Raw genomic sequence first — 72,089 nt, 5'->3', positions numbered from 1 at the left:
AAGTTGTTCCAAAGTGAGTGACATAGTCTATACTTGTATGCTTCATATAATAGTTTTTTAGGATTTATTAAATAATAGGAATATGAACATATAAAGTAAATAAAATTCATATCATGAGTTAGTAAAGGCCGATCTTTTGATCGGGTGAGCGAGGGTGCTCAATTAATGGCCTTCCCCTCTCATACCTAAGGTTTCGAATTGAGACAACATTGGTTATGACGAACAATGGTCTTGGCACGAGTCATGGGATTCCTAATTTCCCAAAATATTAGATGGCGACTCTGATCTGATGATGCAGTCCATTTCTAGCAAAATGTTTTTGGCAATAAAATGGATTTTCTAAAATTTTCCAAATGTAGACTCTCGTCTATGTTTCATATTGCACTTGTGAGACTAGATCAAAGAGATCTCGGGAGTCCAAACTGTTTAACATGCGCAGGTACTCCCAGGGCATGTTACAGGTAGTAGTCTTCTTTCTTTTAAATTGATGGTGGTGCTTTTGTAGCCTATGGAGCCATAAGCACTCAAAACCTAAAACACCATAGAAGGAACTCTAAGTTCTTTGGAAAATATATGGTGGTGAAGAAGACCATGTCACCATCAGAAATGAAGCAAGCGATCAGCAAAGGAACATCTGCACTTGCTATCGCAGGTGAGTGTGGCAATGGAGCGAGAAAGTGCCTACGAGATATCGAAAATTTCATGTTGAGAGTGTGCCCTTCCAATAATAAAGAGTTGAATATTTACATAGCTAAAAAAAAGAAAAAAAATCGTGAAATATTATTGATTGGGCACATGGTTTGAGAAGACTGGATAATTTCTGCACAACGTGATGTGAGAAAAGGTTTCGAAGCAATCAAGCGAGGTAGTGTAGACATCCCCGAACGTCCCGGGAGGGAAATCCCCGCTCTGTTCATTTCGGGCTCACTACAGTTCAGGACTCAAATTGTCACGGTTCTTAATCTGATCTTGCAAAGTACAATGCAAGACTGATAAATTACCAAAAAGTCCAAATCCGGCAAATCGTTTTTGGAAAACAGATTTTTTAGAAAGAAGTGCTAAACATGGACTGCTTTGCCAGATATAGAGTCACCACCTAAATATTTTATTTTGGAGAATTTTGGAAACCCTGACTCGTTTGCCTAAGGCCACGTGTCCGTCATCACCAAAGTTGTCTTGGCTCGGTAACTTGGGTACGATTGGGGAAGGTCACTTCGTGAGCACCCCCGCTCGCCCGATCAAAGATCGGCCTCTACTAACCATGATATCGAGTTTTGGAAACATTATGTGTTCCTATTCTGGTTATTAGCCTAGAATTACTATGTGATGCGCACAGCAAAATAAGTATAGACTGGATCGCCTAAGTTGGAACAAAACATCTCATGCTTGTTTTTAAAAGCGGTTTGCTACTCGTAAGTAGACTAAAATGTGAATTTTGCCACCCTCAAGTGGGTTTAGAAAACATGGGTGATTTGCCACTCACAGGTGGGCTTAAAACTCGCAATCAATGCATTGTTCCAATTCAAATAACCCAACCTTCACCCACAGGCACTCAGATAGTTATATCACATAAGCACATAGCCTCATGGTAAAGCATGCTATCATGGCAACACTCACACGCATGCAAGGATGCTAGAGCATAAAAACTTACCGAGTACTCCAAGCCAAAACAGAAACTAGTTAGTGAACATACATGAATCCTAACTATGCTGAAATGCTTAATGCAACACATGCAAAAAATGCAACCTAGATAGGCTTGGCTATTCTAAACATGGCATGTGAAATGCAACAGATAACATGTATTCAACTTGGAATTGAAATACCATGCAGTTAGTATGATGCGCCGAGCCCGATGCATGTAATACAGATGAATGAATGCACACATGCATAGCATAAGGTATGCTAATTTAAATATGCCCTAATACTAACCATTGAAAGCAGGTAAATAAAAGGGAGAAAGAAGTGGGGATTGGAAGACATACACACACTCACACACACTTATTACACAATTTCCCTCGCTTGGAGGGTCCGAAAGAATAACACAAGCCAAATAATGAATCAACTATCCTAGCTAATTAATTATTACAAAACTTCTAATTAATTAACAAATTAATTACAAAAACAGCCTAAATATAAAACTAAAGAGACCGCCGCAGCTCTGCCTCGGAATGCATGGATGATGCATGCTCGATTTGTCTTGCTCGGAAACCCGTTACCATGCCACTGTTGCCTCTGTTTGCACTGTTTTGCACCTCTAAGGGATGTGAAAATTCTTGAGGCACCTCTGAACCATTCCCTGATCATTTTGAAATGCCACCGGCCAATGAAAAGCACCACCGACCATGTAAATGTGATCATCGACCATAAATTGGGTCACCGACTAGACTCTGATGGTCGATCGGCATTGAAAGTGGCCGGCCGGCCATTTATTCCTACAGAATCCTGTTTTTGCTGCAGCAGTGGACAGACAGTGCATGACAAGAAAATTTCAAAGCAATGTATGCATGGCCACACTCCCTATCATGTTATGGACTCGAGAGAGTATGGCCCTTGATCCTCAGGCCACCAATCACGCATCTCGATGTATGATGGCCAAAGGCACCAAGTTTGCCAATCAATGTAAATGAATGCAACAAAACGAATGAATGCTTTACGCCCTATCATGTTGAGATCAAAGGCATCGGCGACCGAGGACTGAGACGTGTTTCGTCACTTTGAGTACGAACACACCCCACTCCTTGTGTTTGGTTTGACACCCCAAACCAAACACAATGCTATGTATGCATGCTACATGCAATGCGAAGTAATGCAACTAATGCAATGCAATATGAGCATGCTAAGCTAATGCAACATGACACTACCTAACCATGCAAGCCAAACTAATGCAATATGAACATGTCAAGCATACAACGAGACTATGTAATACAACTAGCTAAACAACATGTAAACATGCAAACATGGTACAATGTAAGCATGCAACCAATGTAATGCAACATGTCAATCATGCAATTTATATACAAGGATGGACTTAAACTGAAATGGGAGGCCTCGGCCATGCCCCCAAACAGTGGCCAAACATGCTAAAATGATGGACAAATGCTCATGCAAACACGCACGCCAATGGGCCTAAAACTAAGGCATAAAATGGAGCATTCCATAACAACTATCATGACCACTCATGGCATGGATTATGCAACAAAAAACAGAGTTTTAGTGTGTCAAAATACACCACAAAAACCACATGAATGGCATCCCAAATGACTTAAACAAAAGACATGCACTATGACCCATTTCAAGGCACAAAAGGACGACTCTTCAAAGCATGAAAGGGATGATGAATGCAAGCATACAAGCATGAATTATGGACTAAAATAGCATGGGAAATGACTCTAAATCACTAAAACAACCCAACTACAGCATGCTTATGGCTCACATACTCAAGGTCTACAAGCTAAAATGCAAAGGGGCTATACAAAACATGGCAAACATGACTCTAAAGGCCCAAGACAGACCTTAAACATGATGAAATATGACTAAAAGCTTCATGGAGTCAAACCAAAATCATGCTAAAATGTCATCTCACAACATGATACATGTTAGGCCAAAACAAGGGATTACAAGGCAAGCATATAATGCATGAAATTGACCATCAAACCAACTAAAAATAGAGGTATAATATGACCAAATATCACCAAATACCTACTGAAATGATGCTAAAAACAACTAAGCATGCGTGCTACTCTTATGAGCCAAAAACATAAGCAAAAGAGAGACAAAGGGAGAGGGGTGTCCCTCCCCTATGCAAGACCTCAAAACCTCTTCTTCACCATTGAAAATCCTCTGGATTTCAGTGGCGAGAAGGCCAATACACGAAGGTTCCCGAAGCTCAACAAAGAAAGCACAAAAAGGGCCAAACAAGGCCAAAGAGGGGGTGGACGACCCCCAACACCAAAGTGACCTTAATGAAGTATCTTAAACACAAAAAAACAAAACTTTTATATGTTATACACAAAGCTCAAAACAGCATGCAAAGTAGGTTAAAAGCTAGTGCAAGAATTGGAAATATAAAGCAATAGTGCTCACCCTTGAAGAACACTTCAAGAACCAAAACTCTAGCCCTCTTTTCTGATCAAAACCAACTCAAAAGCTCCAAGAACAAACTCTCAACACCTTAATAACCAAGGCAATGTGTAATACTAGGTGTCTTAGTGCAAAACTAAGAACAAAACACACTTTTAGGCCCTTTAACACACACAAATGAAGAGAGAGAGGGAGATATAGAGGGTGAAAGTTGTATCTATCATATATCTCTGGGTTTTTTTTTTTGCTGAACCTCTCAAAGGAGAGGGAGGGCCCTCTTATATAGACAAGGCAAAGGCCTAAGCTTCCAAGAGAAGCTAAACAAAAGGGGTCAAGACTTCTTAAAGAAGCTAAGGCTAAGGGGCCAAGGCTTCCTGAGGAATCTGAGATAGGGGTCCAAGCTTCTTGAGGAAGCTAAGACAAAGGACCAAGCTTCCTCAAGAAGCTAGACCAAAAGGGTGCAAAGGGTGCAAATTCCTCCATACACGTGTATGGAGGACAGGTCCGTGCACTCCAGCTGGCACAACTGGCATGCACAATGCCTGAAAAAGGCAAAAAGGAGGTATCGGCCAGATAAAGAGACTATCGGCCAAATAAATGGCCGGCTGACCACACAAAGAGCCGATACACCTAACAGAAGTGCCGACTGACCAAATATTTGGTCGGTAGCAGAAAAAGCAAGGCCGGTGGCTTCATGCCACGGCTGGTGGGTTTTAGGGGATGGATAACAAGCCACCTCCTACCCTCAAGTGCAAAAACAGACAAATTCTTGGTCCACAACCAAGCACAAAATAGTCGAGTCGAGAGATCCTAAGGCAAGGCGTGCAGCCGAGTCCTTCAGGATCTCAAAACGAACACGAACATGGATGATCGCTGAGTGTTCAAATGGTGACGTCCAAGTCTTGAGATCGGTCAAAAATGGGGTGTCTACAGGTAGTTAGCCCTATTGAACAATCTTCATTGTATTTGAAGAATAAAAAAAAAGAGAGAAACTATTTGATTACAAAAATCAAACCAGTAAAGAAAATAAAATAAAATAACATATTCTTATTTTGTTACAAAACAAAATCAGAATTTGAAAAAATAAATAAAAAAGAAAGTAAATTAATTGCTAACCTTAGTTATTTATTGAACAAAATTATGATCAAGTCCAGTGTTTAACACTGTGTCCTTAAGACAGATTCGCCCTCTCCACGGTTCTTTCAGATTGCGGACGTCTATCTCCCAAGATAAAATGATCAACAACGAATAATAACAGCACTACAGATTATTCGCACAACGAACACATTTTGTGTTTACATTCTTTCTCACAAGAAAATAATGCAACAAAATGTAGAGAGAGCAATGACAGAATTTTGGATGAAAATTCAATGAGAAATCCAAATGAGGGTCAGTCTATATATAGATGAAATTGTGGCTTTTCAAAACAGGTAAAAACCTGTTCGGAACAGTGCTCAATAGGTAGAAAACCAATTCAGTTTGAATTAAACAGATGTGAATTTGTTCAGTTTGAATTTGCCGAATCTGTTTGGTTTAAATTCAAACAGATAAGAACCTGTTGGGTTTGAACTTGAACAGATGTGAATCTGTTCAGAAAATCTGAAGAGGTGCAAGCCAAAATTTGAAATAAAAAATCAAACAGAATTTATTTCCAAATAAAAAATAAAATTCAAATTCAAATGGAATGTTTTGGCCCAAAAAGATAAGTATTGGGCTAGACAAGCCCAACCCAACCTCATACCACGCACCTGCGCCCAAGCCCAGCCCAACTCGCCCGACTGACCGAACGGACGGACGGACAGTGTGGCGGTGACGGTGTGCGTGTGTATTTATTTTGGGTCCAATGGGTCTAGCCCACTTTGCCCATAACCTCCCCTTTTACAAAACTTGAGTACCCCTTGAGACCTACCATAAGTTCCAAACCCAAGCCTTATAAACCCATACAAAGTTTGTCCACCAAAGCAATGTGGGACAAGCCTTAAACCAAACCTTTTATGGAAATTTCACTAAACACACCATTTTGATGGAACTCACTTTGGCTTCAATTTCTCATTCACCTGATAATGGTTTTGAACAACCAAACATACTACGTGAATCACAACGTAGAATAGAACACGTTACCACTTAGACCCACCAACTTTGGAGCATGGGCCCCACCTAAAAATTAGAACAAAGTTGAGAAAAAATTTGTTTTCCAAAACCATTTCTAATAATCCCCCACATGAATGGAATTTGATGATAACGGAAAAGCAACAATATGCAAAATTTGTCGAAAGAGTATAAATCGAAAATATCTTGCATCAGCATAGGTAGCTTTTGGCCTTGAACCTTTCCTAGTGATAACCTATCAGACTTACTAGCTAACCAATAGACGTGATGCCTTGAATTGCTCAACCGTTTGTGTAAGCCAAGATAATAGATTTCTCATAAAATATCTTCTGACACATCGTGGTTCTCACGGTTGTGTTCATTTTGGCGTTGAGCGCTCCTAGTTGTTCATGAGTATTTCTATAGAACCAGCCCTAGTTCGACACTCATATAGGTGATTCTTATTATATCTCTCATACTCGTCTTGATTTTTACGCCTAAATCAAGATATCAGTAATCATTAAAAGCAAAGCATATCGTTAGACCCCTACATACAACACATGTTACAGATATCGCTCTCACCATAGAAATGGGTAGGAAATTTTAATCCCTTGGTGATTTCTGGCGAGCCACACATAACTTAGTTGTCCTTCTGAACTTAGTTCTTCGGATCTCCAGTCATCTAAGTAGGGTTACCATTATGATGACTCTTATGTAATAGGCTTTAATCTCATCCCATTTGATGAACTATACACTTACTCTTTTGTTAAACCTTTTGTTAACGGATCTGCAATATTCTCTTTAGATTTTATATAATCTATTGAGATTATTCCATTTGAGAGTAATTGCCTAACGGTATTATGCTGACGACGAATATGTCGTGACTTACCATTGTACATATGATTTTGTGCTTTGCCTATTGCAGATTGACTATCATAATGAATGCAAATAACTGGCACATGTTTTGGCCACATTAGAATGTCTTCTAAGAAGTGGCGAAGCCTTTCTGTTTCTTCTCCTGGTTTGTCTAAAGTGATGAACTCAGATTCCAATGTGGACCGTGCGATGCATATTTATTTCGTGGATTTCCAAGAAACAGTAGCGCCTCCTAGAGTAAAGACATATCCACTAGTGAATTTTTAATCTTCAGTATCCGATATCCAATTTGCATCATAATAGCCTTCCAGTATTGTAGGATATCGAGTAAAGTTCAAACCATGATCACAGGTAACCTTAGATATCTAAAAACCCAAATGATCGCTTTCTAATGGTCTTGTCCGGGGTTACTAGTGTACCTACTCAATTTACTGACAGCATAAGTTATATCAGGACGAGTGCAATTCATTAGGTACATTAGACTTCCAATGATTTGGGAGTATATTAATTGAGACACCGTATCACCTTTATTTTTCGATAAATAAAGATTGATGTCTACAGGTGTTCTTGCTACATTCATATCATCCTTGATATATTTATCAAGAATTTTCTCAATATAATGAGATTGAGATAATGCATATCCATCAGATATTTTAGTAATTTTCATTCCTAATATTACATCTACGACCCCCATATCTTTTATATCAAATATTTTGTTCAGTATTTGTTTAGTTAATTTGATCATATTTTGATTGCTTCCAATGATAAGCATATCATCCACATAAAGACAAACGATGACATAACATTTGTCAGTGTTTTTAACATAGACGCACTTCTCATATTTGTTTATCTTAAACTCATTAGTAAGCATACCATAATCAAATTTTTCATGCCATTGTTTAGGAGCTTGTTTTAATCCATAAAGAGATTTTACATGCCGACAAACTTTCTTTTCTTGTCCTGGCACTATAACCCCTTCGGGTTGCTCCATATAGATCTCTTCATTTAGATTACCATTTAAGAAAGTTGTCTTAACATCCATTTGATGTATTTTTAAATTATACAATGCTACTATAGCAATAAGCATGCGGATGGATGTTATTCCTATCACAGGAGAATATGTGTCAAAATAGCCCAGACCTTCTTCTTGTTTGTAATCTTTTACCATAAGTCTTGTTTTATACTTTTCTATTGAACCATCTACTTTCATTTTTCTCTTGAGTATCCATTTATATCCAAAAGGGTTAGAACCGGGTGGAAGATCCATCAATTTCCAAGTATGATTTTGTATAATGGATTCAATTTCATTATTAACAGCCTCTTTCCACAGAGGTGCTTCAGGACCTGTCATTGCTTCCTTAAAACTTAGAGGTTCATTTTCTAACAGGTATATCAAAAAATTTGGATTAAAGGATTTTGATGTTCTCGCTCTCTTGCTTCGTCTTGGTTCACCATATGTTAAATCCTATTGATCAAGACCATTACTGGTCTCTTCGGTTTGATTGTTATTAGTCTCTTGACTTTGTGTAAAATCATAAGTTCTTTTTTGTAAACTTAATTCTTGTCTTTTCTTGTAAGGAAAAACATATTCAAAAAACACAGCATTCCTTGACTCTATAATAGTGTTCACATGTATATCAGGTATTTCTGATTTATAAGTTAGAAATCGATATGCACTATTATTCTGAGCATAATCAATAAACACACAATCCACTGTTTTTGGTCCTATTTTAGTCTTCTTCATAACAGGAACTTCTACCTTTGCCAAACACCCCCACACTTTTAAGTATTTGTAGGAAGGTGGTCGGCCTTTCCATAATTCATAAGGAGTGTTATTAGTTTTCTTGTGGAGTATTCTGTTAAGAACATAATTAGCAGACAATGTTGCTTTCCTTCACAAGTTTTGCGGTAAGCCTGAACTTAGTAACATGGCATTCATCATTTCTTTAAAGGTTCTATGCCTCCTTTCAACAATTTCATTTTGATGTGAAGAATAGGGTGCTGTAGTTTAGTGAATAATGCCATGTTGTGCACAAAATTCATTTATAGGTGCATCATATTCACCACCTCTATCACTTCTAACCATTTTAATGGTTTTACCAAGTTAATTTTCAACTTCAGTGTTGTAGAATTTAAATATTTCTAAGGTTTCATCTTTACTTCTAAGTAAATATACATAACAATATCTTGTGCAATCATCGATAAATGTTATGAAATACTTTTTGCCTCCTCTAGTTTAAACAAATTTAAAATCACATACATCAGTATGAATTAATTCTAGAGGTTTGATTTTCCTTTCAACTGATTTAAATGGAGCCTTAGTTAGTTTCGCTTCTATACAAATCTCATATTTGTGATTAGGATCAATTTCAAACTTTGATATATAATTCAAACCAATTAGTCTACACAAAGTATCAAAATTTACATGTCAATCTACCATACCATAAACTTGACTTAAGAATATAAGCAAAAGATGTGTTATTCTTATTAATAGCAACTTTTGGTACAACAGTCATTACATTCAATTTAAAGAGACCATCGCTTATGTATCCCTTACCCACATACATATCACCCTTTGTTAATACAAATTTATTAAACTCAAAATAAGCCTAAAACCATTCTTGCTTAACAAAGAACTAGAAACTAAATTCTTCCAGATGTCTAGTACATGCAGCACGTTGTCGAGGGTAAGTTCATTTCCTGATGTTATCTTCAAAATCACCTTTCCTTGTCCAGCCACAGTAGAAGTAGAAGAATTTCCCATGAAAAGTTGTTCACCATTTGCAGCCTTGTTATATGTAGTGAACATCTTCTTGTCTGTGCAAATATGACGAGTTGCTCCTGTGTCAACGTGGCGTTCCTTAGGATTTCCAACCAAATTAGCCTCAGAGGTCACAACAGAGAGATTGATGTCATTTACCCCATCAGAAATGTACTCAACTTCTGTCACATTGGTTTGATTGGTAGTCTTCTTGCTTGTACTTCCGCGATCCTTCTTAAGGCAGTAGCAATCAAAAGCACGATGTCTAGTCTTGCCACAGTTATAGCATTTTTCTTTGAACTTCTTATTGCCATTGTTGTCGCCATGTTTAGAACCATCTCCAACAAACTTCCTCTTTTTGTTATGTGGTTTGGGCACTTGTTCAACCACATTAGCCTTGGACTCAATGGGATTTTTTCCTTTCCTTTTCTTAGCTTTACAGCTATCTTCCTGAATTCTTAGTCTTACAATAAATACATCCATGGTCATCTCTTTGCGTTTATGTTTTAAATAATTTTTGAAATCTTTCCAAGCCGATGGTAATTTTTCTACTAACGCCGCGACTTGGAAAGACTCACTTAGAGACATACCTTCAGCATGAATGTCATGCAAAATTAATTGAAAACTTTGAACTTGAGAAATTACCGTTTGGGAGTCTACCATAACAAAGTCCAGAAATTCATCGACAAAAAATTTCTTTGTGTCAGGATCCTCTGTCTTGTATTTTTCCTCCAAAGAATCTCACAATTCTTTTGCTGTTTTAAGAGAACTGTAAACATTATATAGCAAGTTGTCAAAGCCATTTAGGATGTAGTTTCTGCATAGGAAATCAGAATGTTTCCAGGTGTCTATAGCGGCAACAACTTGCTGATCATATACTCTTTAAGCATTAGAGCCTCTTCACGGAGAAACCGGACATGATTAAGAGTTTTTAAATAAAACAACATTTTCTGCTACCATCTTTTAAACTCTGTACCATTAAATTTTTTCAATTTTTCTCTATGATTTATCGAAACTTGAACATGATTCTGGATAGGGACTGGAGTCGGTGTAACAATTGGAGTACCACTTTTAGTTGCAGTAGCCATAATATCTAATTACAAAAATAATTAAAAAAAACAAAACGCAAATTAATTTTCTAGTTACTAAAATCAAAAAATAAATTACAACACAAAATAATTTTACTTTTTCTAGGTACTAAAACCAGAAAAATAAAATAGTACACACTAATTTTCTGTAACATTATTACACAAATTAATATTTTGAAATTGTTAATGACAAATAGTATATTACTACTATTTGTCAAAGAAAATAAACAGTATATTCCTACTATTTGTGTTTTCTAATCAGAATATAACTTTGTAAAAGTACAGAAAATAAATACAACGAAGATATAAATTTTATCTTAAGATTGTTGGACAATCTTCACTGTATTCGAAGAATAAAAGAAAGGAGAGAAACTGTTTCATTACAAAAATCAAACCAGTAAAGAAAATAAAATAAAATAACAGATTCTTACTTTGTTACAAAAACAAAATCATAATCTGAAAAAATAAATAAAACAGAAAGTAAATTAATTACTAATCTTATTTATTTATAGAACAAAATTATGATCAAGTCCAGTGTTTAACATTGTGTCCTTAAGACAGATTTGTCCTCACCACAGTGCTTTCAGATTGCGGATGTCTATTTCCCAAGATAAAATGATCAACAACGAATAATAGCAGCACTACAAATTATTTACACAATAAACACACTTTGAGTTTACACTCTTTCTCACAAGAAAATAATGTAGCAAAATGCAGAGAGAGAAATCACTACAACAAAAAGCACTTTTGGCGACGTTTTTTAGCAACCAAATTGAATTTCGTTGCCAATTGTATGTTTTTGGCGACAATATACGTGTTGGTTGCCAAAAAATAAACTATTAGCGACCAATATCTCTATTGGACCCCAAAAATGTTTGGCGCCAATTTAATTTTTTGCGCGGGAGCACTAAAAATGTTTTGGCAACCAAATTAATATATGGCGATGAAACTTTCAGTCGCCAATTGTAACTTTTTGGCGATAGAATTAAAATAGTCGCGGAAAAGTGAATGATATTTATGGCAACCTAATGATTTTCGTTGCCAATAAATTAGGGGTCAAAACGACGTGGTTTTGAATCTGTTTTTTTTTTTTTTTTTTTTCATGACGTTTAGGTAATTAAACAAGATTGACCCAATATTCATCTCATTCTACAACCTGAAGCGGCAGAGCAGAAGACACAGAGGTATGTCTTCTCTCCCTCTTCTTCGTCTCTCTTTCCCTCTCTCTCTCCCTCTTACTCTCTCACACTGCCTCATCTTCCTCTTTTTCTTCTTTGTCATCAATTTGATTCTCTTATTTGGCATGGCAAAACACAGCACAACATTGATATTGGGACTGGTTTTTCCCTCTCCCTCTCCCTCTCCCTCTCCCTCTCCCTCCTACTCCCTCACACTACCTCATCTTCCTCTTTTTCTTCTTTGTCATCAATCTAATTTTTCGGACTGATATTCTAATTTTTGAGATTGATATTATGATTTTCGAAATAATTTTGGAACTGATTTTTGGGTTTTGGGACTGATATTCTGATTTTGAATTTTTTGGAGACTAATATTCTAATTTTGGAACTGATTTGGGGAGTGATATTCTGATTTTGGGACTGATATTTTGATTTTGAAACTGATTTTGGAACACAGCACATCATTTCGTTGTTTGTTTGTTGTTGTTATTCATTATCAAAGGCTCATAGACATACATCCATATCCAGTAAGGCTTTTAAATCTGAATAAGTCCACACTGTAGACCAATTAAAACCCCTAAAACAAAGATTTCAAGATATTTTAAAATATTGGGGAAAAGAAATCAGGCCTTGTTCATTATTTTAAGATTTTAAAAAATTGACCCCACTAGAATCTTATTCAAACTAAAGAAATGGGTTCAAAATTCTTTTTTTTTTTTTCTTCATAGATTTATTGTCCTAAAATAATATTTACTAATAAAAAATATATGCATGGTTTCCTTTGTTAGAAACAGAATATTAATAATTTTTATAAAATTAAGTACTTGTATTTTGATTTTTTAATTAAAAGTTTGGTAGCTTATGTAATTACTCTCCTTTCATCTCCTTTGGCACAAATTTTATACCAATGATTTCATCATCATCATCATCTTTATTGTTGGCTCGTCCTAGTACTCCTCCAATGCCTCCTTCTTCTTGCTCGCCTGTTGGTGGTCTTAGTTGCATTGAACATCGCGTTTCCAAGATGGATACACTTGCCGGCGTCGCAATCAAGTATGGTGTTGAGGTAATTAAAAAAAAAAAAATTGGAAGTCTACAATTTTAAATTCATTATCTTTTTTGTTTTTTGGGTTTTTCAATGCGGTTTTGTTTATTTTACTATTATTGTTATTATTATTATTATTATTGATTTTCTCTATGAGAATGGTCATTTAATTAATGGGTTTTCGTGTAGACACTGAATGCTATAGGATTCAGACATGGGTTAGAATGGGATTTTCTTTTGTTCTGTTTGGTTGCTAATAAATTTCAGAAAATCGTTTAAGCTTTAATGCATTTGGTATCATTGCATCACACAAGAAGGAAAATAACAAAAAGAAATAGAAAAATGAAAAGTGAAAGTGGAAAACGAGTCTAATTAATACGACTTTTTAGCATAATTGAGAGAGGCACATCTTGGTTGTGATTGTGATTGGCCTGCTAAATTTTTCCTTCTGGGGAGGTGGATGAGATTTATGTCAGATACATGCATAGGGAAAATATTCTGTTAAAAACTTCTTGTAGTGTATTAGTTTGACTGTGAAAATTTTTAGTTGGATGAAGCAATTAGTTTTTTCACACATATTGCCAAAAGTTGTTTTGTTTGATGGTGTGGTTTTACCTTTCTATCTATCAGAATTACTGTCCATTTGTGGGTATGGATGTTTACATGTTGGGTTTTTATTAAGGTTGATTACCATGCATTCATTGTTTTCACTTCCTTTTTTTTGAATTGCTCAGACAGTAGGATGGCTGATCAGTTTTCTTTAACATGCAATGGTGCATGTTAGGTGGCCGACATTAAAAGGTTAAATGGCCTTGTGACGGATCTCCAAATGTTTGCTCTCAAGTCGCTTAACATTCCACTACCAGGGAGGCACCCCCCATCTCTCATTCTGTCTAATGGTTTAGATATTCAAGGGTATTTGTATGTCCATTTTACGTTTATTATTATTGTTCTTTTTAGCCCCATTTATTTATGAGTTTCATTTGTGTTTGTTGTTCTGATGTATGGTTTATGTTTTTAATAGTTTATAAATGTGCTATGTCTTACAGGTTAAATTTTTGACCATGTGTGTCTAGCTTACTAGTGTTGCTATGCTATGTCACTACACCCTTCATCTGTTTTTCTTGTCTGTTGTTAGCTGAAATATATCATAATAAATTGGTGGTAGTTGTTTTGAGGTTTAATTTCACCATTTTTTTTTTCTTATCAGCGTTCCAATTATCTACTTTTTGTTTTTGGTTGATAGACGTAATTCAATAAAAAAAAATGAACAAAATTTACAAGGCAAACCCCAACCAAACATCAAGCTTTGGCATATACTTAAGGCCAAAGCATAACCAGCAGTAGTAACTAGCAGTAACAAAACTGCAAGAGAAACTGATAGTTTAATCAACGCAAAGGTTGAGCCTAATTTCAATTCATAGGGTATCAAAATAGAGCATGATTACCTGGATAATCAATCAAGAATTCACGAACGATGATTAAATGTAGTAGCAGTTAGATTGCAGTAGAAACACCCACCACCTAGCTTATAGGTCCCAATTTACTTTGCTATTCACCTGTCTAATTATCCTTGAAAAGTAAAAATTAACACTGGAAGTTGGTCCTTTTGAGACATGCTTTTTTAATCTTTCTAGCCTCTGGATACACAATCTCGAACACAAGTTTTCATCCTGTGACCAAGATATTAAGGAGAAGCCTGGATGGCTTGAAACTATCTTCCCTTTAACAGTTTCATGTTCATAACAAACACTTAGTCATCAACACTGTTTTTCAAAAAGTGAGATGATAAGAATAATAATTTGACGAGTGAAAATGTGATTATAAAATGTAATTCACATTAAAAAAATAACTGAACCAGTCTTAATTAAGCACCAAGATCCTCTATAGTGATTTTTTCCTAAAATTTTCTAAAGTAGTGTATTGTGTGGTTGAAATTTAATGCTGAAAAATTGATGTGATTTGTCATTAAATCTCAGCCACACAATGCACCACTTTAGAAAATTTTAAGAAAAAAACCACTTCAGAGGATCCTTGCTCTTAATTAAGCACATGACAGAACAATAACTGAAGTTGTCTGCTTGATGTGGCAGAAAAGGAAAGTCCAATACTTGAGATATTTTCAGCCTTTACCTATTTATCTAATTATCTAATGCTTAGCAAATTAGTTTTTCTTTTGAAAGGTTAGTCAATAATTATTTTTTATTGTTAAATAAGAGTTATCACATATTAATATCGCATATTAATATTTTTCTCAATAGCTTCATCTCGGACAGGATGAGACAGTGTCAGAGATGTAGTTTTTTGTACTACTGCTATCAATATTACTTGAAAAAGGAGAAAAAGGTATTCTGTTCAGGTTGAAGGGACTACAATCAAGTACTTGTAATTACTCTCCTTTCATCTCCTTTGGCACAAGTTTGGTAACTTGGGTTACAAATAAAGATGGCTGCACCAATCATTGGTATAAAAAAGTGAGACAAGATGGATGAGATTCATAAAGGCCCAGTCATTCAAGCAGTTCAGGTATATGTATTTGTTATTTTTAAAATAATTAGATTATAACCATTACTTGCATTTTGATACTAATAAAAGTATTCATTATATTTACAGGATAAATTTGAGATTGTTGATTATGATGAGGATGAAGAGGTTCGGAAAGGAGTCAATAAAAAGTGTAAAACTCTTTACAAAAGTTGGCGTAACAAGATGAAGACTCATTACTCGAAGTTGGCAGACGCTGGTGTTGACCCTTACAGTAAACCATACAAAGGGGTCGATTATGAGGCTTGGGTATACATGATCAATCATGTGTGGCTTGATGGCGATCATCAGGTAAAATTTCCTAATTTAAAGAATCATGTTGTAATTTCAATTTAATTTTACTAATCAATTAATTTTGTAAAACTTGGCTGAAAAAGAAAGGGATAGTCGATCGAGGTTACCATATAATCATACAATGGACTCCAAGTCATTTCAAGCTGCAATGTATAAACAGGTGATGCATTTATTATATTTAAAAGTGTGATTACATTAAAATTAATTATGTATGCTTACTTTTAAATGGAAATAGGGTATCGAGAAAACTGACATTGTAGACTTCTACAAAGATTCCTATTGGAGCAAGAGAAAATCAGATTGGGTCGCCCCAATATGTGGTCAATTACATGTAAGTATGCCAATTAATAGAGTTACATATTTATGTAAATGGTTGTATTTGTTGAAGTTGTTTAGAAATTGATAGGAATCTTTGAAAAAGCGACGTGAAGAGTCTTCAGAGCCTAGCACAGTACCTTTAACTCAGGAGTAGCTGTTAATTGAGGTACTTAGAAAGAAATCGGGTTACTTAAAAGGCTTCGAAGTTGGTCTAAAACCATCATCATCCAGATCTTTTATTAGTGCACAAACGCATATTGAGGTTGTTTCAAGCCTACAAAAACAACTAGAGTCATTGAAGAATTTGTCCGAAGTCTAGCAAGAGCAAATTGCAACTCAGAACCTGGTAGCACAACAAATGCAAAACAAAAGATTTGAAGAGATTAAGAATTTTATGAGGATGCGAAAGGATCGGGCAGGCATGGAGGTTGATGAAGATGATTATCAATCAGAGGAATCTTATTATCAAGCACTTTGGTAAGTATATTTTTCATAATTTAATTTTCAAATCACGACAAACATTTAACTTAATATGTCTGGTTGTGTTGAACAAAAGTGCTGAAATTGTAAAACACAAGGCTTAAAATTAGAAGGAAAATTGTAAAACACGATTTAAAAGGCCCGTTTGGGGGGCAAAATTGCAAAATGTCCATCGAAACTGTCAAAACTTGGCACGGGCAGCTTGCTCAAGGCTAAATAGACTTGTAGGAACAAACGGGACCTCGATTGGATTTCTGTTTAGAAAATTAGAAGGAAAATTGTACAACACAAGACTTGAAAGGCCCATTTGGGGGCGAAATTGCGAAATGATCACCGAAACTGCTGAAACTTAGCACGGGCAGCTTGCTTAAGCCTAAATAGACTTGTAGGAATAAACAAGACCTCGATTGGATTTTCAATTAGAAAATTAGAAGGAAAATTGTACAACACAAGACTTAAAAAGCCCGTTTGGGGGCCACAATGGCGAAATGACCACCGAAACGCCGAAACTTGGCACGGGCAGCTTACTCAAGCCTAAATAGACTTGTAGGAACAAACGGAATCTTGATTGGATTTCCTATTAGAAAATTAGAAGGAAAATTGTAAAACACAAGACTTAAAGGCCCGTTTAGGGGGTGAAATTGTGAAATGTCCACCAAAACCGCCGAAACTTGGCACGAGCAGCTTGCTCAAGCCTAAATAGACTTGTAGGAACAAACGGGACCTCGATTGGATTTCCAGTTAGAAAATTAGAAGGAAAATTGTAAAACACAAGACTTAAAAGGCTCATTTAGGGGGTCGAAATTGCGAAATGACCACCAAAACTGTCGAAACTTTGCATGGCCAGCTTGCTCAAGCCTAAATAGACTTGTAGGAACAAATGGGACCTCGATTGGATTTCCGGTTAGAAAATTAGAAGGAAAATTGTAAAACACAAGACTTAAAAGGCCCGTTCGGGGCCAAAATTGAAAAAAGACTACCAAAACCGCCGAAACTTGGCACGAGCAACTTTCTCAAGTCAGAATAGACTTGTAAGAATAAACGGGACCTCGATTGGATTTTCGGTTAGAAAATTGAAAGGAAATTTGTAAAACACAAGACTTAAAAGGCCCGTTTGAGGGCGAAATTATGAAATGACCACCGAAAGCGCCGAAACTTTGCACGAGCAGTTTGCTTAAGCCTAAATAGACTTGTAGGAACAAACGCACTTCGATTGGATTTTCGGTTCAAAAATTAGAAGGAAAATTATAAAACACAAGACTTAAAAGGCCCGTTCGGGGGCCGAAATTGCAAAATGACCACCAAAATCGCCGAAACTTAGCACAGGCAGCATGCTCAAGACTAAATAAACTTGTATGGGCAAACGACACCTCGATTGGAATTTCCGTTAGAAAATTAAAATCAAAATTGTGAAATTCATAACGAGTTTTTTTTTTTCTTCTTCTTAATCTAATATTGTTTTTTCTTTATCATGTAACAAATTGGCAATGGTGGAAAATAGTTCGGGTTGCATCTGAAGATTTGATTTTGTATTTTTTGAAATATTTTGACATAGGATTTTGGTAAATGACTTATGGGTTAGATGTTTATCATCAAAATGTTTGGTTTTGTGTTTTTGCAAATATTTTGACATAGGATTTTGGTAAATGACTTGTGGGTTAGATGTTTAGCATCAAAATATTTGGTTTTGTGCTTTTAAAAATATTTTGACATAGGATTTGGTAATGGATTTATGGGTTTGATGTTAATAGTTTGTAAGTACTTTGGTATGAATGTTTCAAATTGATAGAGAATTGTAATTATGTTTATTAGAATGTTTAATAGCTATTAATTTTGAATTATTATGAATGTCTTTCACAGGTGTATTACTATTTACATTGCATTTGTGTATATATTGTGTATAGAAAAACAGGTGTTTTGGATTATTTTGAACAGGAAAATTATTAAAATCCAAATTTGCGCAATGAATTTTTAGTGACAGGTGATATTTTGGTCGTTGTTAATATATTTGGCGATAACATGTTGTTTTGTCACTAAAAGTCAGTGGCTATTCCAAGAACTTTTAGCAACCAAAACTCAGTCGTTGTTGAAAAGTTGATTTTTAGCTACCAAATTAATTTTGTCGCTAAATAGTACTTTTGGCAACAAATTTATTTGTCGCTAAAACTACATAGCCTATCCAAATCTTAACCTTTTAGTGAAAACTAGAATTTTACAGCAACAAAATATATGATTTTTAGCGAGCAATTTTGCTTGTCGCTAAATGTCTACATACGGTGACAATTTATCATTTGGTCGCCAATACTTTTGTGACAGGCCTTTGGCGACCAATTGGGTACTTGTCGCCGATTCTTTTCGCAATGAAATTTGTACTTTTGGCGACCAACTTTTTGGTCACCAAAGGTGTTTTTTGTTGTAATGAATGGCAGAATTAATTCTTTGGTTGACTAGGTTATTTACCAAAATTTTGTTGTTACGAAAATGCCAGAGAAGTGAAAAAAGAGTATTTTAGTGCCAGTATATAAGAATAAAAGAGATGTCCATAATTGCAACAACTATAAAATAATCAAGTTAATGTATCACACAATGAAAGTGTGGGAGAGATTGATGGAACGTCGATTGCGAGATATAACAGAGGTATCAAAGAATTAATTTGGATTTATACCTAGTAGGTTAACAATGAAAGTGATCTATCTTTTGAGGAGAGTAATAGAAAAATATAGAGAAAAGAAAAGAGACATTCATATGGTTTTTATCGATATTGAGAAAGCATATGATAGAGTGTCTCGGGATATAATTTGGTAGGTGTTAGAAAAGAAAGGGGTGACAAAAGATTACATTGATGTTATTAGGGATATGTATGAAGATGTAGTGACCACTATTAGATCACCTGCTGGAGAGATGAGTGGATTTCTAGTTATTGTAGAGTTATACCAAGGATCAACCTTAAGTCCTTATCTTTCGCTTTAGTTATGGATGAGTTGACGCGCAATATTCAGGATAATGTGCCATGGTGTATACTTTTTGCAGATGATATTGTGTTAGTGGATTAGACTAAAGAAGAAGTTAACACTAAGTTGCAGATTTGGAGAAAAACATTTGAATCTAACGAATTTAGGATAGGCAGAATCAAGACAAAGTATATGGAGTATAATTTTAGTAACAGTCACAATAGAAGTAGAGGAGAAGTAAAAATTTAAAATCAAGAACTACTTAAGGGTGAACATTTTCGTTATTTAGGATCGATTATGTACACGACTGGGGAGATTGGAGTGGATGTGGTCCACAGAATTAAAGTGTGTTAGCTTAAGTGGAGGAGTGCGTCTAGAGTACTGTGCAATAAACGAGTACCCATTAGACTAAAATGGAAGTCTTATAGAATAGCTATTAGACCAGCGATGTTGTATGGGACGGAATGTTAGGCAACTAAGAAACAACATGTAGATAAGATGAGTGTTGCTGATATGAAAATGTTAAAGTGGATGTGTGGCAAGACTAGAAAATACAGAGTTAGGCATGAATATATTCAAGAATGGGTAGGAGTAGTACCGATAGAAGATAAGTTGAGAGAGAATAGATTGATATAGTTTGGTCATATACAACGGAGACCAATAGAGACAGTAGTGAAGAGATACAATACGGTGATGGTAGATGGTAGTGTTAGGAGAAGGGGTAGACCTAGATTGACATGAACTAGTGTTGTAAATAGAGATATGAATCTTCTTAATTTGACAAACAAAATGGCCTTAGATAGAGTCAAGTGAAGAAAAAGATTCATGCAGCTAACCTCATTTGATGGGACTTAATACTTGGTTTGGTTTGCTTTACCCTACACAAGTTAGACTTGCACTGTGTACATATAGGACTTGCAACATACTGGTTTTTACAACAGAGACGAGAGAGAATATAAGACAACGATGGGAAGGAACTTGAGGGTTTTAGAGGTTCCAATGACTAACATTTAGGTCATTTAGGGTGTCATATAAAGTGGAAAGGGATTAGGGCGAAATGAGAATATAAGATAATTAGAAGGGGAAAAAGATGTGCAAGGTAGAAAAGGGAAAGGGCTAGAGTGTTTTGGATGGTATTAGTAATTAGGGTTTGGATCATCTGAGGTATTGGATTTGGAATTAATGAAACAGTCGGTGGAGGGTAGTGGAGGTGGCAAAGGAGCGCAGAGGAAGTAGTGGCAAAGGGCAAAGAAGAGCAAGGGGATTGCAAAATATATAAAAAAAAATATTTATATATTTAAAAAAAAAAAAGAGGAAGAGAATCATACAAATAAAAAATTATGATTATTTATTTATGGAAAATGTTTGGGACCCCCTTTGGGGATGACCCCTACACTCCCAAAGTGAGCATGGCTCTACATATATATGTAGAGTCCACATCATGAGTGATCCAGATTTGGGAGGGTCTTGTAGGGGTTGAGGTCTCAATCATTGCTATTTATTTATTTATTTATTTATTTTACTCTCCGATTAATTTTTAATTTTTTTTACTTGCTCCCAACTCAATTGTTTTGTTTTTAATCTTTGCCTTAGTTACTAAAATAACATTTTAATTATGCATTTTTTTAAAAAACAATGTAATTTTTTTTATTAATTTTAAAGTATTGTTTTTAAATTTTATATTTAACATTAGTCTCATTTTGAAGATATGATCTATGTCTATTTAAACTAATCTTCCCACATCTGAGGGAAAATTATTAGTTCTTCCTGGTATAATGCTATACACAAATCAAATTTTATAAATACCACCCCATCAAATGAACACATCCGAGGTTTTTTTTTTACTGTACTTATTGGCATCGCCTTAATCCTATCCTTGATAACACAATTCAATCAGTTTAAAAATTATAACTTCGAATGAGATGCAAATACGGTTTGTGTCAAAAATAATACAACTCTCGATGTTGGCATGACCAATGCCAATAACATTATTGATCTTTTTGAAGTTACTCGAGAAAAAAGAAAACAAAAACAAAAAACAGAGAAGTAGATTAAGCAGCAGATTCCTTGGCAATCTTTTTAGCCTTGGCAATAACTTCTTCGATGCCACCAACCATGTAGAATGACTGCTCTGAAAGGTCATTGAATTTACCATCCAGTGTTGGATTTATTTTTTGGTGTGGCCCAATAGCCTACATATTTCTTACATGTTTTATTTTATTTGAATTCCACAATTAAATAAAGCTAATATTTGATATTAAGTTCAGTAATTAGAATTTTAATATAATTAGTCTTCTAAGATAACAAGGAAACCTTGATGGATAGAAATTCTTCTGATAGAGTTTAGCTGGCCCTCTTCTCTCCTCTATATAAGGATAGGTGACTGCCCTTACATGATATGAGTATTTTTTCATCGCTCTAAGTTCTATAGTCATCCTAATAAAGAGAGACAGAGAGAACAAGGTAAGCCAAGAATTCAAGGTTCAACTATTAGGGGTATTCTGTAAGGTTCAATTCTGCTTTATTATTATGGTTACATGTATATTAATTATTTACATATGGTATCAAAGCTTTAGTTTTGTGAATCAATACACCTTGGGATAATAATATATTTATGAATATTGTTATTATATTATAATTATAATTATTCATGAAGTGTGGTCCCTTACTTTTTTTTGATGTGTTCTCTGAGGCATAACTGTCTAAAGCCAATTCACCTAGTAAGGTTAAAGAGGTGAGCAGGGCTATCGGCCCCAAAAATGACAGATTGAAATTGCATGATAAACGTGTAATATGCATGCTTCGGTATATTATTAATTTTAGCAATAATAATTTTTATAATCATTATAATATGATACTAAATTGAGTGTAATATTTATATTGTCTGCCATTATGACAAAGTGCATAGGTTAAAAGCAATTTTAGAATTTGGTTGAATCATCCGGTCTATTAAATAAATATATTTATTTAACTGTATTATGTTAAATAATTTTGGTTTTACCATGTCTGATTACGTACGCTTATTGTCTATTATTGTTGATATATTTTCATGATTTAAATTTGATATCATGATATAATTTTATGACATTGAATATTAAATATTGAAGTGGTGAATTCATATTAGATGTAATTCTTGTTGATCATTATATGAGATATTCATGATTGTCATATTGCATAATTTGATATATATATATATATATATATATATATATATATTGTGGGGAAGTGGTTTGGAAATACTCTTTTGTTCCATTGGGACGCTCGAGATCCTTAGCTAGTGACCTGAAAAGGAATGAACACTCTGGTCGGTGGTGCCAGAATTAGCACTCCGACGGTTAAGTCAGTGTATACTCTCTTGGTTATTTGTATCTTAAGTTAAGCGTACTACTTCTCACCTCCTCTCTTTGGTTGTTATTCTTCTATTTATATACACTTCTGGTCCTCAGGATAGGGCCCACTATTAATCCGCCATGTGATTGCTCATTCGGCCCTTTTTTCGTCGTATTCCAACTTTCAATCGGCCCCTCGTTCAACTGACTTTATGACCGAATAATATATTCCGCATCCAGAATGCATAAAACAGGGGCGAATATAATATGTACCGATTAACCAAATATGTACTTGGCCTATATGCGTCCCACTTTTATCTGGCTCCCACAATTGCCCCCCAAACACCCCACTAGCACTAGTTAGTCGACGCGTTTGGTTCCGAACTTGAAAAATCAAAAATTCTGCGGTTAACCTCATTCCAACGTGTGTCAGAGCCCACACGTTTTCTGGTCATCATTACAAATTACCGCCTCTTCGTACGCGTCCTCCATTTAATGTGATTTAAAACTTTGTCTTTTCGAATGTATACTCTGAATACTCAAAGTTTCTGGCTCGCCTTCTAGTTCAACTCCTTCACTTCGCGACCTTTGCAATTTCTTTCCGTTTCTCATTATACCTTCTGCTTCCTATAAGTTTTCTTTCCTTCGCTCCCAATACCATTTCCTTGTTTACTTTCAGTTTTGCATAATCCTTAGGCTGTCCGCGATGGCAAAAAATTTGAAAGAGCTCCTGTCGGCGAATCGAATTTCTGGCTTCCGACGCCATTATTCCATTCCCGAGGACGTCCATTTGTCAATCGTGGTAGACAGCATCACTGATATGGAGAGGACCGATGAGAGTACAATCATATTTCCTCTCATATCGATTGCTGAGGGCGGAGTCCGTTTTCCCCTTCGCCCATTTTTAAGAGTTGTCTTTCAGCACTGGGTTCTAATTCCTTCCCAGCCTAACATGAATTTTTTCCGCATCATAATGGGGATTACAGAGTTAAACCATCGTCTTAGGATTAACTTAGGTATACCTGCAATTCGGCATTGTTATGCCTTAGCCAAGTCTACTGGCCGGCTAGGACACTATTTTCTCAAAGCCAAGGATACCGATCATCACCTAGTGACTATGCTTGCCAGCTCGGGCAAGCGTGTGGACGACGTGATGGTCGTTGTCTGAGGCAACTGGGAATTTGGCCAGGGTGAAGATCGCCTAGATCCCGTGCCAAGGCGAAAAAGCGAACCAGATGGCCGTATAGCTCACTCTAGCTTCTCTCATTACCTTATTTGTATTCGGCTTTCCTTTCATGTGTTTACCGTTTTGTTTATGCAGGTAACAATTTGAAAAAAGTATTGGTTTCAGCCGACGACGTTGTACTTGCAGACATTAAAGTCACTCTACAGTTCGTTGGCCGTCCAAACCTGCAGAAACAAGGGAGGGCGGCCTGCATTCTTTTGCGATACGCGTCGTCTTACTGTACGTTTTCGGCGGCAGACCACATTCCAACTCCGAGTGGTGAAGATCATCTTGTCGCCCTTATCTTCCCCAGCTTCAAAAACATAAAGGAGGTTGGTTTAGAAGACTCTGATTCAGCACAAGAGGAAGAACAAGCAGCCGATCCGGTCCCTAAGGACCTGAACCAGTCGGAAGCCGAGATACACGAGGTACTTAATTTGGCTTTTGAGGAAGTCGGATTCAATTCGGTTGACCCTCCGTCCACCTCAGGCTAAGGGGACTTTTTCGAAGACATCTTTACGAACTTAGGAGACTTTCCCGGCTCTTATCCTAACAACATGGCCGGCGAGTCGCTCACCCAAATGGCCAAACGGAGAAATGCCGAGAGGATGGCTGCCCGGAGAAGAGTTGAAGCCGAGCGAAACCAACCTCCACCCCCTCCACTTGACGCTAGGGAAAAGACTACCCGTTCCTGTTGAAGAAGTTGTTCAGAATCAAATTGCCGAAACGGAACCTATTATCGACCAACGGGAGGGTCAAGTGACGGAGCTCAGGGGTGAAAAGCGCCCAACGGATCAAGAAGCCGTTTATTCTGAAGACCCAGTGGATAAACGGCCACGCTTGGAAGAATCGGACTTGGTTGTGCCGTTCATAGTGCAACCAAGGATTAGAGACATGTCGGTTGGCTCCGATTCATCGGCTATAAGGGACCCGACTGTGGCCCTGAGCTTGACTTCCTCTATTTCTCTACCGGTTGACAGTGCAACTTTTAAGGCGGAGGCCGATCTGCTGGCCATCGCGTTAGCCGCTCAATCGGCGATACTGGTACGTAGTCCTTTACAATTTTGCAAGGCTAAAAAAGAAATGTTACTATATTAGCTTACTGATCCTTTCTTTTACAGGTGGTGGGGAGAATAGCCGAGATTGGACGTCGCCAACACGACGTAATCGAACAAATCAGCTTTCTTACAGCCAAACTGGAAAATGAGAAGGGCAGAACCGCTGAGGCCTCTCTCTGAGCAGACTCTGAGGCCGCAAGAGCGGCAGAAGAGAAAACTAGGACTGATACGGCAGCAAATGATGCCAAGACTGCTGTCGAACTAAAAGTGGCCACTGAGGAAACGGCGAAAGCGAATGAAAAAGCGCACAGACTGGCCAACGAAATGATTGCCAAGCTGGAGGCCGACTCGGAAGAATCGAGGCGGGCGAAGGCAAACGTCGAGTCTATGCTTTCCAAGTCGTTCCAGGTTGGCAAGAATGCGGCCTTGGCGGACTACGTCAAAGAGGTGCCGAAATTTGAAAATAGGAGGTTCAAACATGGCTGGCTCAAAGCCTTGGTTACCGCTAACGTGGTATCGGAACAACCAATTCCGTACAAGCAGGTAGACGTTGAGCCGCTGGAGTCTGACCTCGAAGACAGTTGAATATTTTCCATTTTGCTTTTGGCATTAAGCGTATGTAGATTTTGCTGTATGTATTAGGTTTTTGTTTTTGATTGGTCATTTTTGTGAGAAACTGATATAGGGTAATTTTCATTTGTAAAGTGAATTCTATTTGTGCTCAATCTATGAATGAAAATTGTTTTTGCTATTTGCGCGCAGCTTATGAATGGAAATTATTTTTGTCTTTTGTGATCAATGAATATGCTTATTAGCAACCAGCTAAGATGTAAAATCATGCATTGAACGAAACAAGCTGCCGAATTTAAATTAACTGTAAAGTGCTGTAGCTTAGCCGAATATATTAGTGAATATGCCCTTGCCGCAGCAAGTTAATGAACTAGTTGGATTAAAAACGGCAGTTCAGGAGTTTGTTGGGGCACAATGGTAATTCGACTGATCTCTGACAGTTATGCCGAATAGATTGATGAATCTACCCTTGCCCCAACAAGTTAATGAACCAGTCTGATTAAAAATAGCAGTTCAGGCGTTTACTGGGGCACAACGGTAATTTGACTAATCTCTGACAGTTATGCCGAATAGATTGATGAATCTGCCATTGCCCAGCAAGTTAATGAACCAAGACGGATTAAAAACAGTAGTGCAGGGGTTTGCTGGGGCACAACGGTAATTCGGCTGATCTCTGATAATTATACCGCATAGATTGATGAATCTGCCCTTGCCCCAGCAAGTTAATGAACTGGGACGCCGAAAACAATTAGTGGCGTGAGGCTTTTAGAGTTAAGCATTAATGATATCGCCTCAACGGTGCTGCACCCATAAGGAATAAATAGGGTGAGTGCTTCATGTACGTAGGTTCTATTAACGTGCTCAGATTTGACAACTCAGACCAATCTGTTAAGGAAGGTTAGACAAGCGCGAATGTTAAATAGACTATTCTTCAACAGCAGAGGAGAGGGGAAGACGTTGGCTGAGCTGGAAGGAGAGATGAATCGAAGTGGTGAACCTATGCGCACGGGAAGTAGGACTTCGAGGGAGTGGGAGAGACGCTAGTCCCCTCGTCGTCGAAATAGGCTGCCCATGAGGGAAAAGCAGCAACGGGGCAAATCCCCTCAACCCCGGACCAAAAAAGAATCCGATCCGACACCGCGTCCGTTGAGTTTTGCAGTCTTTGTGGGGAATAGACCAATGACAGAAACGGATTCAATCGTTCGTGACCCAAACGTGGCATTCGAGTTCGCTCAACAGATTTTTCCGCCTGAAGTCCAGCAGTCAATGGTAGGTCGACACGATTTTGAAGTGTTTCGCGAAGGCGTTCATGGGGTAGTGAAGGGGCTGTACACCGTCTATGAAATCGACATGCGTCTTCGTGCCGCACGACGAGATATAGAGCAAAGAGACGAACGTATTCGAAGCTTAGAAGCTCGCATGGAAAGGGCTGAACGTGAACTAAGAAAGGTCAAGACTGCTGAGACACAATCGGCCGGCCATCCTAATCCGGTCGTGGAGGAAAGGGTGACCCAGCGGCTAATAAGTCATGCGATTGCCGATCGAAATACGGCTAGCATTTTTGCAATTGAGACTGCCAGGTCCAGGGCCTATGAAAATGGCTTTCATGACGGCCGAAAGGTCGGGATAGAGAAGACCAAGGAAAAACTTGCCGAGGAGGTCTGCCGATGTGAAAATCGTGGATTTAAGCATGGTTGGATCAAGGCACTTTAAGCTGCGGATGCTCTCCGGGCAACAGGCGTTGATTCGGCGTCGCCGCTATATCAAGGTCATCATTTTCCCTTTTCTGCCTTCAAAATCGAGAAGAGTAATGATGAGGGAGATGCCGAATAAAAGTAGACATCGTAATGCTCGAACGCAGATTGAGTGCAAATTATGTATTTATTGGTTAATTAAATAAAAACTCTGTTTTAAATGTTTGCATGTTTCAACTTATGGTTATACACTTTGTGCCAGTTGATCAATTTAATGAAACATTTCATTTTAAATGCTTGTGTGTTTTAACTTTCGCAAACTTCGTGTGCTTTTCAATCGTAATATTCACGAGAAGCGCGCCAAATCTACGGCTTTTATTTGCGCCAATCGTGATGTCCACGAAAGGCGCTCTGAATCCAGAGTCTTATTCGGTCCAAACGTGACCTGCTCAAATGGGGGTCTGAATTCGGAGGCTTTTCTATCTTGGCCAATCGTGATATCCACGAAGGCGCTCTGAATTTGGAGTCTTATTCGGCCCAAACGTGGCTTGCACGGATGGGGCTCCGTATTCGGAGGCTTTTCGATCTTGGCCAATCGTGATATCCACGAAGGGCGCTCTGAATCCAGAGTCTTATTCAGCCCAAACGTGGCTTTCGCGAATGGGGCTCCATATTCGGAGGCTTTTCGATCTTGGCAGATCGTGATATCCACGAAAGGCGCTCCGAATCCGGAGTCTTATTCGGCCCAAACGTGGCTTGCACGGATAAGGCTCGATATTCGGAGGCTTTTCGATCTTGGCCAATCGTGATATCTACGAAGGGCGCTCCGAATCCAAAGTCTTATTCGGCCCAAATGTGGCTTGCACGGATGGGGCTCCGTATTTGGAGGCTTTTCGATCTTGGCCAATCGTGATATCCACGAAGGGCGCTCTGAATCCGGAGTCTTATTCAGCCCAAACGTGGCTTGCACAGATGGGGCTCCATATTCGGAGGCTTTTCTATCTTGGCCAATCGTGATATCCACGAAGGGCGCTCCGAATTAGGAGTCTCAAGCCGGAAGGCTTTTGAACTGAATTTCGCAGTGAGAAAATAGGAAACTTTGCATTGCAAAAGTGAAATATGTACATGGTGAACCATTCAAAACAAGTATCATGCCCCACAGGTTGGGTTTAATAATAGAATTTTCGCAAGTGCGCTGAATTCCAAGGCTGTGGCAGACTCCTCCCAGACATGCCTTTGAGCCGATATGCCCCTAATCCCGCGATCGAGTCGATCTGATAGAGGCCGTCCCAGTTAGGACCCAATTTTCCATCAGCCGAATTCCTAGCAGCTGGAAGCACTTTCTTTAGGACCAACTCTCCTGATGTATAGCAGCGCAGCTGGACACGTTGATTATACGACTTAGCAAGCTGTTACTGGTACCTTGCCATGGATGCAAGGGCACGATCTCTTCGTTGTTCAATCAGAATCAAATCCAAAGCCAACATCATGTCGTTTCGGTCCATATCAAAAACTTTTGATTTCAAGGTTGGGAGGCCGATCTCCAAGGGGATGATTGCCTGCGTTCCAAAGCACAGAGCGAACAGTGTCTCCCTAGTGGACTGCCTTGGAGTAGTGCGATGAGCCCATAACACACTCAGCAATTCGTCGACCCATCTGCCTTTAGCTTTCTCCAGCCTCTTCTTGATGCCATCCAAAATAGATTTGTTGGAGGCTTCAGCTTGGCCATCACTTTGCAGATAAGCCGGGGTGGAAAAATAGGGCCGAATACCATACTCGTTGCATAGCTCTCGGTAGACACCGCAATCAAACTGGATGCCGTTGTCTGAAATAAGTGCTCTTGGAATGCCGAATGGCGTTATGATATTTCTCTATACAAAACGCTTCACATCAATATCTCGAATGTGCGTTAGTGCCTCTGCTTCCACACATTTTGTGAAATAATCCGTTGCGGCAATCAAAAATCGCTTGTTAGCTGGGGCGCGAGGCAACGGTCCGATGATGTCAAGTCCCCATTGGGCGAACGACCAAGGACTGGTTATAGAGCAGAACTCTTCAGCAGGCAGATGGGTTAAGGGAGAAAACTTCTAGCACTGTTCATATTTCTTCCCGTAACATTCGGCATCAGCTCTCATTGTCGGCCAATAATACCCCTGTGTCACAGCTCGATGGGCCAAAGAGCGCCTACCAAAATGGGCACCACAGCTACCTTCATGTATTTCAGTCAGGAGTTCCTCCACTTTATCCGAATGAACGCATTCTAGGTACGGCCAGAAAGGGATTTTTTGTAAAGCTTTCCTTGCGGATCCATATAGTATCGCAGGGCTTTGTTTCGCAGCTTGTGTGCTTCTTTCTTATCCGACGGGAGCTGTTCAGAAGATAGGAATGCAGCAATGGAGTCCATCAGACTCGGACTTGACTCTATGACATTGATCTGGACTTCCTCTAAAGGACCAATGCTCGACTTAGGGATGAAACCCACTTCAATTGTCCGTTTAATCTCTGAGTTAATGGCGAAGGCTAGGCAAGCCAGGGCATCTGCATGTGTGTTCTGATCACGGGTTATTTGGTTCAATTCATGATGATCAAATTTTGCCAACAAGGAATTTTCCGTTTTCATGTAAGCGGCTATATAGTCATTTTTGGCCGCGTACTCCCCCTTTAGTTGTTTGATCACAAGTTCTGAATCACAAAATATAAGCAAACGCCGAGTACCCAGGAGATGTGCATTCCGCAAGCCAGTTAGCAGGGCTTCGTATTCAGATTCATTGTTCAATGCTTCGAAGCCGAGTTTGACAACCTGCTCAATTATTGCTCCGTCGGGAGCCATGATCATTACTCCGGCTCTGCTTCCGCATTGATTGGACGACCCATGACATACAACTGCCAAATGTCCCCAACATAAATTCTCCAATTCGGCTTAAGTTGAATTTAATCAGACTTTAAATCGGCAAGACCCCTAGTGAATTCGGCCACAAAGTTAGCAAGCACTTGCCCCTTGATTGAGGTTCTAGGTAGAAACTAAATATCATACTGGCTGAGTTCAAAAGCCCACTTTGAAACGCACCCTGATGCTTCTGCATTACGGAGTACTGCCCAGAAGGGGTAGTCCGTTAGTACCCCGATGGTATGCCCCTGAAAGTAATGCATCAGTTTTCTTGCTGCCATGATGAGGTCTAGGATAAGTTTCTCCAATGGAAGGTAACGTGTTTCGGCATCAACCATTTTCTTACTCACATAATACACTGGCCGTTGCTCCCCACACTCTTCCTTTAGTAGTACGGCGTTGACGGCCCGGTCAGAGACTGCCAGATATAAAATGAGCAGGTCACCTGCTGAAGGTGTTGTCAAGAGTGGAACTGATTGGAGGTAGGTCTTCAGACCGTTGAAAGCGGCTTCGCACTCAGAGGTCCATTCAAAATCCTTACCCTGCCGTAGGGTATGAAAGAATTGTCAGCAGCGATCTGTGGAACGACTGATGAACTTGTTGAGTGCGACGACCATCCCCATCAACTTTTGAACCTCCTTCACCGATCAAGGTGAGCCAAGTTCTAGGATTGTTGTGATTGGCCTCGGGTTGGCTTCGATTCCTCGGTGGTTGACAATATAGCCAAGGAATTTGCCGGATCCAATCCCAAACGCACACTTGGAAGCGTTCAGCTTCATTTTGTACTTGCGTAGAATACCAAATGTTTCCTCAAGATTGACTAGATGAGTTTGCTTTTATTTGGACTTAACCACCATATCGTCAATGTACACTTCCATAGTACGGCAGAGTTGTTTCTTGAACATGGCGGTGACTAGTCTTTGGTAAGTTGCCCCTGCATTCTTCAACCCAAAAGGCATAACCTTATAGCAATAGGTTCCTCTTGGGGTGAGGAATGTAGTTTTGTCTTGGTCCTCCGGATGCATGGCGATTTGATGGTAGCCTCGGTAGGCATCGCGGAAGCTCATACGTTGATGATGTGCCGTGGCGTCTACGAGTTGGTCAATTCTAGAGAGAGAAAAACAATCCTTGGGGCAAGCTTTATTTAAATCGGTGAAGTCCACACAGACACGCCAAGTCCCATTTTTCTTCTTTACCACTACAGTATTCAACAGCCGTGTAGGATAGGTCACTTCCCGGATTGCCCCGACATCAAGCAACCAATCAACTTCTTCGACAACAGTAGTAGTGTGTTCTACGGCTGACCGCCAGCTTTTCTAAATAATTGGCTTACATTTGGGATCAACATTTAAACGGTGCTGAGAAACAGATGGATCTACCCCCAGCATCTCATACGGCGACCATGCAAATACATCAAAGTTGCCAAGTAAGAAGGTAATTAGTTGTTGCCTGTCAGTTTTATTTAAGGCAGTGCCGACCATAAAGAACCTGTCAGGATCCCCGTCAATTTCAACTCGACCCAGGGATTTTGTGGCCTTTTTACTTGGGAGTCGTCCAACATTGTCAAGACTCTCGCGATCCGGAACCTCAATAGAATTCACCTCCAGCTCTTTTGGTGTCTTTGCGGCGATAAGATAACATGATTGTGCCGATTTCTGGGAACCACGGATTTGTTCAATGTCGCGTTCAGTCGGGAAGCGGAGCAGTTGATAATAGATGTTTGGCATGGCATGCATGGTATGCAGCGAAGTTCGTCCCATGATAAGATTATACGGTGAAGGCAGCTTGATGACCAAGAATTCCACAGCCACCGTTCGGGAGCCCGCTCGAACTGGTAGTGTGATTTTGCCCAACGGGTATTTCAGATTAGCGTTGAAACTGAATAATGGATAAGGAACCGGAGACAGGTCCGACTCGATGAACTTGAGTTTGAGAAAGGTCTTGTAATACATAACCTCTGAAGTACTCCCCTGGTCTATGAGAATGCGATCAACGGTGAATCGGTTTACGCGTAGTTCGATGACCAATGGATCAATGTGGGGGAGAGTTACACCGATCAAATTAGAATCGTCGAAGGTAATATTCGGAGCTTTATGGGGCCGTTTTGCTGGTATGATTTGCTTTTGGGGGCTTGGATGCGACTGAATTGCAAGCGCGGCGGGGGCTGTTGACAGGCTGTATATCATATAGATGACGCCGAGTGGAGGTGAATCCTGCCGTAGGGAAACTATTTTGGTTGAGTTATTCTTTCGAACGTGTTGCTGGAGCCGACCGTCTTGTACCAACTCCCCAAGGTGATCTTTCAAAGCATAGCAACTGTCGGTATCATGACCGTGATCTTTGTGATATTCGCACCGCCTATCCCGTCTCCTCATGTCGGGAGGTCCCACTATTTTTTATGGCCATTTGAAGAACGGAAGGTGTTGAACCTTAGCCATAACCACACTAATCGGCTCTGATAACTCTGTGTATTTCTTGTCGGCGCGCCTTGCGCGCCTGTTATCCACTTGAAGCTACTCATTAGCTCGGTGTAGACATTGGTCGTTTGATCAGCGTGAATCCCGTCTTTTATCGCGTTTAGCCCGATTTCGTGATTCAGGGCTCCGTGGTGGTACAGCATTTATCGGCTGCACGACTTCAGGTGGGGCCGACTTAGTGGCTTGATGCACGTCTTTGACCCGGAGGGCATCGTCTTCTACTTTGCAGTATTCCTCAACTTTTTTCATCAACGACCAGACTGTTTTTGGGGGCCGTCTGGTCAAAAAGCTACGGAAGACACTGTCTGGATGTAACCCCATCTTGAAGGCGGTAATGGCCATGGAATTATTGCAGGCATCATCTACTAGATTAAAGCATTCCTAGTATCGCGCTGAATACGCACGAAGGGTTTTCTCCGGTTGAATTTGCATTGCCCACAGAGAATCGGCTTGCTTTGGTTGGACCTCATTAGTGATGAACCTTGCCCTGAAGGATTTTTGGAGTTGGTGGAAGCTCTTGATCGATGTCGGCTCCAGTTTATAATACCACCTTACAGCCAGTGGTCCCAAACTGCTCGAAAATATTCGACACATGAAGGCCTCGTCATCTGCATGAAGCATCATAGCTTGCTTGTAATGCTGAATGTGATAGGTGGGGTCTGATTTACCATTATACAAGGTGAATGGCGGTGCTTTGAACTTTTTGGGTAGCACTACCATTGCAATCCGTCGTACAAAGGGGTCATGCTGATCCTCTTCATCTGAATCATTTCTTCTTCACTTTTTCCGTGCATGCGAACTTCCCTCAGAAGAACTAGAGATGTCAACTCGTCCCTTCTTTGTAGATTCTAGGGATGATGAGTCAGAGCCACTGCCACTATCATGTCTCCGAATTCGAGATCGTGACCATTCCTTCTCAGAGGTCATCCTGGGCCTTGGTGCGTGGCTTGTTGGGATTTTGCCACTTCCAAGGCCAAATCTTGTCGAAGACGCTCGTTCTCAGCCATCATGTTTTTCAACCTTTGTTCGTTTTGCTTTGCTTGCTCTATAATCGCTTGCATTGTCTCATGTGCTGATGTCGAGGGTGAATCGAAGTTCAAGACCCTTCTTGCGGTAAAATTCTCTGGCCCAAGCATGTTGCTTGGAGTGGTTTCGTCTTGTGGTGTAGGGTCGCCAGCGACCACCGGAGGATCTTCCGTCACGCCCGCCATGGATGTGTTTGAGTATTCCCACAGACAGTGCCAATTGTGGGGAAGTGGTTTGGAAATACTCTTTTGTTCCACTGGGATGCTCAAGATCCTCACCTAGTGACCTGAAAATGAATGAACACTCCGATCGGGGGTGTCGGAATTAGCACTCCGACGGTTAAGTTAGTGTATACTCTCTTGGTTACTTGTATCTTAAGTTAAGCATACTAGTTATCACCTCCTCTCTTTGGTTGTTATTCTTCTATTTATATACGCTTCTAGTCCTTAGGATAGGGCCCACTATTAATCCACCATGTGATTACTCATTCGGCCCTTCTTTCGTCGTATGCCAACTTTCAATCGGCCCCTCGTTCAACTGACTTTATGGCCGAATAAAATATTCGGCATCCAGAGCGCATAAAACGGGGGCGAGTATAATATGTACCGATTAACCAAATATGTACTCGGCCTATATACGTCTCACTTTTATCCGGCTCCCACATATATATATATATTCATGTTCGTCCAGAGTTATTATTATTATTATATTGGTAATTGCAATCACATAAAAGAAATTTTATAAATCAAAAAAATAGTGATTTCATTAAAATAGTGATTGAATTAATGATTATTAAATAACTCGAATTAATGATTATTAAATAGCTCAAATTAATGAATAGAGAATATTGTTGGTTAGTTTCGTATTCATAAGGTTTACTAATTTAGTAGCTGCCAAAGTGGCCTAGATTTGTAAAACTTATGAATATAGAACTACATAGAAGAATTGTTAAAAGGGTAACATTAAGGTCGATAATATTCTCAATTACAGTTATAATTAGGAGATTGAAACTAGCCCAAACGAGAGTCACTTTCAAATAATTATGAACTGGGTACGATAATGTAACGTATGTAATTTGATAGATTAGAATTGAATACCCAAAGGTAACATGACTTACTGAAACGTTACATAAATTACTTTAGACCTACATAAGTGATTCTTGACGAGTGGATAATCGATATACCTAAGTTTTGCCCAAAGTTGACTTATGTGATATCAATAGTTTATCATTATAATTCTCAAAGCTTTAATATGTATATTGTTTATGGTATACTGTTTACGCCTATTTTCGTGTTACTTATGAGACCTTATGTTAATACCTATTGATGGCAACCGAGGAGTTCAGGATCACATCCTCAATATGGCTGACAAAGCTACAAAGCTTAAAACTTTAGGGATGCAAGTTTATGAAACTTTCCTCGTGCAATTTATTCTCAACATTGAGGGAAGAAAGACATCAAATGACATTGGTTGTAACTTATAGAGCAATAAAGAAAGGGAAAAAACAAAAAAAGGGGGGGTAATTTTGTAAAATCAAAAAAAAATCCACCCTAGAAAAAAAATGGGCCTGGGGAAGAAAATCAGGCTCAGAATGGTTTCACTGTCAAGTGCTACTTTTGTGGCAAGAAGGGACATGTGAAGAAAGACTGCAGCAAGCGAAAGACTTGGTTCGAAAAGAAATGTAAGAAATTTTTTATTGTTTGTTATGAATCAAATCTTGCTGAAGTACTTTCTAACACTTGGTGGATTGACTCTGGGGCCACAATCCACATTATAAGGAAGAAAATTAAGCTCATAATGGTTTCACTGTCAAGTGCTACTTTTGTGGCAAAAGGGACATGTGAAGAAAGGCTGCAGCAAGTGAAAGGCTTGGTTCGAAAAGAAATATAAGAAATTTTTTTTATTTATTATGAATCAAATCTTGCTAAAGTACCTTCTAACACTTGGTGGATTGACTCTGGGGCCACGACCCGCATTACAAATTCCATGTAGGGATACCTCTCAACCAAATCGAAGGAAAATGAAATATTGTCTATATGGGGAACTGTCTTAAAGCTGAAGTCATAGCTTTAGGGACCTATTGACTGATCTTCAAGATGGGTCATCAGATGGATCTAGAAGACACTTTTTATGTTCCTTCAATTTCTAGGAATATAGTTTCATTATCCAAATTAGATCATGTTGGATATTCAATTTTATTTAGTTGTGAAAAACTCAATGTTTAATTCATAATGATTGGTTCTGGTAATTTATGTAATGGTGTATATAAAATTGTCTTAAATCATGAATTTGCACAATCATTAGTAACTCTACATTTGAATATTGGTTTAAAACGTGATCTAATTAAGAAAAAATCCTTAATCTTGTGGTATAGACGATTAGGGCATATCTTTAGAAATAGAATTGAAAAATTGGTGAAGAATGGGATTTTGGAAAACCTAGACTTCACTGATTTTGAGATATGTGTGGATTGTATTAAAGCAAAGAAATCCGAACACACACTAAGAAAGGTTCCACAAGAAGTAATGAGCTTCTTGAGATAATTCATACAGATATTTGCGGGCCACTCAACATCCCATGTCTTAGTGGTGAAAAATATTTCATCACATTTATAGATGATTTCTCACGTTATGGATATGTGTATCTAATTCATAAAAAGTCTCAAGTTGTTGACATCCTTAAGGTGTACATAATTGAAGTCAAGAGACAATTAGATAAAAAGGTTAAAATAGTGAGATTAGATAGGGGTGGTGAGTATTATGGTAAATATGATGAGTCAGGCCAAAATCTTGGCCCATTTGCCAAATTCTTAAAAAAGAAAGACATTTGTGCTGAATATACAATGCATGGTACGCCACAGCAAAATGGAGTTGCTGAAATGCATAATGGTACACTTAAAGATATGGTTAGGAATATGTTAAATTACTCAATTGTACCCATTTCACTGTGGGGTGAAGCTTTAAAGACTGCAATGTATATCTTAAATAGGGTTCTTAGTAAGGTGGTCCTAACAACTCCTTTTGAGTTGTGAACTAGTAGGAAACCTAGTTTAAGACACTTACATATTTGGGGTTGTCAGGCAGAGGCAAGAATCTTTAACCCACAAGAGAAAAAGTTGGACTCAAGAACAATATCTGGATATTTCATTGGTTAGCCAGACAAGTCTAAATGGTACAAATTTTATTATCCTAATCACAGTACAAGGATAGTGAAGTCTTGTAATGCTAGATTCCTAGAGAATGGTAAAATTAGTGGGAGTGAGAAAACACGAGTGGTGAATTTCAAGAAAATAAAGGTGGATGTGCCAACATTTGACCCTTATCGAAAAATTGTTGTTCCTCAGACCATTCCACAAGCTAAGAGAAATGAACAACATGATGAAAATCCTTCACTACCTCATGAAGATACCACCATTGAAAATATTGTAAAACCACCACAATCAGCAGTTCTTAGAAGATCTCAGAGGGAAAGAAAGCCTGCCATTCCAGATGATTACATGGTGTATCTACAGGAATCTGATTTCGATATTGGGATTAACAAAGATCCAATCTCATTTTCACAAGCCATGAATAGTGATAATTCTACTAAATGGGTCAATGCTATAAATGAAGAGTTAAAATCCATGGAACATAATGGTGTTTGAGATCTCGTCGAATTGCCTAATAATTGTAAAAAGATCGGGTGTAAATGGGTCTTCAAGACCAAGCGCGACGCAAAAGGCAATATCGAACGATTTAGAGCTAGACTCATTGCCAAGGGTTCTACTCAAAAAGAAAGCATAGAGTATAAAGAAACCTTCTCTCCGGTATCAAAGAAGGACTCGCTTAGAATCATCCTAGCATTGGTAGCTCATTATGACTTAGAGTTACATCAAATGTATATGAAAGCTGCTTTTTTAAATGGGAATTTGGATGAAGAAATTTATATGGAGCAGCCAGAAGGATTTGCAAAGAAAGGTAAAGAACATTTAGCTTGCAAATTAAAAAAATCCATATATGGCCTTAAACAAGCTTCCAGGCAATGGTATTTAAGGTTTAATGATACCATTACCTCCTTCGAATTTAAGGAAAATACAGTGGATCAGTGCATATATCTGAAGGTTAGTGGGAGTAAATTCATTATTTTGGTGCTATATATGGATGACATTTTGTTAGCTAGTAATGACCTTGGCTTATTGTATGAAACCAAGGAATATCTCTCCAAGAACTTTAAAATTGTCGATATGGGTGAGGCAAACAATGTTATTGGCATAGAGATCTTTAGGGATCGATCTCGAGGATTGTTAGGACTATCTCAAAAATGATATATTTATCGTGTTTTGGAGAGATTCAATATGTAGTTTTGTTTAGCCGGTGACGCATCCATCATGAAGGGTGATAAATTAAGCGAAAAATAGTGTCCAAGGAATGACTTGGAAAGAAAACAACTAAAGGACATTCCATATGCATTAGCAATAGGAAGCTTGATGTATGCCAATACATGTACCAGGCCAGATATCAGTTTTGTAGTTGGAATGTTGGGAAGATTCCAAAGTAATCTTGGAATGGAACATTGGAAGACACTAAAGAAGGTTTTGAGATATCTTCAGAGAACAAAGGACTATATGCTCACCTATAGGAGATCAGAACAGTTGGAAGTAACCGGATACTCAGACTTAGATTTTGCTGGTTGCCTTAATAGTAGAAAATCTACATCAGGTTTTGTTTTTCTACTAGCTAATGGGGCAATTTCATGGAAGAGAGTGAAGCAGTCCACTATTGCTTCATCAACTATGGAGGCTGAGTTTGTGGCTTGCTTTGAGACTACACATCATGCTTTATGGTTGTGAAATTTCATCTTAGGACTTGGTGTTGTTGACTCAATTCTCAGGCCGCTGAAGATATATTGTGACAATACCACAACATTTTTTTTCCCCTCTAAGAATGGAATGTACTCCAGTGGTTCCAAACACATGGACATAAAGTACTTAATTGTTAAAGAAAGAGTCCAGAAACAACAAGTGTTAATTGAAAATTTAAGCACCTCTCTTATGATTGCTAATCCATTCACAAAGGGATTGCTACCAAAGACATACAACGAGCATGTTATCAGGATGAGTCTTTTAAGCAACCCATGATGTGTATGGATAATCTTGAGTGCTTATTTTTTATTTGACACTATTTGCGCAATAATAATTTTGTTTCTATTTTTCCTATTCTAAAAGTGTGTGTACGCATTAATTTGAATATTGATAAACAAGAAATGTTTTAACAAGACAAATTACAGGGGCTTTTTAGGCAAATAATTACATATCCCAATAATGGACTGGGTTAGTGAAGGTTATCGATGGTATGGTGCATAGAAGGAAATATGACATAAATGTTATATAACCGCTATGACTCACATTGGTGATCTGAAGTAATCACAGTATTATAGTTTTTAATATATCTGAACTTATTGGCTATTTTTAAAATTTGTGATCACGTGTCAAAGTTTCTTAGTATGGATCCAATGGGTCAAATTTTTTATAAATTGCATATTTTGACCCAAAAAAAAAAAAAAATCTCATAGTTACATCATAATCGACTTAATAGGCCAAGTGGAAGAATGTTGGATTTATTTTCTGGTGTAGCCCAATAGCCTACATATTTCTTACATGTTTTATTTTATTTGGACTCCACAATTAGATAAAGCCAATATTTGAGATTAAGTTCATTAATTAGAATTTTAATATAATTACTCCTCTAAGATAAGAAGGAAACGTTGATGGATAAGAATTCTTCTGATAGAGTTTATCTAACCCTCTTCTCTTCTCTGTATAAGAATAGGTGACTCTCCTTACATGATATGAGTATTTTTCCATCACTCTAAGTTCTATAGTCATCCTAATAAAGAGAGACAGAGAGAAGAAGGTGAACTAAGAATTCAAGGTTCAACTATTAGGAGTATTTTCTCAACTTCTCTAATTCAATGGTTGACAAAGGTATGTTTGTTTTATTTTTGAGTTGTATTGAATTCAAGATCCTGTAAAGTTCAATTCTACTTTATTATTATGGTTACATGTATATTAATTATTTATATCCAGGACTCTCTACATTAATCACCATATGTATGTCAGGTTAAATGATTTTGAAAACAACACGAGAAAATGGTTCAATATAGTAATTAGATACTCTCTATGCAGTTGGCAATAGTATTACTGAACATAAAAGCCACAACCAAAACATTGTTTCCCACCAGTTTCACGACCACCACTTTAGCCGCCAATCCCCCAGCCCCATCACTTTGTCCAACCTTTAGCCACCATCCCCTTTCTCTCACCCCATTCACTATCACTCTATACCCTTCCCTGAGCTTGGATTTGGGTATGGGTTATTAGGGTTGGTTTTCGGTGAGGGGTTGGGTATGGATTAGTAGGATCAAAATTGGGACTTTGGAATTTTTTAGTGCCGATGTAAGCAAGATCCATTAGTTGACCTTATGGTGGAGTGGACCAACAGAGGAGAGAAATTGTAATGTGATTTAAAATTTGAAGGGACATGATGCAATTTCTAGAACCTTTGGGGACAGTCTTTATTTTTGCTAAACCTTAAGGGGGTATTGGCAATTTGCCCTAATTTTTAAATCAAAATAACATGTGCACAACAAATGCAAAAATTGAGAGAGTAGACTAGCTACAATATCTAAATAATGTCCTCATAAGATAAGGCAAATTAAATCTATTGTGCAAAACCATCACAAATTTTTTATTACTTGGAAACTGGTAATGCTCTCTTTTAGCTCTACATATTTTCCTGGTGCTCCAGTGAACACTTCAGCAACATGGAAAGGCTAGCTCAAGAACCGTTGGATCTTACGAGCACGAGAAACAGTCAACTTATCATCTTCACTGAGCTCATCCATCCCCAAAATGGCAATGATATCTTGAAGATTGAACACCAGGAGTAATGTTATAGTGTTATATTAAATGTTTTCAAATTATCGGTTATTTATTTTTATTTTTTAATGTTTTAAATTCAATAATTATCATTTCACACTATTTAAATTTAAACATTAAGTCTTTCAATTAGTTATTTGTTAGATATTTAGATAAAAAATTGTTAAGTGTTGTGCACATGATAATTATATTAAATTTTTTATAAAAAATAAAATCAGGTAATTTAATCATAAAATTTAATATAATCATCATGTGCACAGCACTTGACAATTTTTTATCCAAATATCTAACAAATGACTAATAAAATGACTTAATATTCAAATTCAAATAGTTTGAGGGGATAATTGTTATGTTTAAAACATTAGGGGGTAAAGTATAAATGACCGATAGTTTGAGGGGATTTAATATAATTTATCCAAAAATATATAATATTTTGGGTAAATTATACTGTGACTCATAAGATTTCTGTTTAATACATATTCTCCCCTAATGTTTGAAAAATTACATGCCCCTCCCTGAGATTTGTAATCTCATTATAAATTGTCCCATGAATAGCTGATGTCATACCCAAATTTTTTTTAAATGACTATTTTGTCATTTTTCTACCATTTCTTGTTTTTATCATCATAATTATATTTTACAACTTTCCATCATTAAATGGACTTCTCTCAGAATTTGAGAGAGTTTAAGAGATTCGTAAAACTCATCATGGGTCTTATTTTTATGACCTGAACCATTTATTTTGTAGTATATTTAATATATATCATTTTATTTAAATCAATCTGATATTCATAACATTTGATTTTATTTGTTCGTATTGATTATATACATTAAGAACTTTACAAATTCAATTAATAGTTCAAACCATTAAAATAAGATTTTGGTAAGCCCATGAAATCTTCAAATTCTCTAAATTTCATATTTGATCTTTAGAGATGTGGCCTATTATTTTGGACAGTGGTGACCCCAATAATTTTTACAGATAGAGGGTTGTTTTAGCAATATATATCAAAAGTTAAAAGTCAATTTTTAACTCATTTTGGGTCATATTACCTCTCACATGAAGCAGTGAAAAAAGTTATTAAAAAAATTCAAAAAATCAGTTTTTAACCATCTCCCCCAAAACAATCCAGAGTCACTCCATATTTATTTATTAATGGGAATAAGTTAAACAAAGAGTTCCAGACAGAGCAGCCCTGGGATAAGTTAATCCCTTACAGAGTTAACGTTCACCATATCAGTGATAAGAAAAGAAAGTAGAGGGCTAGGTGGGTTTTTAAGATACACAAGATGTTCTTGTTGATTAACTCTAATGTTGGCCAAAGCATCAGCACTATGGTTTCCTTCTCTAGGAGTATGCTGGATAGAGCACTGGCACCTATTGAGAAGGAATTTAGCATCTTCAATAATGGCTCGATAAGGTGAAGTAGTGAAAACACCTTTTCTGAGCATTTCCATTGCATTCTGAGAGTTAGTTTCAATGGTGAAGTTGGACAACCTTTTTGCATAATAATGGTTAGTCCTCTATATATGCCCCAGATTTTTGCTTCCAGGCTAGTGCAATGGCCTAGGTAACCATGGTAACCCCATATCCAGGAGACAACTTCATCTCTGAGTAGTCCACCATAGCCTGACTGCCCTGGGTCACTTTTGGAGCAACCATCAGTGTTAAGTTTAAGTTCACCTACAATGGGACATGACTAATTCGTTAGTACAGGGTTTATGTAATTTGGATTGAGGAAATTCTAAAATGCTTGTTGAGTTGCCTCTGCTTGCTCTAATATGAGCTTGACACTGACAGATGGGGGTTGAGTGCGGTTCTCAAAGACTACTCTGTTTCTTTCTTTCCAGATGTTCCAAAGTGCTCTTATGAAGATTAAGGGCCATTGTATTTCATTGACTTACACCTTACTTTTAATGTTAGTTTTGATCCAATCCTGAACTGAAGCATATATGCTTTGTTGCCACCAGTTAGAGGCTCTCAGAAGTATCCAAACTGATTTTGCTTTAGGACAACCTCTAAGAAGATAGAAGATGTCTTCCCTACTGCATTGGCATCTGGGACAAGTTCAAGGAAATTTCTGATTAGCCTCTGGTGATTGGTTAGGAGTTTATCTTGCACCACTAACCACATGAAGCTTTTAATTTTTTGGGGAGCCTTCATGTTCTACAGCCACTGCCAGTCTTCGTCATTGTTATCCTGTTCTGTTAAGGCTTGGTATACTGCTGTAGTGAAGTAGTTACCATTGGTAGAGCCCTTCCAAATTGGGCCATCAGTGAATGTCACATATCTGGGCCTGAATATAGTGAGAAAGTCTTCCTTGTTTTGTTGAGATATGGCTGTTTCAATAGAAGACATATTCCATTGTCCCTCATCATCTAGAATAAAACTAACTCCAGTGGTGTTATCAATATGAGGTCCTTGGTATTTGTTGCAAAGAAGCTGTGATCCGCACCACCAGTCAGTCCATAAGGAGATGTTCTCCCCTATATCCACATTCCACTTGATATTCTTGTCCAATACATCCCTATTCTTGATAATACTTTTCCAAGTGTGAGAGGCTCATCTTTTGGTTGGCCAATTGGATAGAGTATTATTCCTGGGGTATTTTGTTTTGAGAACTTTACACCAAAGATCCTCATTTGATGTGTTCTGGTTGGATAGAGTATTATCCGTCACAATTGGTGGGTCTCCTGCCGGCGGCGAGCTAGAGTTCTGGTTCATCTGATATGTTCGATGTGCTGTCTTGAATCGGCATAGCTCTTTGCGATGGTCCACCCTGCCACAATGACAATAAATTGAATGAATAGATTCATATTCAATATTGTAACTTTTCTTACCTAGAATGAATTTGGGACGAAGTGGTTTGCTAAGGTCCACTTCAATGCAAACTCTTGCAAAGCGCCTTATTATGGCCATGACAGTGGTGAGATCAATCTTCAAAGGTTTCCCTAATTTCCTCGCGATGGTGTATAGAACTTTTTCTTGAAAGTACTCAATTGGAAGCTCTGGAAACCTAACCCAGACAGCTGTGGTGGTTTCAAAGGCTTCTGATGCCTTGAAGTCAGGCTCCCATTTGCGTACCATGAGATAGTGATCCATGATTACCCATTGACCACCTAAGTAAACCATTGCACAGTCCTCTTAAGATGAGAACTTAAATAGGAAGTAGTTGTTTCCCAGATCAATTGCATTGAAATCATCTTGTAGACCCTAGAGTGTTTTGACTCGAGAACAAAGCATTCTATACCCTATACTTTTCCCAAGTAGTCTGATGAGCAGAGCATTGGCCAAAGGTTGTCTGATTTCTTTCAATAATTTTTTTGGGAGATCGATTGTGGGTATCCCATAGTCCCTCTGTGGAGTAGGCCCATCTTGGATGTCTGTGTCTCTATCCTCATCTTCCTCCTCAGTGTTGATGTTGTCTTCTAGCTCATTAAAGTAGAAGTCTTTACTTCTGGGTGCTGCGAGGGCATCCTTGAATGATTTAATTTTGGGTCCCTCAGCTGGTGTATCTAACATCTTAGGGCTAGATGTTTGAGATTGGGATGGGAGATTTGGTAAGGGAGAAACCTCCTCAGTGATTTCCATCTCTTCCTCCCTCATTGACTCTTTACTTTTGATCTTCTTGGTGCTGCGAATGAGATGGTCTTCCTCTTCCTGTGACTTTTCTATGGGGTAAAAAACGACAGTAGATGTTGTGGTCATTCTAGAGAGAGAAAATATATGATCTCTGTATGGACTTCCCCTCAATGGATGTCCTCTTGTGTATTTTTAAATGTATTTTAGATTAATAACATCTAAAAGGTAAAATGAAAATGCTTAGCCTAGGTTTGGCATCCTCTAAAAAATTCAAAAAGTTAAAAAGTCACTATCCTATTTAAGTCACATCATCTTATTTAAGTCACACCACCTCTCTATCACATCACTTCAAACCTAACTCATATTTCATAAAAAGTCAAAAAGTGTACTTATTTAGAACATCTCAAACAACCCCTTAGAGTTCATTTAGGAATTGGGTTAACTTTTTAGTTTTTTTTTTTTTTTTTTACTATTTTAGCCTAAGGTTAAAAAATCTTGTTTGGGATAGACTTTTTGGCTTTTTTGACTTTTATGAGAGAAAAAAAAATGATTATGGGTTGGGTGTGATATTTTGTCTTATTAGATTAAAAAATTTATTTTGTCTTTTTATGACTAAAATAGTTTCAAACTCAACCTAACCCTTCTTCCCAAACAAGTTCTTAACATATTTAAAAGTACACTAAACACTAGGGATGGCAATCTGAACCCGGCCTGACGAGGACCTGATCCCCTGACCCTAATTGGAACGGGTTTTCCCGAAAATTACCGCCCATAGGGCTAGGGATGGTATTGAAAATTGAATCCCTGACGGTTTTCGAGCCGGGGATGGGGATAGGTTCCCCTGGCCCGTCCCCAAATTATACCCGAATATTCCCTGAATATTTTCCACATATATATTATATATGTTTGAGTCAATCTGCCTCTCTCACTTGCTCACATTCATTTCTCTCAAGTCTCAACCTCTCACTCTCCCTCTCTCTCTCTCTCTCTCTTTGTGCGCAGTGCCGATCTCCCACCTCCCATCACCGCCGATCGTCGTCATCCCTTCTCCTCATCACCACTGTTCCTCCTCTCCATCACGGCGATCTACGCTGCTGCTCCATCACCGCTGTCCCTCCTCTCTATCACGATGATCTACGCAATTGCTCCATCATCGCTATCCCTCCTCTTTATCACGGCGATCTGCACAGCTGCTCCATCACTGTCGTTCCTCCTCTCCATCACGTCTTTCTCCCTCTCTCTGAATGTGTAGACTTTTTATTTTTTATTTTTTACATTTTGAGCTCAGATCTGTTCGTCTCTCTCTCTCTCTCTCTGCATGGGTGTGTTGTTGATGATGACGATGATAAACAGATGATTGTTGTTGTTGATGAATATATATACTCAGATTTGTTGTTGAATATATATGTTGTTTTTTTTTTTTTTAGCAGGGGAATTTTTGGGATCGGGAAAACGCGATCCCCATTAGGGGCTGGGGCCGGAGGCGGTGATAGACTCCTCGTTGGTGATTGGGGCCGGGGGCGAGAAAAATTCTACCATCGGGGATCGGGGACAGGAAGTGTGGTCTCTGGCCCTACCCCGACCCGTTGCCATTCCTACTAAACACACACACACACACACACACACAAACTCAAACTATTTTTAAACACTGTTAACCAAAATGAGTGAATTAAACTTCTCAAACAACTCAAAACTATTTTTAAACACTGTTAACCAAATTGAGTGAATTAAACTTGTCAAACAGTTGGGGTCAAATGAGTATGAATCCCTATTTGATGGAGTCCTATAGTTTTTTAAATAAATTAAATTATGTTAAGTAAATTATTAACAATATAAATAAGTACATGTTTTTAAATAATTTTTGAAAGTTTGATGGGGTCTTGGGACATCATCATTGCAAATGTGAGTGAACAATTTCATTTTTTTTCTTTTAAAGCGGTTTGAAGCATATTTTTTTCAAAAAAAAAATAAAAAGTTAATAATTAAAAAATATAAGATTTTAATTTTTAGATAATCAATTTAAATGGTGCTAAAGTCTTGTTTGGTATGCCAGTATTTTAGTTTAAAAGTTAAAAAATTACTAAAAATATTAAAAAGCCTATAACCTATATCAAAAAATCAAAAAATTCATTTTCTTTCTACTTGTTGCACATCCTTTCATAAAAAAATTAAAAAATTATTTCAAACATAATAATTTTTTTACTTTATATTTTAATTAAAAAATTATTAAAATAACATATTTCCAAAGTAATCTAACTTCACCGACCTTGGTTTATTTGATTTCTTTCATCTTCAGCCTTTACACGCCACGTCGTGTGTTGTTGGCGATTGTTACATAACAGGACACCTCCGCCCACGGTCCTTATTGGAGCTCCGATTTCACGAGCCCAAAAACAAGCCCACTACTTCGCGTCACATAAAAATAAATAAGGACACTTATCAATAAATTTCATAGACAAAATTCTAAATTTATAATCTCAAAACAAAATATTTATATCAATTAGTTTTACATATTTTTAATTATTATTAAAAAAATTATAACTTTAAAAATGTTGCTACATCTCATCACCCTCGAAGTTCCATCAAATAGTCATCAGAAACTTGCCGGAATATTCAATATCATTGAAAAGTCACCGGGTATCGCTGGAGTATTCTGAACGTCACTGAAATCACTGAATGTCCAAAATGTTCGTTGAACGTCAAGAACACCATCGGAGATTCACCGGAATATCTAGAATATTGTCCGAAAAAATAAAGAAAAAAATGGAGAAATTATAGTGAAAAAAAAATAGCAAAATGTGCTAAATATTGATAAATTGAAAGGGAAATTTTTTTTAAAAAATAACAACAAACAACAATGGGAAAAAGTATATATATTTTTTAATTTTTGTAGTATTTAAGCAAATAATCTCTAATATTGATGAAATTGAAAAGTAAGATTTGAAACTGTAAAATATTACAGTTTCAAAGTATGATTCTTTTAAGCATTTATCCTTATTAGTCAAATTAAAAAACATGTTATGAAACTGTAAAATTTTACAGTTTTAAAAAATGCTATGAAATTGTAAAATTTTACATTTTTAAAGCATGATTCATTTCAATACCAAAAAAATGAAACTGTAAACTTTTGCAGTTTTCACCGCTTGTAACTAAAATTTAAAAACAACTAATTCAAAACTTGAAAAAATTTCTCTATTAAAATAAGAAAATAGAAGTGTGTAACAGAGAAAAGATAAAAAAATTGAGAAATTGATGGAGAGAAACTGATATAGAGAGAATATTGTACTCCGATAACTATTTTTTAGTTTAGATCTAGTCAAATCTGATGTAGATTTACTCAGATCTGATGTAGATCTACTTATATTCTTTGTCGGAAGCTCGTCTCTTTCGCTGTCGATAAGGATAAAGTAAGGAGTCGATGGTCGGTGGTTACCGGTGAATCCCAATTAATGATAGTCGTCGGTCATCAGTGACTATATATTACAAAGTGAAAGAGAAGAAGTAAGGAATGGCCGCGGTTCATCAAAAATCAGGAAGAGAAAGAGGTAGAGAACAACGAAGATAGGGAAAAATGAAGAAAAAAAATATGTAGTGAACTTTTGAGAGTATTCAAAAGGTTGTGAGACTAAATAGACTTATCTTTTTTTAAATAGAACTTCCAAATAATTTGTCCAAACAAATAATGGAAAGAGAAAGTACTACAATTATTAAAAAATCAATTTTTTCTATAATTTGTTTTCTTTTCTTAAAAACTGAACGAAGTCTAAAGTGTTTTGAAGAAAATTCTAGCTGGCCAAGTCACCCTTGTTTTAGCCCATATTGGATGAAATTGAAACATGTGGATTATTTGGAAAAATAAGTTGTAATTCAGTTGCAATGTGTGAAATTGATGAATTTTATGGAATTTAGCCAAAAATTGAATAATTTATTGCAAGTATCAAATTTGATACATTGATCGACCTTTAAAATAAATATGAACCATATATTTTATTTTTATAATTTTTTGTTGTTGTATTTATGACATTATACATTATATTTAAAGGCTATTTTGAGAAAATAGTTAAAAATAATCTTTTAACTTTTAATCTATTTTGAGTTATGTCATCTCTCATATTTTTTACACATTTTTTCAAAAAAAAAAAATTTTAAATTAACTTTTAATCATATTTCTAAAACAATCCTAAAATTTAATACTCAAATATTATCATTATATCATATAGAATGAGAATATAATGTGATCTTGTCCTAACATGTTTTTTGTTTTCATTTTTATCAAAAATAAACAAATTCATGTTTAATGTTGGCGGCAATTAATAGACTTTTTGTAGGTTGACGAGCATAAATTCAATTCGAGGAGGGTACTCTACGTCGGAGAAGATAAGAACCAGTTGACTTTTGATACCATAATTTAATATTTTTTTACTTTGTTATCATTTTTAATAAAAACTAGTTTGGCATCCTTTAAGAAAAAAGTCAAAAATTTAAAAAATTATATAAAAAATTAAAAAGTTATTACTATTCATTAAAAAAAATATTAAAAAATTAATATACAAATATTAATACAAATCAAAAAGTTGAAAAAATATTAAAAAATTAATATATAAATATTAATACAAATCAAAAAGTTGGCCCAAATGATGGTACTGACGTGATGAGTTCAGTCAGGGACAAAGAAAAAAAAATTATAGTAGAATATTCACTAAATCTTAATAATAAAGTTGTGCCTGTGGAAGCCACCATGGGTCCCGTTTTGATAATCTGAACCGTTGAATATGTAGAACTCGTCTAATACTATATAACTGTAAAAAAATACGTCTATTGAATATCGCTAACTATATGATTAAATCATTTTTGTATAAAAATAGATGGTGTTATAGTTAACAGTTAACACAAAAAATTAACACGATCAGATATCTATCAATATCCAATCAACGTGATTTTTAACAAAACATATAGTACTCGACTAGTTCTACACATTGAACAGTTCAAATTAGAAAAACGGGACCCGTGGTGGCCCCTACGAGCCAAACAATACCATCCAATCAAAGCCCGAGAAGGAGACAATATTTCCTCATCTACTCACCCAGCAAGCTCCTCTGCCAATCCGTACGGCCTCCAACCTTATCTTCTCCTACACACTTATTTATACAATTTTTTAATACACATTTTTTCACAAAAAGTCTAAAAGTTAACCCAAACATCCATATTTTTTTCTTCAACTTTTTAGTCCAAAAAATAAAAAGTGCACTTATTTAGGAAACCCCAAACAAGCTGTAAATATGAAAACTTTTGTCAACTGTAGTCGGCAGCACGGCTGTTGATGGAAAAGTAAGTGGTTTTTGCTGTGTTTCAGTTTTTAATTTATTTTGAATCACATTACTTTTTATATTTTTTAAAAAAATTAAAAGTCAATTTTTAACAATATTTCCAAATAATTCTAAAATTTAATACTCAAATATTATCATTATATCATATAGAATGAGAATATAGGCTATTTAATCGACTTTTTGCAAGTTGACTAGCACAAATTCAATTCAAGGGGGCTCTGCGTCGGAGAAGATAAGAACCAATGGACTTCGTAACATCCTTTAATATTTTTGACTTATTATCATCTATATAACAAAACAGCTCAATTTTTTTGACTTATTATCATTATTAAACATGGAAACTTTTGTTAGCTGTAATCGGCACGGCTGTTGGTTGAGAAGCCAGTGGGTTTGGATTGGATCAGAGACTTCTCCTTGTCCAAAAACAAACGCATCCAAATTGACAATTCTCAACTTGAGAGTTAATATTTTAATTTCTCATTTTATTTTTTCACCCAAAATGTTCCACAAATTCAATTTTTATACAAAATCTACAATGAATGGTGCTGTAATTTTTGAAATTATAAATTACAATAATAAATATTTTAATCCAAAATAAAAAGATCATAAATAATTTTTGATTTTTTTTTAATGAAAATTTGATTTACAAATTATATTTGCATAATGTTACATGTATATAAGGGCCAAAAAATGCAGAGACATAAAATTGTGTAGCATTTCCCTTGGAATTCATATACTGAAAAACTGTGTCCCAAAAAAATTACACCAAGGATCCTCTAGAGTGAAATTTTCCTAAAGTTTCCTAGAGTGCTACATTGTGTGGTTGAGATTTACTGGCAAGTCACATCAGAAAAATTGATGTGACTTGCCAGCAAATCTCAACCACACAATGTAACACTTTAAGAAACTTTAGGGAAAAATCACTCTAGAGGATCCTTGCTCAAAAAATTATCCTTAAAAGTATATTAAAAATAAAATATATACGATGTGTAGGTTCTACTTAAATTAAGTTTGGTCTACACATTTTATTTTTGGAAGTACATTTTTTTAGAGCATATTATTACTGCTCGTTTCCAACCATTTTCTACTATTGTTTAGGGGTGTGCAAAAAAACCTCAGACCTGACAATCTATGCTGACTCAAATCAACTTGCGTGATTTGCAAATGAGAGTTGATAAAAAAAAAAAGATGCTTCGGTTGGTTTACAAGTTAAAATTTGTCAACTTGTCTATAAACTGATTCAACCTATTTATATGTGTATACATAATTATTTTTGCACTTGTGCACACAATCTTTCTTTAATCCTGATGTCATTATTCATATGACACCCACCCCTCATTTTTATTGCATTTTCCCCTTATTTGATTCCTTTGTATATTAGTTTTGTAAAGTATGATTTTGAATAATGCATTCAATTAATTTGTAATTTTTGTGTTAGAATGTGAAATTAAGAAGAAAAAAATTTGTTTGAAATTTTTAAAAATGGAAGGATAAATGTTCACTAATGTCTTTTTATATTTTATATTTTATATTTTAATCTCGCCTAACTTGCTTAAACTGTTGATTTAAAACAACTAAAACAAAGCTGTCAATTTTACGGATAAATGGCAACGAGCTGAAAATTCTCAACATGATTTAAATTGATAATTTTTGTATTAAAATTCAAATGTTTGGGCTCATGTCGGTTCTATTTCAATTATCTAAACATTTCATTTTGTAAGACTTTTTATGTATGTCATTTTAACATAATCAAGTCAATCCGATAACCGTAACATTTTTATTTTATCACGTTTGTTTTTTTTTTTAATTTATTTAAAAGAATGATAAGTGTGTTTTTAAAAATAAACTCTCCATTTTTTGAAAACAAATGCAATAAAAATGAAGATGTTACAATTATCATATTGATTTTTTTTTTCCACAAATGATATATGTACACAGAATGCCCTACAAAATGAATGGTTCAAATAATTGAAATAGGACACGTGATGAGCCCTAAGAACCTAAACATAACGATCAAGTTAAGATTTTATATGATTTCTCAGCGGAAAATGTATTCATTCAACAATTTTTAACTTCCAAACTGTAAGAAATAACCAGGCCTGTACTTGAATGAGGTGGAACCTCCTTCAATTTTGGTCGATTTATTATATTTGTATTATTGGGTGATTGGTTTGAGTTTTTTTTTTTTTTTTTGATCAGCAAAAAAAAGAACTTTATTGATGAGAAATCATACATTACATATGGGAAAACATCAATAAAGAGAGGAGGTGCAAAAAGCATCAAAGTACATCCCCCAATCCCAACTAGGTTGGCACCAAGGAGGATACCCAATCATTTGCTAGCACCATCGAAAAGTTGGTGAGAAACCAACAGGAAAAGAGAGAAAAAACACCCAAAGCACCCAGGCCAATAGATGATACACCAGCAACAACAGGGAAAGCATCACAATCGTCATTTAGATTCTAACAATTGCCATACTAGCAGCTACAGGTACCAGCAGATGATTCTAACTGGCTGAAGGTGGTGACCAAACAGCTGCAGATTCTAAACAGCACCCATTGCCATTCCAAAACAGCACCAACCAGAGAAAAACTCAACAACATCCAACAGCTGCAGATTCATACTAGAAGCATCAAAAGCAGAACCATACCAGCAACAATTGCCATACCAGCAGCTGTAGAAACCAACTCAAAACCCACTCCTAATGCAGATTCTAACTTGCTAAAGGCGATGTACTAAGTCAATAATAGAGTAATTGATGGAAGGGCAAGAAGATTTAACCCACAAAGCAATCCTAACCTTAATGGATTCACATAGTTCATCAATATCCACCTGAGCATTACCGAAGATACACTCATTTCTACGTTTCCAAACTGACCATAGCACTGCTAGGGGGATTGCTCTCCAGATCATCTGCTGTTGTTTTTGAAGCTTAATACCAATGCACCAGTTAAACAGACAACTGATAGACCCAGGCAAAACCCACTGAATACCCCACCATTGTAAGATTCTAGGCCAAATCCTCCAAGTGAAGGGACAAAATAATAACACATGATTAATATTCTCCACCTCACCTTTACAGAAAATACAACGAGGATCAAACCCATCACTGAGAACTCTAATTCTTTGGAGATAGTAAGAAGTCTTAATCCTACCTTTCCAAGCTAACCAACCAAAAAATTGAACTTTAGGTGGAGAGACATTCTTCCAAATGAAATCTGCTATTTTACTATTGGTAATAAGACTCAACTCACACCCCTTGTATGCAGAGGCAACAGAGAAGAGCCCTGATGAATCAGCAGCCCATGATAAGCTATCAGGAGTCCCTTCTACAAGAGCAGGTGCATTGGAGAGCATCTCATATAACCTCCTCAAGTCCTCAACCTCCCACTGGTACAGAACTCGTCTGAAGCATAGATTATCCTCCACCAAACCAACCCACCTACTGAGCACCAAATGCACAGATTCAGCTTTGTCCACTGATAAGGAGTACAATCTAGGAAATTCCTCTTTTAAGCAGACATTGCCGATCTAGATATCCTCCCAAAATTGTGCTCTTCTCCCATCCCCAATAACTAAGCGTAACTTGCTCTTGAAGAAGCCAACCAGGTCAGGATTATGCCAAGCAACACCCATAATACCCTTCCATATCTGGGAAGACTTGGAATTTACCACAGGTAATGGCCACCAGCCCCTACCAACCTCGCTGTATTTGCTACAGATCACCTGTTTCCATAAGGCATCATTTTCAGAACCAAACCTCCACCACCACTTCAAAAGAGGACAATCATTCATAAGTGTAAGTCTCTTGATTCCAAGGCCTCCTTGGCTTTTCCTCTGTGAAATCTCCTTCCAACTGATCAAATGAACTTTCCTTCTAAGCTCATCACCACCCCATAAAAATCTAGATTGAATTTTGACTATTTCCTTTGCAACACCCGCTGGCATCTTAAACAAAGATAAGAAAAAGATTGGTAAACTAGACAGCACAGATTTTATAAGTGTCAATCTACCAGCAAAGGATAGGAACCTTCTCTTCCAAGTAGCCAATTTCTGTTTGCATTTATCAATCACTGGTTGCCATGTCCTTCTTCTTCTTGGGCTAGCTCCTAATGGCAAACCCAAGTATTTAAGAGGCAGACTTTGTTGAAGGCAATTTAATTTGGAAGCAAACTCCTTTGTAAGTTCATCATCTAACCCAACCCCACATACCACACTCTTATGATAGTTAATCTTCAACCCGGATAGTACTTCAAAACACCTCAAAATCCTTTTGATTGCAACTATCTCGCCCCAATCAGCCTCGCAAAATAGGATTGTATCGTCTACAAACTAAAGATGGGTGATCCTAACGTCATTTGCTCCTACCACTGCCCCTTTAATCAATCCCCTCTGCAGAGCTCTCAGTAACAGAATATTAAGAACCTCAGCCACAATATTAAACAGAAATGGTGATAATGGGTCCCCTTGACACAGTCCCCTCTCCGGAGTAAACTCAGATGTGGGAGATCCATTTACCAAGATAGAAATTTTTGCTGATGTTAAGCATTCTTGAATCCAACTAATCCATTTATTACCAAACCCAAAGTTAGATAACATAAAAAGGAGGAAAGCCCAGTTAATGGAGTCAAAGGCTTTCTGAAAATCAAGTTTTAGTACAATGCCCTTCTTCTGATTCTTCTTCCATCCATCCACTATTTCATTCGCAATCAATATACCATCCAAAATATTCCTACCTCCAATGAATGCTGATTGGGTTTCACTAATAATGCATGGCATTACCTTCTTCATCCTGTTTGACAGAATTTTGGCAAGAATTTTATACAAAGAACCTATTAGACTAATAGGCCTGAAATCATTAAGGCAAGAAGGATTGTCAGATTTTGGAATTAAAGTCACAAAGGAACTGTTAACGCCTTGAACCAATTTAGAATTCTTATGGAATTCCTTAACAAACTTTATCACATCGCCTTTAACTGTCGACCAACATTTTTGAAACAACATCATATTGAACCCATCAGGCCCAGGAGCCTTGTTCCCTGCACAACCCTTTACAGCTGCTACTATTTCTGCTTCAGTAAATTCAGCTTCTAATGTAGCTCTAACATCAGCTCCCCCAATGGACTTAAAAGGGCCAGACAAGCTTGGTCTACTTGGCCAATATTCTGCAAATTGATTTTTAAAGTGCTGCAGAACTTCAGCCCTAACATCTCCAGGATCTTCCTTAATAACCCCATCCACAGTTATTGAACTTAATGCATTTTTGTTGCTCCTGGAAGATGCCAGAATGTGGAAAAATTTAGTATTTCTATCCCCTTTTAATGCCCAATTAGTTCTGGATTTTTGCATCCAAATCCAATCAACCATTCTACTCAATTTCCAGGCTTCCTCTTTAGCCAACCTTCTTCTAGATAACTCTGAATCAGTCAAGGGTCTAACCTCAGCTGCCAGATCAAGACTATGAAGTTCCTCCTCTAGAAGCTTAAGATTGTATTCCACATTGCCAAAGACATCATTATTCCACTTTTTTAAGGCCAGTTTGAGTGATTGGAATTTCTTTAGACATTGGAAACCAGCCCAGCCGACCACAGTGGTTTTAGCCCAGGTTTTTTCCACAAAAGCTAAGAAAGTTGGGTGCAAGAGCCAGGCATTAAGAAATCTAAAAGGCTTTGGACCCCAATCTCGCTCATCTTCCATAAGCAAGATAGGGCAGTGGTAACCCCCAAAGTTTAAAATTAAACTTATGCATCCACTCCAGACTGAGCAAGAACCTGTCAATCCTACTCCACTTCTCTCCATCCTGCGAATTACACCAGGTGAATTTCCTTCCCATCATTGGCAGATCACACACTTCCAGGTTGTCAATTAGATCATTAAACTCCCTAATACCCCGATCTCTCCTAGAACAATCTTTCCTTTCGGATATACATCTGATTTCGTTAAAATCGCCCCCCAGACACCAAGGTTTGTCATAAACTTGATTTAGTCTAATTAAACTATCCTACACCTTTTTCCTTCTAGCATAATCATTAGGGCCATAAATGTTAAGGAAAACACATTCAAAGCTAAAAAAGAGAGTACCTGACAAGATAATGAAATTTTTGTTTGAACAACAATCTAGCATCAGAAAGACATCTGGATTCCAAATGCAAAGTAACCCGCTAGCTACTCCATCCGAATCCACTGCCATGAATTCCAGCTTATCTGCAGGCCAAATTTGACGCACAAACGCCTCATCAATGGAAGACTTCTTTGTTTCCTGTAGCAGAACCATATCAACCTTTCTATCCAAGAATATATTTCTGATTTTATTCCTTTTAGTAGGCTTGCCAAGCCCCCTTACATTCCAAGATAAGATCTTCATAGTAACTAATTCAAAACACCAACCACCTGGGATTGCAGATCAAACGGCACCTTCACCCCTCCTCCTCATCATTGCTTTATCTTGCGTTTCCATCTCCATTAGTTTACTCATAACTTCATCCTCATTTCCTTCGCAATTCAGCCCCAAAACCTTGCCAATTTGAAGCGTTGCTTCTGCTTCGTTCAACATCCGCTGACCACTACCCGATTTACTTGCCATGGACAAAGAGATTACTGCAACAGCAGACCTAAAAATGGCTCCCTTTCTCAGATTCGGAGAGGGTTTACCACCAATTTGAATAGGACCTTTTTTACTTCCGAAAGATCTTGCAATACCTTTACCTTTCACCTTCTTAGGCATTTTCCTTGTCGGGGCAGTTGTAGCAGACATACCCACACCAAGTCTTGATTCCTTTCAACTAAACTGATCTGAACACCGTCACCCCTCTTTGGTTGTTCTAATTGCTCATTGCTGGGTTGGGCCTCCAACTCACTTAATTCAGAAAATCTTTGGCCCGTCACAGTGCCACCCTGCATAGTATGGGCCTTATTTAAGACTACTTCAATATTTAGCCCAGGTCTGTTAATCTCAGAGCCACTAATACTCCTCATGAAGCCTGGGGTGATAATTTGGTCCACATCGTTTCTGTTGCCTTTATTTTGAAAATGCATAGGACTCAACACTCCTGCTGTAGCTGTTCTTTTCACCCATGCGCCCCCATAGTTTGTCATTTCCAAATTCATGTCAGACTCTTAAACCACAGACGTGCACAGCCACCTATCATGCTCTGCCATGCCTTTGTGCTCATCATGACTTGCCGCAGAATCAGTAGCCTCCATGTCAACATCTTTGTCCACCTCACCTCCAACCTGTCCCACCACGTCAGACCCACCCTCTTCCTGTTTGCTCTCCACTTCCGATGCCTGGTTATCACCATTGCTACGCAAAATGCAGCACTGGCATTGTTGATAGACCACCTTCGAGATAACCACCTGTTCATCACAAACCTTAACTGGGTAGCTCACACCTTTACAGTTCAGGTTAATAGTCGTATTAATGGATTCCATACACTTCGTGGCTATCCTCACCTTCCCACAATCCAAGGACTGCATGCTAACTGTATCATCATCTATACCCACAATTTCCCCCCACAGTTCTCCTATACTTTTAAATGTTATACTATTCCAAAGGTTCATGGGCACTCCATAACAAGCAAGCCAAGTGACCCTTTCTTGTTCAATGACCATACCTTTTTCCCATTCTTTTATCGACTCACACCATTCATGAATCCAATCCTTCATCGACTTCAATTTCTCTTTCATGATTTCCACTGTTGCAAAAGAGATAACTATGTCCCTACCTCCTCCATCTCTCACCTGAATGTCTCCCAGTCCTCTATTATGCAGTTCCTGTTTAAACTCCACCACATAACGTAATGGCTTAAGTCTAACAATCACACTGGTATATAACCAGCCATTACCAGCCTCAGCAACGTTTATTGTTAAACTAGTGTTGGATAGCATTCTTTTCCCACTGACCGCCTGCGCATAGGATTTGCCCCCTTGTGCTAGAGCAGGTGCTACACTTCTACTGACCTCTGTCCTTTTTTCATTCCATGCCACTCTAGGCCTCTGGTTTGTGAGTTGCTCTTTGCCAAAGTCTGCAACTTTCACTTTCAATGCTCTGTTATCACACCAGAGACCATGTGCTTTCTGGACGGCCATTTAAACTGCCACCGGGCAATCATATCGGACAAAGCCAAACCTTGATCGCGTCATTTGCCTCCTTTTGTTGGGGATGAACACATCCCTTACAACACCAAAGTTGGAGAATATCCCATATAGCCCTTTTGGATCCATAGATTCAGGAATCTCATCCACGAAAATCGTATGAATACCCTGTTCTACACCTTTATACCATTGGCTTGAGCCCCCATGTTTGCGTAACACTGGCCTCCAACCTCCTCCACCACCTCTTCCTCCATCTGTAGCGCTTCCTCCATCTCTAGCTCTCCTAGCTCTCTCCATCACTTCCTGAAAATTCCAAAAGACTAATAAACAATTTGCTTGGTGATTGGTTTGAGTTATGATATGATAATACAATTGTGATAGAAATCCTCACACATGCATGATTCTACAATTTCTATTCTCATCCCAACTACTCATAATGTGGGATCCATACTTACATACGTGAAATCCACATACCCTTGTCCCAACTACTCATAATGTGGGATCCATACTTACATGCGTGAAATCTACATACACATCAAAGGTCAAAATTAAAATGGGGATCATGAAATCCTAAAAAAAGAGTCTCAAACATTTCTATATGACAATATTAGGTGGTATCTTATCCATATGCAACAATTTTTCAATAATATAGACACCGGGTATATAACGTATAATAACCCACCACGTCAGAGCCGTACACCTTCTTTGATCTATAAATAGCACTTCCTTTGCCATGCATATTATTATCAATGCCACACATATAATAAAGTATACAAAAACCTTTTACAATGAAGACAACAATATTCCTCTCAATATTTATTCTCTCTACCTTCTCTTCAAACTTGATATTTCTCAGCACAGCCAACTCTGCTCCCAGCCCAGTCCGCGACATAGATGGCAAAGAGGTCCGAGCAGGCATCGATTACTACATCCTGCCCGTGTTCCGCGGCAAAGGTGGTGGGCTAACCCTAGCTAACACCACCCAAAGGTGCCCACTCGACGTGGTCCAAGCACGACAAGAGGTCGACCATGGCCTCCCATTAACATTCTCTCCTGTAAACCCTAAAAAAGGCGTGGTTCGGGTATCAACCGATCTGAACATCAAGTTCTCTGCCGCGACTATCTGTGTTCAATCAACTGTGTGGCGGCTCGCCAATTATGAGAAGTCAACAGGACAATACTTTGTAACAACTGGTGGTGTTGAGGGAAACCCGGGTCCCAAAACCGTGAGTAATTGGTTTAAGATTGAAAAGTTTAATGATGATTATAAGCTTGTTTTCTGTCCCAGGGTGTGTGATGTCTGCAAAGTTATTTGTAGAGATGTTGGGATTTATATTGATGAGCATGGAACGAGGCGTTTGGCTCTGAGTGATGTGCCATTCAAAGTCATGTTTAAGAAGGCTTAATGGTTGGTTTAGTTTCAATTATATAAGAACAATAAGCACTGTTAAATAAAGAATCCTTATTGTTCTTAGAACCACCATTAAAAATATTGTAGAATCACCACAATCGGCAGTTCTTAGAAGATCTCAGAGGGAAAGAAAGCCTGCCATTCCAAATGATTACATGGTGTATCTACAAGAATCTGATTTCGATATTGGGATTAACGAAGATCCAATCTCATTTTCACAAGCCATGAATAGTGATAATTCTACTAAATGGGTCAATGCTATAAATGAAGAGTTAAAATCCATGGAACATAATGGTGTTTGAGATCTCGTCGTATTGCCTAATAATTGTAAAAAGATCGGATGTAAATGGGTCTTCAAGACCAAGCGTGATGCAAAAGGCAATATCGAACGATTTAAACCTAGACTTGTTGCCAAGGGTTTTACTCAAAAAGAAAGCATAGACTATAAAGAAACCTTCTCTCCAATATCAAAGAAGGACTCGCTTAGAATCATCCTAGCATTGGTAGCTCATTATGACTTAGAGTTATATCAAATGTATGTGAAAGCTGCTTTTCTAAATAGGAATTTGGATGAAGAAATTTATATGGAGAAGCCAGAAGGATTTGCAAAGAAAGGTAAGAACATTTAGCTTGCAAATTAAAAAAATCCATATATGGCCTTAAACAAGCTTACAGGCAATGGTATTTAAGGTTTAATGATACCGTTACCTCCTTCGAATTTAAGGAAAATACAGTTGATCAGTGCATATATCTGAAGGTTAGTGGGAGTAAGTTCATTATTTTGGTGCTATATGTGGATGACATTTTGCTAGCTAGTAATGACCTTGGTTTATTGCATGAAACCAAGGAATATCTCTCCAAAACTTTAAAATGGTCAATATGGGTGAGGCAAATTATGTTATTGGCATAGAGATCTTTAGGGATCGATCTTGAGGATTGCTAGGACTATCTCAAAAAGGATATATTTATCGTGTTTTGGAGAGATTCAATATGTAGTTTTGTTTAGCCGGTGATGCACCCATCATGAAGGGTGATAAATTAAGTGAAAAACAGTGTCCGAGGAATGACTTGGAAAGAAAACAACTAAAGGATATTCCATATGCATTAGTGTAGACACCCCATTTTTGACCGACCTTAAGACTCAGACGTCACCAATTGAGCGCTTGGTGATGTTGCATAATGTGCTCGTTCAGAAGTTCCAGAATCGCGGCCGTGAGCCCTGCCTCCGGACTCCCGAACCCTTTTCTGTGCCTTGTCTCGGTTTGCGAACCAGACTCGGTTTTCTCTGTTTCTTTTCCTGAGGGAAGGAAGAGGTCCTGTAGACCATCTCTCAATGTCTGCAGGCTACATTTGGTGGCCGTAGGCCATTTTGCCCATTTCGGAGTCCGGTTCTCGGTTTTGGGAGCCGTCAGGCCGTGTGCCTCGGTTCGGGACCGCCTAACCATCTCCGTTTACTCTGATTTTTGGCATACATCTTATTTTCTCCCTTTTGAGGGACACTGGGGTCTGAGAAACCCACTTCGTGGCCGAACGCCACTTTCGGTGTTTAACGGGCAGTTTCCGGGGCCCCAGACTGCGTGTTTTGGCCCCCGAACATTCGTTTTGCATCGGTTTTCGTTCATTTTTGGCAGGTACCTCTGTTTTATCACCAGGAAGGTCACTGAAGGGTGGGAGGCCAGCAATTGTTGCAGCAACCAGTTATCTCTCCTCCGGAGCCTCCCGACGCCCGTTTTTCGCACTTCCGGGCTAATGTTGAATACCCTAAGGTTAGTGTTGTCAACTTTCAACCACATATCTGTGATCTACACACCTGGGAGGCTCCTAAAAACCCATGGCCGACTACTAATTTTTCTTTCCATTTTTGCCCCTCCTCTTTAACTGCAATGTTGAACACCTTGGGCCCATTTTCTCGAACTTTCAACCACATATTTGTGATGTACACACATGGGAGGCCACTAAAAAGTGGTGGCCGGCCATTAATGTTGATTGACCCTTTTGAACCCCTCTTTCTGAGCCAATGTTGAACCCCTTGGACCCATTTTCTTGGACTTTGAACCACATGGTTGTGATGAGGAGACCTAGGGGAACATCACCATGTGGTGGCCGGCCACCAAATTTGATTGAACCTTTTGACCCCTAGCCGGCCGGCTAGGGGGGGTGGCCGGCCAGCCACCTGCAGCCAAAGCAATGGGCCGGCCTGCTTCCTCACTGTGTGTGCTTTACAGCTGTCCAGCTGTTTCCCCCCAGAAAATATCCCAATTCGGGGATATTTTGTGGGGAAAGATTGCCTCCTTTTGGCCCCACCTTTACACCCATCTTCTTGTCCATATAACCAGCTGAGGTCCTTCTTGACAAGGGTTAGAAACTTTCATCTTCAAGCTTCCATAGCCAACTCCATCTTCTTCCTTCTCAATTCTTGAAAAAACCCTAAGTCCCTAACCATCATTCCTTCTACACCACCAAGCTCTACCACCACCATCTCATTTCCAGCAACAAGGAAGGATTCTTGAAGGCTAAAGAAGCTGCAAATCCATCCAAGAAGCAACAAAAGTGTTGATCTTCAAGGGTAAGTAATACTTTGACCCTTTTGACCCTTTTTCTTGATCAATATGTAAGCCATGCATGCTTTTTGTGTTGAGCTCCGGCCATAACTGAAAGTGGCCCTCTTTTGAGCTCATTTTCACTTTTCATTAAGGGCTCAACCCTGTTTGAGCCCTCCATGATGCACTTGCTTCATTGACCCTCTTGTATGTCAACATTTTGCATGCTATCTTTAGCCTATATGTAATCTGTTTTTGAGCATGTTGTAATCTGTAAATGTGCTTATTTTGGGCCCTTCTTCAACATTGTTGAAGGGCCCCTCACCATTTGGTGCCTCCATGTGTCACTTGTAGTTATATCCCCTATTTGGCCCCTTTTTTTGCATAAATTAGTAGCCCTCTTTGTTTCTGTTTTTGGACCTTGGTCCGAACTGAAAGTGGTCTTATTTTGGCCTATACTTCATGTTTCATTCACACTTTTTTTCTGTTTGGTGATTATTTTATACACTTCATGTTTTAGCACCTTTTGAGCCTTATTTTGCATCATATTTTTAGCATGTTTGTATACTGATTTTGAGGCTGCCATATGCTGTAAATGTTCATATTTTTGGTCCATCTTCAGTGTTGTAGAAGGAATTTTTTCAGTTTGGGTTTAGCTTATACCACTTGCTTCATTACCCCTATCTTGGCCCCTATTCTTGTATGCTATTTTTGCCATACCTATATTTGCTGTTTGGCCATGTTTATAACTGGAAAAGTGTTTATTTTGGGACTGTCTAGCTTCTGTCTTTGCATTGCATGTCCATGTTGTGCATGTTTAGTATGGCTATAGGCCATTTCGGATGCCCAATGTTGCATTTCGGGACATTTCCTTGCATTTCATGTCATTTCGCTTCATTTCGGGACTGTTTTCCCTCATATTTTGTTGCTGAAATTCCATTAGTATGCTTGCATATCATTTCCATGTCATTTCATATCATTTTATCATTGCCTCGGTTTGCGTGCCCGTGTGCACGCATTTCGAGGCACTTCATTTTCTACCATCGGCATCTTATGTGAGTGTGGCTGAGGCTCTCTCATGTTAGTATAAGTCCATTTGTCATTTTCCATGTCATTTGCATTGCGTATGCATTGCCTTGGTTTGCGTGCCCGTGTGCACGCATTTCGAGGCACTTCATTTTCTGCCATCGGCATCTTATGTGAGTGTGGCTGAGGCTCTCTCATGTTAGTATAAGTCCATTTGTCATTTTCCATGTCATTTTCATTGCGTATGCATTGCCTCGGTTTGCGTGCCCGTGTGCACGCATTTCGAGGCACCTCATTTTCTGCCACCGGCATCCGATGTGAGTGTGGCTGAGGCTCACTCATGTTGGTATAAGCCTATTTGTCATTTTTATGTCATTCCATTCCATTTTATCATCGCCTCGGTTTGCGTGCCCGTGTGCACGCATTTCGAGGCACTTCACTTTTATCCGTCGGCATCCCATGTGAGTGCGGCTGAGGCTCACTCATGTTGGTATAAGTCCAATTGTCATTTCCATATCATCACCTCGATTTGCATGCCCGCGTGCACGTATTTCGAGACACATACCATCGCCTCGGTTTGCGTGCCCCCGCGTGCACGTATTTCGAGACACATATCATTGCCTCGGTTTGCGTGCCCGCGTGCACGTATTTCGAGACACATATCATCGCCTCGGTTTGCGCGCCCATGTGCACGTATTTCGAGACATCTCATTTTCATTGTATCTGTCCTCGCCTCAGTTTGCGTGCCCGTGTGCACGCATTTCGAGGCATCTCATTTTCATTGTATCTGCCATTGCCTCGGTTTGCGTGCCCGCGTGCACGCATTTCGAGGCATCTCATTTTCATTGCATTTGTCATCGCCTCGGTTTGCGTGCCCGCGTGCACGCATTTCGAGGCATCCCATTTTCATTGCATTTGTCATCGCCTCGGTTTGCGTGCCCGCGTGCACGCATTTCGAGGCATCTCATTTTCATTGCACATATCATCGCCTCGGTTTGCGTGCCCGTGTGCACGCATTTCGAGGCACCTTATTTTCAGCATTCTGTCATTTTCTCGGTTTGCGTGCCCGCGTGCACATATTTCGAGGCATCTCATTTTCATAGCATTGAGTATGTTAGGATTATATATTAGTTGCATTTCATGCATATCATGCATATTGCATCATGTCCGGAATAGGAGTTAGCCCGGGCACGGGAAACGAGGTACATTTCGTACTCCGAGTGACAGAATGTGTCTCAATTCCCCAGTCACCGACACTCCGGATTATCCATGATGGAGTTAGGTTTTAGCTGTAGTTTCATGTGCATTCATCCTATATTGAGTTGTGCATTTCGACTCCTCGGCCATCATGCCTCGGTATGCGTGATTGGTGGCACGAAGATCGAGACATGCATATATCTGTGCAGATACATTGCTATGCCCCTTTCCTGCTCTCTGTTGCAGCAAAATCAGGAATCAGCAACTTTTTGGGGCTTGGCACGCATTTCAAGAACAGATGTAAACAGAGGCTAATCGGGGCATTCCGGTGGATTTCCGCGCAAGACAATCCGGACATGCATCATCCATCAGAAGCAAGGCAGTCCCTGGCTTGCACGCCAGTTTATTTGCTTTCTAGTTAATTCATTAATTAATTAGAATTTTGTAATATTTCGGACTGTAATATTCTTTTATTCGGGACTGTAATATTCGGACTGTATATTTATTCGGACCCTCTGAGTGAGGGCACAACTGTAATAAGTGTGGGTGAGTGTGATGTATGTCTTCCAACCCCACGTCTTTCTCCCTTTTATTTATCCGCTTTTTATGGTTAGATTAGGGCATGTTTAAATTAGCATACAGTATGACAGCATGTTTTGCATTCATTCATCTGTATTGCATGCACCGGGCTCGGCGCATCATACTAACTGCATTGTACTTTCAATTTCAAAGTTGAATACATGTTAGTTGTAGCATTTCATATGCCATCTTAGAATAGCCGAGCCTACTATAGTTGCATTTTGCATGTGTTGCATTAAGCATCTTTGTATACTTAGGATCATGCATGATTTCTAATGTAGTTTCTGTTTTTGGCTTGGAGTACTCGGTAAGCTTTATGCTTTAGCATCCTTGCATGCGTGTGAGTGAATGCCATGATAGCATGCTTACCATGAGGCTATGTGCTTACATGATTTAACTGCCTGAATGCCTGTGGGTGGAGGCTGTGTTATCTGAATTGGAGTAAAACATCAAACGTTTCAAGCCTACCTGCGGGTAGCAAACCATTTTCAAAAACAAGCACGAAATGTTTTGTTCCAATTCAGGCGACCCGGTCTATACTTGTATGCTGTGCGCATCACATAGTAACCTAGGCTAATAACCGGAATAAGAGCACACAATGTTTTCAAAAATTGATATCATGGTTAGTAGAGGCCGGTCTATGACCGGGCGAGCGGGGGTGCTCACGAAGTGACCTTCCCCAATCGTACCCAAGTTCCCGAGCCGAGGCAACTTTGGTGATGACGGACACGTGGCCTTTTGGCACCGAGTCAGGGTTTCCTAAATTTCCCAAATAAAATATTTAGGTGGCGACTCTGTATCTGGCAAAGCAGTCCATGTTTGGCACTTCTTTCAAAAATCAGTTTTTTTTCACAAAACGATTTACCGGATTTGGACTCTTTGGTTCAGACTTAGAACCGTGACTACACAAATCGAGTCCGAGCTGTAGCGAGGTCCCCCGCGGGCTTGTTACAGTTTCTGGCGACTCTGCTGGGGATATAGAGAACTTGACTCGAACTCATGATATCTGTTTTTTATTACACTTGTGTGTTTCTTTGCATTGCATTTGCATTGGTGCGCCTAGGACACCGTGTTTGCCATCTGCTATTCCTGAACGGTTTGCCGGAGGCTTGTCTTGTCAAGGCATGACCATAAGGCTGACCGGTTGTGGGCTCTGCCAGTATGGGAACACAAACCCCGGTTTTACCGGGGCACCCTCTTTGACCATTCGACCTAGTGCATATTCGGATCCATAGTGACCATTCCAAACTAGGACAGGTTGCTTACCCGTTTATAGGTTGTTTGAAACCGCTGCGTGCGTAGTGAAACCCTAACTCCTGACAAAATAGGACAGGGAAACCCTACCCCTTCATAGGGGTGTTTTTGGCTCTCACTTATCTGTTATGTGCTTTAGAGTGCGTCTCTACAGGAATGCATGTATCAGTGTATGAGTTTGGGTATCAGGCCTGCGGGCACCAGTTTGCGAATTTTGGCATCAGGCCTGCGGGCATTACTATCAGTATTTGGGAGTCAGCTTTACCTGCGGGTATCAGACTCAGATTTTGAAGCCGAATTTTGGGGCAGAATTCAGTAGAGGACACACTCATTCAACTATGCTCGTATCTGTTCAGATGGAATCAGGCTGAGATGCTGTCTGTTTTCCCTTTTGCTAGGTAGTCTTGGAACTATAGCTTCAGAAGGCTCCGATATCCCCCGGGTACATTGGATCCGTGTCGATAGACTTTGTCAGGTCGAAAATTCAGTTCAAGGGCAAATCAGTGTTCTTTCGCTGAGGTAAGGCAAAGGAGGGCCAGTTAGGGTTCATTTTGTTCATCTGATCCGACAGTCACCAGTCACATCATCAGCAGACCCGTGATGGCACAGGGTTCGGAAGATCTTCAGAGAACTGTGATAGGTTTGGCCTCCGGGACATCGGCTCCGTCATCAACCACATCACATGCCAGGGAGTTCATGTCAAAAGACTCCCCGATGTTGGGACGGGCAGCATTTGAGGAAAGCCAATCCCTTGGCAAAGTGGAGGCGAGTGGAAAGAACGAGGTAGAGGTGGACATGGATCCTCATGAATATCTTCTGTTGGCTGTTAAGGCTTTGAAAGCCGAGGGACTGAACAAAGAGCAAGTGTTCGCGGTCATTGCAAAAACTGTGGACGACATTTTCGCCACTCAAGTTGGGGGCAGTTTGAATCAAGGGGCAAGCCAGGAGAAGGGTCGTTGTATCAGAAACGTTCCTTTCGGCTATAATCCTGCACTCGGAAAAGATCAGCAAACTAGGCCAGCACCTGCTAATCCCCCTGCTGGTGCGTCCAGCAAAAATCCACAAACCTTGAAGTACCAACCCCGAGGTCGGAGGGTCTTCCATGCCCTCTATATGCCTTTATCAAAGGCTCTAGAGGTTTTGATCAAGAAAGGGCATTTGAAGCCCCTTGAGCCGCAGCCATTACCAAAGAACCTCCCTCTCTCGCACAACTCAGCCGACTACTGTGCCTTCCATCAGCGAGCTGGTCATGACACCGACAGTTGCTTTCGTCTGCGCCATGATGTACAAGATTTGTTTGACAACGGGGTCATCCCCGCACCAAGTCCTGCAAAGCCTATCGGCACTTGATCAGTGAATTTGTGGGGGATAACGTGATGTGATCGAGGGATGAACCACCTGTGGGCGGCACTCAGTTTACTCCAGATATGACGTATGGCACGCACCGTTTTGAGCAGTTGGTGAATGCTACATTCTGACTTGGGTATTGAGTCAGTCTTGTCGTTTTGTTTTGAGTCTGTCGTTTTGTTTTGAGTCAGTCTCTTTTGTTTTGGGTCTGTCTTGTTGTATCGAGTCAGTCCTGTTGTATAGGAGTCGGGTGATTCCGGGGGGTGTTACCTCGGGCATCACCATTTTGTTTTGTGTTTGTCTTTTCGTTTTGTTTTGAGTCTGTTTCTGCCAGGGAGCCAGTTGTACCAACAGATTTTGAATGAAACAGCAGTGATTTCCACACTCTCACATTTGCTTCTGCCATGTGCTAGTTGTGCCGGGATTTGAATGAAATGGCAGTACATTCCACCTGCTCTCTTCTGCACCCCAAAATCATTGCATTTGACCTAAGTTTTTCAAAACTTTTTGAACACTGCGGTGAAAACGAAGAGGAAGGAATTCCTCGGGATTCGCAAAACTTTGATCATTTGAGAGAAAGAGAGGCATGCTAAGCCCTTAATGAATGAAATCATGCTTGTTAGCGTGAGTACTGAGAAGGACCCTGGCTTGATCCAGACTGGTTTCACACTACCTTCAGCGCGAGTGATTCGTCGCTTTCTTAAAAACTTTCAAAAACAAAATGTTTTGCGCGGTCTTGCGAAGACCTGTGTGGAATCGCTCTTGAGATTGTGCAGCCTAGGATCGCTCTCAGCCTCGAGACTCAACCCCTTCGCTTCCAAACCTTGAACTTGAAATCAGAAGGTTCGACGGTCAACTACGATGTGAGGCCTGTGTGGTTAGATTTGAAGCAGCCCTCGAACAAGAGGCAAGAAAGTCAGATCAAGAAGATCAGATGTCATCAGAGGAAGCTTACAAAGCAAAACAGCAGCCATTCTCCTGGGTTCAGATGACTCCAGGATCTCAAAACCATTTGGCATGGACTTGTTATACTTTTACCCTTGAGAGGCTCGCTGGGCCGAAAACCCGGAAGGGCGACCCAGGCAAAAGTTAGAGCAAGAGAAAAATACAAAAAAAAGAAGAAGCAAAAAAATGCAAAAAAAAAAGAGAGCAAAAAAGAAAGATGCAAAGAAAAGAACAAGAAAAAGAAAATCAAAAAAGGAAAAGAAATGAAAAGAATTGAAAAGAAAAGAAGAACAAAGCTCGCAAGGTCGAAAACCCGCGACGGGCGCCTTGGCAAAAGTTAGAGCCTAAAAAGGAGAGGTTAATACCCGAGCGTACCTTAACCCCGAACTACGTAAGGCTTGATTCCCATGTTTGGGATACGTAGGCAACTTCATTATGAAGTCCAGCCCTAAAACACTTCAAACTCAATCATGTCCATGTAATGGTTCTGATAATCTTTGCCTTCTCTATATCTGAGAGTCTGGTTGCGTTCGTCGCTCTGAGGACTGGCTACAATACACTACGGTGCCATTCAGACAAGGGGCAACTTTCCGTTGCCATTCAATGCACCGCGGTGTCATTCAAACAAGGGGCAACTTTCCGTTGCCATTCAATGCGCTGCGGTGCTATCCAAACAAGGGGCAACTTTCCGTTGCCATTCAGAACGCCGCAGTGTCATTTCAAACAAGGGGCAACATTCCGTTGCCATGCAGTGTCCTTCAGACAAGGGGCAATTTTCCATTGCCATGGATCCGAGGTTGCGCATCTCAAGAGTAGGTCCCATGCTCGTTGAGCAGTGGTCGTTTGCGAAAATAGTTTTTGAGAATTTTTACTGAGGTTGACTAATCTTCTCGAAAAGTATTCCATTTTCAAAACTGGACCATTTCTTGGACCCAAAAAAGGAAAACTCTCAGTGCTCACTGCCTAACTTGCATGATTTTAAATCAGAAAATTGAACAAGTATGTTGATCTAACTCTCATTTTGGTCAAAATTTTTTTTAGGAGAAAACTAAAACTAAAAAATGGTCAAAATGATGAACTACGGGCACAGTTGAGTTAGGCTTCCTGTCTTTTCCCCATTGCCAACATACTTGCCAGAAGGGCACTCTACCTTCCAGAAAAGGGGATAACCGAAGTTAACAACGAATGGCTGAAAGTTCTTTCATCCTCCAAGCAGCGAGGTATCAAGCCGAGTGCAAAGCACGAATTGGAATGGATCGAGATGCTCCATTCCCTCATCCGACGCATCGACAGAGGTCACCGAAGGAAATAGCCGCGAGCTGATTATGTTGGGCATGAGCTCGCAACTTCCTGTTCATCCATCAACCACCCAGGGGAGGGATGAAAAATGAGAGATTGAAGAATAGAGAGATGTGTGATGAGAGAAAAAGTGAGAAAAGGGCTTTTTCAGAAAAATAGAGCTTGAGGGCCGAGTGATGCGAGGATCACAAATGAGAGAGGGTGGGGAACACTACCCGGTGAAACAGGCTCCCTGTGCGCGTCTGAGTGTCGTGTCTTTTTGTTTTATCTCGATTCTTGTTTTGAGTCGTTTCGAGTGTTACTCGATGTGTCTAGGTTGTGTGCCTTTTATTTCCTTGTTGAGTTGTTTTGCTGCGTTCAGTCATAAGCTCAATACTTGGTCGAAAGCTCATCTCTGAATTTCAAGAACAAAATCGTTTTGTGCTCCGAGTGCCATGCCATTCTCCACATTTGTACAAAACAAGATTCATTCTTTCATAAAACCGCAGGGTTCAACCTAGCTCATGTGAGAACAGTAGAACCAGGACCTATCTGAAGCTATATATGGTTCTGGACTGCAAAGCAAAAGCAAAAGTGGAAATGTCGAGCATCTGAGTTTGTTTCAACTTCAGTAAGTTCCGAGACTACATTCCGTGATGTATACCTCTTTAAGTCTTGCCAAAGCTCCGAAGTATGAGTGTGCCTCTACCTCAAGCTCAAGATCAAGTCTGCTTCAAGCCAGAATGGCGATCAAGTGCTCTCCCTGAGTACCATTCCCTGCCAGAGGCATCTTGGCTGTGTTCGCAATGAGTTCCTAGGAGGCCAACTGCGACGGTGGAAACTAGAGTTCGAATGGCTGATGCCTAGAACGTAAAGGTTCGGGATTTCCGAGACTAAAGTCTGGTTTAAATACCCAGAGGCATGTCCTCGGCTTGAAATCTGTATGGAAGCCCCATAGGTTGAGATAGCATGTATGCACCTCAATTCTGGATACTGAACCAACCTAGTCTGTCACCCCGTTGGAGAATAGGGAAAGTTGTGAATATGATCAGGAAGAAAGGCAACATCCAAAGTGTTCTACGTGAAGAACCCTTGTCAGTATTTCAGAGTCTTTGTACTGTGAGATGAAGGTAAGTGTTTGAAGAGCACAGGGGAAGATCCCCATCGGAGCAGAGCGGTTCACCGCCACTCACCTCATGAGGTGCTTTCTAAAGTGCTGTTTTGTCCATTTATTGCTTTCCTTAAGCATCATGCATTGTAATGCATTGTACCTATCAAGTTTCTTTCTCATTTCATGCACAATATTGTATGTACGGTTCATTCAAAGAAGTTCCGTTTTAAGATCATTTATTTAGTGTATCAATCACACTTCATTCATTTAGTATATCAATCATACTTTGTTCACTTAGTGCATCTATCACACTTTGTGCTCACCTTTTTGTGTATCAATCACATGTTCGCTCTGTGTATCTATCACACATGCACACTGTATTCGCAGTGAGAATTCCATAATTTTCTTACATCCTTTCTGCACGAGGTGTAGTTTGGCTCGAGTTTACTTGCTTGCCTAGCATTCGCTTAAAATGTTGCATTTATTTCGCATAATTGCTTCATTACAGCTCTCTTTGCATAATCTTGAGTTCAACTTGGCTTCGCGTAGCGTATAAGTCCACTCTTCAACTTGGCTTCGCGTAGCGTATAAGTCCACTCTTCAATTTGGCTTCGCGTAGCGTATAAGTCCACTCTTCAATCTGGCTTCGCGTAGCGTATAAGTCCACTCTTCAACTTGGCTTCGCATAGCGTATAAGTCCACTCTTCAATCTGGCTTCGCGTAGCGTATAAGTCCACTCTTCAACTTGGCTTCGCGTAGCGTATAAGTCCACTCTTCAATCTGGCTTCGCGTAGCGTATAAGTCCACTCTTCAACTTGGCTTCGCGTAGCGTATAAGTCCACTCTTCAATCTGGCTTCGCGTAGCGTATAAGTCCACTCTTCAACTTGGCTTCGCGTAGCGTATAAGTCCACTCTTCAATCTGGCTTCGCGTAGCGTATAAGTCCACTCTTCAAATTGGCTTCGCGTAGCGTATAAGTCCACTCTTCAACTTGGCTTCGCGTAGCGTATAAGTCCACTCGTCAACTTGGCTTCGCGTAGCGTATAAGTCCACTCGTCAAATCGGCTTCGCGTAGCGTATAAGTCCACTCTTCAATCTGGCTTCGCGTAGCGTATAAGTCCACTCTTCAAATTGGCTTCGCGTAGCGTATAAGTCCACTCGTCAACTTGGCTTCGCGTAGCGTATAAGTCCACTCGTCAAATCGGCTTCGCGTAGCGTATAAGTCCACTCGTCAAATTGGCTTCGCGTAGCGTATAAGTCCACTCTTCAACTTGGCTTCGCGTAGCGTATAAGTCCACTCTTCAAATCGGCTTCGCGTAGCGTATAAGTCCAACTTTCAAATCGGCTTCGCGTAGCGTATAAGTCCAACTTTCAAACCGGCTTCGCGTAGCGTATAAGTCCAATCTTCAAACCGGCTTCGCGTAGCGTATAAGTCCAACTTTCAAGACCGGCTTCGCGTAGCGTACAAGTCCAATCTTCAAAATCTTCTTGCATATCATTTGCATTTTTGCCC

At 38.8% G+C, this 72,089-nt stretch overlaps 1 protein-coding gene and 2 pseudogenes across 1 annotated transcript; 2 read left to right on the top strand and 1 right to left on the bottom strand.

Moving 5' to 3' along the window:
* The first annotated feature begins 38,104 nt into the window (after positions 1-38,104).
* LOC145813339 (secreted RxLR effector protein 161 pseudogene) lies at positions 38,105-38,797 on the top strand (annotated as a pseudogene).
* Positions 38,798-52,339: 13,542 nt separating this feature from the next.
* LOC145813338 (uncharacterized) lies at positions 52,340-56,549 on the bottom strand. Its single transcript, XM_082908621.1, has 6 exons — positions 56,205-56,549; positions 55,877-56,054; positions 54,149-55,620; positions 53,386-54,028; positions 52,532-53,274; positions 52,340-52,405 (listed from the first exon to the last, which is right to left on the bottom strand). The coding sequence occupies exons 1-6, from the start codon at positions 56,547-56,549 to the stop codon at positions 52,340-52,342; spliced, it is 3,447 nt and encodes a 1,148-aa protein (XP_082764747.1).
* A 2,088-nt stretch (positions 56,550-58,637) lies between these two features.
* On the top strand, positions 58,638-59,345 carry LOC145789312 (miraculin pseudogene; annotated as a pseudogene).
* The last annotated feature ends 12,744 nt before the right edge of the window (positions 59,346-72,089 follow it).

Source organism: Camellia sinensis, chromosome 15, assembly GCF_055761805.1.
Source record: "Camellia sinensis isolate YWXY chromosome 15, ASM5576180v1, whole genome shotgun sequence".
Lineage (NCBI taxonomy): Eukaryota > Viridiplantae > Streptophyta > Magnoliopsida > Ericales > Theaceae > Camellia > Camellia sinensis.
Note: the sequence above shows the minus strand (reverse complement) of the source record. Positions and strands in the feature narration are given on the sequence as shown.

Excerpts from the sequence above, each read along its gene's own strand:
- LOC145813338 (XM_082908621.1), bottom strand. The coding sequence starts at position 56,549 with ATGTCTGCTACAACTGCCCCGACAAGGAAAATGCCTAAGAAGGTGAAA. Across the intron at positions 53,275-53,385 it reads CCTGGTTGGCTTCTTCAAGA|TGGACAAAGCTGAATCTGTG; the intron begins GCAAGTTACGCT and ends ACTCCTTATCAG. Across the intron at positions 52,406-52,531 it reads ATTACTCTATTATTGACTTA|CTGTTGGATGTTGTTGAGTT; the intron begins GTACATCGCCTT and ends ATGAATCTGCAG.